Source organism: Oryctolagus cuniculus, unplaced genomic scaffold (genome assembly GCF_964237555.1).
Source record: "Oryctolagus cuniculus unplaced genomic scaffold, mOryCun1.1 SCAFFOLD_35, whole genome shotgun sequence".
In the NCBI taxonomy this organism is placed as follows: domain Eukaryota; kingdom Metazoa; phylum Chordata; class Mammalia; order Lagomorpha; family Leporidae; genus Oryctolagus; species Oryctolagus cuniculus.
In genome coordinates this window covers 1,907,526-1,979,614 of record NW_027208301.1, presented here as the reverse complement: position 1 = coordinate 1,979,614, position 72,089 = coordinate 1,907,526, and the positions used below count along the sequence as shown (strand labels likewise).

Sequence of the window (72,089 nt, the reverse complement as noted above, 5' to 3'; positions counted from 1 at the left end):
GTGGGAAAGAGAAGGTGGGGGGGCAGAGACAGTAAAAAGGGAAAAGAGTTCAGAAAGGAGAAGAAAGTCTGGAGAAAAGTTAACATGCACAGCTCTTACCAAAAGATATGGGAGTGGCTGATTGGGGCCAGTTGCCATTCCCTCACTCCCCCCTCACATGGCACACCACATGGAAGGAGATGATACGAACTCACAGCCAGACTGAATTTATTCAAAGAAAACGAACTTGCAGAAGTTGACCAGCTGCCAATGTGCACAAAGACCAAACATGTGGCTGAAGTCCCAGACACCAGCAACCAGGGCCTTATTATATCTTAGGTGGGTTAGGGTAGAGGTGGGGAATAGTAGGTGGAGATGAGCTTCTCCATATAGGTTTTCCAAGTTTTTCAAGGCTTCCAAACCTGGAGAAGAATGTATGGGGTGAGGTGGGAACGATATAGGATGTGAGACTGAACTGGTCTCTTGAAAGAAGGCAGGGGTAACAAGAACCTAAAATGACTGACGCTTATGTTCTTGTCCCATCATAAGCCAAAGCCAAGAGCTTGGAACTCCATCTGAGTTCCCACACGGATGGCAGAGACACAAGCACTTGGGCTGCTTTCCCAGGTGCATTAGTGTTGTGGGCTAGCTTAGGCTCAAACTTCAATTTCATGCTCTTGCCTTTTACTTAAAGAAGAATTCTAAGTTCAGGCACAAATACAACATGCAGCATGATGAGGCTTATTGATAGTGAGAATACATAGGAATAAATAGTCTTTATTAAAGCAGAGTGTGGCAGGAAGGGGAAAGACAGACTTCCATACCAGGCTCTTCTGTATGCACGAGGGGAGAGAGAGCAAGCATGCATTCCCCTTCACCAAGCTTCTTATGAGCTTCCAAAAGGGCAGTGGTTACAGAGTCTGCTTGACATGTGGGTGATAGGATTACCTGGGGGTGGAGGAGGTATGGCTTTCAGCTCATGAACTATCTATCTACCTTAGTTTTTCCACTTCATGAGCAGGGAGCTGGATTGGAAGTGGAGCAGCTGAGACTGCAGCCAACATGCAGGTGGGATTGCTTGCATGTAGAGGTGGTTAACCCATAGTGCCACAACACTGGCCCTGATATGGACATATCATTAACTAAAGTCTTTCTCATTTTCAATTCCTCAGTTATTACATAATATACTTTTTCTGTCTTAGTAACCACAAATTATCATTTTAAAATCAAAGTCTAGACATTTTAATTATAAAAATAATACATGGGGTGGCATTGTGATTCTGCAGATTGAGCTGTTGCTTAGAATACCAGTATCCCATAACAGAAAGCCTGATATGAGTCCTGCCTGCTCTTCTGTTCCAGCTCCCTGATAATCCAGTTTCCTGGTAATGCACCTGGAAGGACAGACAGTGACCCAAGTGCCTAGATCCCTGTTGCTGTGGATTCATTTCTGAGAGGAAGAGGGTGGTGGGGGAAAGAGGTGCAGAGTCACCACACAGACCCCGGGAGTCGGTGAAAGCAGGCCTGAGGCAAGCAGTTGCTACAGCTGCTTATATAGTAAGGCAGCCAATCCAGTCAAGGGGCGGTCTATGCCCTAACCAATCACAGCCTGTTGCCAGGCAGTTTCCAAAGCCATCCTATCACAGCCTGTTGCCAGCCAGGCTCTGTTGCCAGGCAGTTTCTGAAACCATCCAATCACAGCCTGTTGTCAGTCAGGCTCTGCTGTCATGTGGTTTCCGAAGCCATCCAATCATGGCCTGTTGCCAGGCAGTTTCTGTTGCCAGTGGCCATCTTGGCATGACCTTCTCGTTCCACCACATTGATCCCTATCACCTATGTGGGAGACCCAGATGGGGTTCCTGGTCTCTGGCTTTATCCTAGCCCACCCTAGATATTGAAGCCCTTTCTGGAAGAAAACAGTAGATGGAAGCTCTCTCTCTCCCTCACTCCCTCAACTTCTCCCTCTCTCTCTCTCTCTACCTTTAAAAGTACATCTTCATAACAACACACATATTAGCTATTAAAGACTGCAGAAGAGTATAAAATGAAAGCATGACTCCCTGCATTCTATACTAGTCATATTTCCCAGAACAAACTACTCTTAACTATTTCCTACATTATCTTCTGAGATTTCTATATGCATATATACAAGAGTACTTTAAAGTATCATGAAAATGTAATCAAATGATTAAGTCTAATTTGCTGTAATTAATTTCTTTTTAAATTTTTATTTTTATTTATTTGAAAAGCAGAGTTACAGAGAGGCAGAGACAGAGAGAGTGAGAGTGAAAGCGAGGTCTTCCATCTGTTGGTTCACTCCCCAGATGGCCACAATGGCTAGAGCTGAGCAGATCCAAAGCCAGGAGCTTCTTCAGGTCTCCCATATGGGCACAGGGGTCCAAGGACTTGGGCCATCTTCCACTGCTTTCCTGGGTCATAGCAGAGAGCTGGATCAGAAGTGGAGCAGCTGGGACTTAAACAAGTGCCCAATGGACACAGCAGGTGACAGCTTTACCTGCTGCACCACAATGTCGGCCCTTGTAACTAATTCCAAAGTCCATGCATACAAGAAGGTTTCAAAACCATTTGTGTAGTGTGTATTATGAAAAGAGGTGAATGAATTACAAGTTTTGCACCAAAATAATGTCATCTTTAATTCTATTTCTCATGAACTTTTTGAAGTGCCTTCATAAAGATATTTGTGCAGAGGGCTGGCATTGTGGCATAAATGGGTTAAACCACCACCTTTAATGCTGACATCACTTATGGGCACTAGTTTGTGTCCCAGCTGCTCCACTTCTGATCCAAATCCCTGTTTATGTGCCTGGGAAAACAGTGAAAGATGACCTGGTGGAAGCTCTTGGCTCCTGGCCCCTGGCCCCTGGCTCCTGGCTCTTGGATTTGGCCTGGCTCAGCCCCAGCCATTGCAGCCACTTGGGGAGCAAATCAGCAGATTCACAGGGAGAGATGGAACAGCTCTCCTTGCCTGTCTCTCTGCCTTCTGAATGAAATGACAATGAGTAAACAGCACTTTATAAAGAGATACATATGCATGTGTCCTTTTTTTTACAAAGGGGCATTTTTTCTGTACCTTGTTTTACATAAGTACTCTGTCCCTACATCATTTTTCAGACCTATTACATATTTAGTATTTGACTGTACAGATATAGCATAATGCATTTTACCACTTCTCTGTCAATATACATTTAGGTTGCTTCTGATTTATTCCCATCTTCAACAATACTACAAAGACCTGACTTGGTCTTTATGTATTTGACCAAATATATGTTAGATAAATTTGCAGTTGAATCCTAGCAAAGGACATTTACATTTAAAGAACTTTGATCTGCTAAATTATCCTCCAAAGAGAGTACTGTGTTATTCTCCTGCCAAAATGAGTGCAAGGGCCTGTTTCCCCACACCTTCCAAAAGTGTGTGTGATCAGAGTCAAAATCCCTTCCGATGCTTCCAATTTCCCATTTCTTCTGCTCTCTGTCTTCAACTTTTCTTTCCCTCTTTTTAGGTCTCTGATCACACTTGGCTTTTGCCAAACTAATCTGTGAATATGTTCTGCAATTATTTCCTCTCTACTTACCTTCTACACTGCCTTCTCTCACCCTCCAACCTCACTTTTCCTGCTCACAAACTTCCCTGATAGTTTCCCTGCTGCTCGGCACAACTGAACAGAAAGCAGGTGCTCACTCTTTCCCTGGTCTCCCAACCTGCCATCCTCTTCAACCAACAGAGAATGTTAATCAGGAAACATGGGAATAATTTCATAGGAAATAACACTGCCTGTGGTGCTGGCATCTAATACAAATTTCTTATACAGGAGTATGGTTTTGCATTTCATTACACCCATTCTCTACTGCTTATAAACATTATCATATGAAAAAACAGAAATGAGAGTTAACTATATCAGAAATTATGTCAGAAATTAACTCTGAATTTTAAAAAGCTATAATATACATGGTTAATTTTGGCAATCTGCACAAATGACCTGCGTCCTATTACTTTTTTTTTTTTTATCTTTTATTTAATGAATATAAATTTCCAAAGTACGTCTCATGGGTTACTTTTTGCTTTTGAGTACTTCCCAACCTCTCTACTGACCTCCACCTCCTCCCTCCTCCTTCACTCCTACTCCCTTTCTACACCACTGCCCCCTTTGCCCCTGAAGCTCTCTCCCTTTGGAAGCAGTCTTGTAGACTGACATTCAATCATGTGAGAAATGTTACTTATTTCAAAATGGTTCTGTAGGACAGGCCTGAATGGCATCTGATGGCAATCAACTGGCCTTCTAATAACCCTTAAATATGTTTCCAGCATACATGGGGCCAGTATTGAGGCATAATATGTAAAGCCACTGCATGTGACACTGACACATGGGCTGTGGTTCATGTCGCAGCTACCCTACTTCTCATCCAGCTCCCTGGTAAGGTGCCTGAGAAAGTATCAGAGGATAGCCCAAGTGCTTGCGTCACTGCTTCTTCATGGGAGACGTGGATGAATCTCCTGGCTCCTGCTTTGATCCAGTCCAGCGCTGGCTGTTGTAGCCACTGAGGATGTGAACCAGTAGATGGAAGATTGATATCTGCGTGTGTGTGTGTGTGTGTGTGTTTATCTTTTCCTCTAACTCTGCCTATCAAATAAATAAATTTCTTTTTTTTTTTTAACAGAGTGGACCGTGAGAGAGAGAGACAGAGAGAAGGGTCTTCCTTTTGCCGTTGGTTCACCCTCCAATGGCTGCTGTGGCCAGCGTGCTGCAGTCAGTGCACCACACTGATCCGAAGGCAGAAGCCAGGTGCTTCTCCTGGTCTCCCATGGGGTGCATGGCCCAAGCACCTGGACCATCCTGCACTGCACTCCCTGGCCACAGCAGAGAGCTGGCCTGGAAGAGGGGCAACAGGGACAGAATCCGGCACCCCGACCAGGACTAGAACCCAGTGTGCTGGCTCCGCTAGGTGGAGGATTAGCCTGTTGAGCCACGGCACCGGCCACAAATAAATAAATTTCTTTTAAAAAGTTTTAGAAAGGGGTCCACACTATGGTGCAGCTAGTTGAAAACATCCCTTGTAACACTGGCATCCCATATAGGTACCAGTCCTGGTGGCTCCATTTCACATCCAGCTCCCTGCCAATGGTCTGGGATCAAGTACTTGGGCCCCTACACCCAAGTAGGAGATCTGACTCCTGGCTCCTGGCCTCAGTCTACCACAGCAGAGGCTGTTGTGGCTATTTGGGGAGTGAACCAGAAGATGAAGATCTCTCTCTTAGAATAAAAAAAAGAGGGGTCAGCACTGTGGCGCAGTAGGTTAATCCTCCACCTTCTGCGCTGGCATCACATATGGGTGCTGGTTCTAGTCCCGGTTGCTCCTCTTCCAATCCAGCTCTCTGCTGTGGCCTGGGAAAGTAGTAGAAGATAGCCCAAGTCCTTGGGCCCATGCACCCATGTGGGAGATCCAGGAGAAGCTCCTGGCCCCTGGCTTCAGATCAGCAAAGCTCCGAACATTGCAGCCAACTGGGGAGTGACCCAGCAGATGAAAGACCTTTCTCTCTATCTCTCTCTCTGCTGATAACTCTACCTCTCAAATAAATAAAAAAATCTTTTAAAAAAATAGAAAAAAGATTAAAATTAAGGAGAACAAATAAAAAAAGTCCCTCTCTCATTCTGCCTTTCTGTTTAAAGAAACTGACCACAAATATTCTGACTCAATTTGACATGCGATGGAGCCAAGAAAGCTACTGCTGACTTTGTCTAGTGCCTCCTCAATCCCTTTCTGCAGAAAAAACAATTCCTCTTGCTTTCCAAGCACCCAAAGCCAAAATGACCAGTGCTACCCAGTTTAACTCTGTTAAGGCTGCTCCAGCATTGAAGGAAAGAAGGAGGAAGGGACACAAATGCATGGTGCTTTAGATCATAGTTTCAGACCAGAATCTCATGGTTGGGGGGTGGGTGCTTTCTCAAGATGGGAGTCTCAGGTGCTCCAAAATGGAGTCCCTACTGTCCAGGTGTTACCTCATTACCAGCTTATGTATCTCATACAAAATATTTCTCTCTTACACATTTTATAAAACTTGCCAGAAACCTATAGCCATGAGGGGAAGGATGTGCCAAGGACAGCCAGTTAGCCTGATGAGTCTAAGCATCCTGTTCTCAGCTTTTTCCAAGTCGTATTAACAGGTAAACAACACAGTTGCTCAGAAAGTGGTCTTACACTTGTTAAAAGAGCTGCTTCCCACCGGAAGCACGAAAATGCTGGTCCGTTCACAAGCACTGTGATAGGGAGGGCACTGGAGAAAAGGTCAAAAACAACACACTGGGGCTGAGAGGAGAAATGCTGTCACCCTAACACCCTCTATCCAGAAATCACTTTCTGTGTTCACTTCCTAGATGGCCTCATTATGCTAATGAGTTTCATAAACTGGTAATCTGGTGACAATGACATTCTATCAGGACACTGGAATCACTCAGTTCTTCATGTGAAAACTGCATTACACTGAAACTCACTCAGCAATAGTTTTCAAGGTCACATCTACTCTACATCTCTGTGGGGGGAGAGGTGAACTTTTTTCTTTCCCCTCTTCTTTTTGACCCCTCCTCCCATTAACAACTTGTATAGATGCTTCCACAGACCACAGTCTTTATGAAAATGTAGAACTAATATCGTCCTATGTCAAAAATGTCATGGGTTAAACACAGAACCCAAAATAAGACAAGTATCTGGACTTCTTAGTTAATTCAGTGTGGGGTCCAGGGCTGTGGCAGAGTGAGTAAAGCTGCCCCCTTCAGTGCCCGCATCCCATATGGGCCATGCCAGGTGGATTGTTTTCAAAGGGAGGGGGGAATTTTTTCTAAGTCCCAGCTACCCCACTTCAATCTAGCTCTCTGCTATGGCCTGGGAAAGCAGTAGATGATGGCCCAGGTCCTTGGGCCCTGGACCCAGTGGGAGACCCAGAAGAAGCTCCTGGCTCCTGGCTCCTGGCTCCTGGTTTCAGGTCAGCCCAGCTCTGACCATTGCAGGCATTTGGGGAATGAACCAGCAGATGGAAGACCTCTCCCTCTCTCTCTGCCTCTGCCCCTCTGTATCTCTGACTTTCAGATAAATAAATAAATCTTTTTTAAAAAAAGTATGGACTGTAACATAATCAGCCTGGTGGAGCACTGGGTGACTGCAGAACTGGGCAGAGAAAGTGCTACTTTTCTGTATTTGTGTTTATAGTTCTCCACTTCATGCAAATCCAGACTAAAATAGCTCCAGTTGTTGACCGCACAGTTCGCTCTCACTTTGTAAAGGGGTCAGCGGCAGGCAATAGCAGTTGACATCCTTCCTAACAGGAGAAGGAAGAAGGGCTGATGACAGAAATTGAAAAGCAGCAATTAAGTCATCAGCTAAGATTCTGTGGCCTCAAACTCCAGATTGAAAAGTCTGTTAACTAAACACGGAAGAAAGATCAACCCACAAAGTTACTGCTCACCCTTCACGCTGCTCCCTCTGGCGAAAAGCTCAGCAGCAGGGCCACCGCTGCCAGGTGTGTCCGTGGGGAATCCAACGCCCGATGAGGTGCAGAATGGGGGCCATGGAGCAGCTCCTATTCTGACCCTCCTTCCCACCCCTGCTGCCTCCCGCACTCCTCTGAAGGCCACTGAGCCCCACCCCGCAGAAGCAGCAGCCAGAAGGCATTCTGTGACCCACCCGAAGTGGGAGCCCAGCTTATTTAAATAGAGCGAACTGGCAGCCTCACGGCCTTCCTTCCCCACCCTCTCACCTGCCCTGCTTGTGCAGTTGTCCTGACCGGTGCTCTCTGTTTCGTAACCACCACATAAAGCACATTGAGGAAAATTTGAGCAAGGTAACACGGGGGCCGGCCGGGCACTGGGAGGCTGGGCAGTGGCGGTGGGAGACAGGAGAGCCAAGGTCCCAGCCCTGACCCTGCCCCGGGAACCCACCAGAATCACTGAGAAGTGAGCCACGTGGCGGAGCCGCCACCCGCCCTCTCACCCATCCCTCTCCCACACTCACATCTGTGCCCCTTCTGTTCTCCATACTTGCCTGAAAGTCCCAGGAGCCCATCCCCCTGCTTCAGGACACTCAGGGAGCAAAGCAGAGAGTGTGGGACAGAAAAAGTCCCTGGCATGTGGGACCCACAGGCGGCAGCTGAAGAGGCACAGAAGCAGCAGGTGGCGGCTCAGGGTGTCTCCGCAGACTTCCTGGGATTGTACGTGCAGGGCAAGAGCCACAGTGAATGTGGGAGAAGGAGCAGCGTGGCCTCTCAGGCTGACTCCCCATGAATGAACTTGCTCTGTTCTCAACTCTGCGCCAGAGAGCAGGCACCGACATGCACGTACGCAGGCGCAGGTACTCCCACGTCCACACGCACAGGCAATTGGAACACAGAATACGTCAGGGCACCTGGCAACTCTGGGAAATGGAGTCCAGGCCAAGCATTTCTAGAGACCAGCGGGCGATCCCCAAGGGCTTCAGTGTGGAGTGGATGGAGAAATACTGCCAAAAGGGGGCATCCGCTCTGTTCACATCCCCTTTTCCTTCCCACCCCAAAATCTCAAGGATCAGTTGGAGTTGGTGTTCTTTCCTGAATCAAATCTTAAAGCATGGCACTCTCTTTTGTAACTGATCCCAAATCCTGGCTCCTTCATAACCTCTGTCTTCTTCCAGAAACATCTTATGGGTTGCATTGTTCCTGGAAACTTCTCTCACATAATAAATGATTATGAAAGCAATTATACCTTTTAGCAGAGGTGTAGAGGGTAGAGTTTAACATGCAGATTTGATAATACAATTTTATTTGTGTCTTATTGATGTTTATAGTTCTCAAATCATTTTACACCATCTTTTAATTCCTCAAGCATAGAAACAAAGAAGGGAACTGGATAATGAACTAACATTGCTAAGTATCTTCTAGGAGCAAGATTAAGGGACTGAATGCCTTACCTCATAGCATTTATACCTTGGATTAATTCTGGAGACAGTATAATCAGGAGTTCACAAAGGGGAAACTGAGGTGCAAAGAGGTTAGAACATGCCCATGGCAATATCATTAAAATGTCTAGGTTAAAGGCTAACTAAATTCTTTTGTCTTGGGGCTCAGTTTCTAAAACCCCAGATCTGTCATCTGGGGGAAAAAAGTGAGAGAGAGGGAGGCTGGTACCGTGGTGAAGCAAGTAAAGCTGCCTCCTGCAGTGCTGGCATCCCATGTGGGTGCTGGTTTGAGTCCCAGCTGCTCCACTTTGGACCCAGCTCTCTGCTATGATCTGAGAAAGCAGTAGAAGATGGCCCAAGTCCTTGGCTCCCTGCACCCATGTGGGAGACCTGGAAGAAACTCCTGGCTCCTGACTTCAGATGGGCACAGCTCCAGTCATTACAGCCAGTTGGGGAGTGAACCAGCAGATAAAAGATCTCTCTCTCTCTCCTTCTCTCTGTGTAGCTCTGACTTTCAAATAAATAAATAAATCTTTAAAAAAAAAAGTGAGAGAGAGCAAGAGTACCTACAACAATAATCTACACTGTAGAGAACATAGGATTCTAACTTGTCTAAAAAGGAAGACAATTCAAAATTGCTATTATTCCATTGTCATTTTCATTTTTTCTTATGTTTAATATCAAGATAGCATATATATTATGCAATCTTAGGTATACATATGATTTTTAAAATGTTTAAGTAGAAATGCAAATGGATAACTAGATGACATGGAGGTCTATGTTTATGATTGCTTCTGTCAATTCTAGTTCATGGGATTAGAATTGTTGCTGGATTAGGAATGCTTAAATACTTATCCATTGCTTTCGCACTATTTACTGTCAGGCAATATTCTTTGGGTAGACTGCTCTTTCTTGCCAAATTGAAAATGTCATGGGGACAAGAAACATGTTTGCCTTGAAATTAACTCAGCATCTGGACAGAGTAAGTCTCTTAGTTCAATGAATAAATGAGGATATAGAAACAAGCAAATAAGAGTTGTGACCCCCAAGAACTGCCTAGTAGAGGAGACAAGGAAATAGGAATCTATTTGGAGACTGTCACAATTAGGGTTGAAGTGTATAAACAGGAACCATCCAGGCCAACAGGTCAAATGTTCGCCCTTGCTATGGAAGGCATTCCATTCATTTATTTAATAAGTGTTTGTTGAGCAATCTTCTGTGTTGTGTGTGGAAAGAACTACCAGCCACTTGATTTCCCTAGGAATTGAAATAAGAGACACTGAACAACCAGATAGAAGCAGAGAGACTGGGCTGAATCACAAAAGGCTTTGCACACAAAGGTAAGGAAAATAAAAGACAGGGGGTAAATTAGTCTATTAAAGATAATTTAGTAGGATCCACGCAGAGGTACTGTGGCAGTGAGAATGAAGAAAAGGCAAATATTACATTGAGATCTACATGTAGAATCAACGGGAGTTCAATGCTTTAATATGGTGGATGAAGGCAGATGAAACTCATGTGTAAATCTTAATTTGGATTTTATTTTTAAAGGACAAGATGTTCTTACTACATTAATGTTCATCAGTAACAAAAGGCTACCTCCAATCAACTTACAAAGTTGGCATAAATCTAGAACACAATCTCATGGGTAAATGTTATGTATAAGCCCTATGTAAATCATCAAGCCTATTATGTAAACTGCTACCATATACAATGGTCCTCACTATGATGCAGTTACTTAGAAATTAGAAGACATGGGGTCAGCGCTGTGCTGTAGTGGGTAAAGCTTCTGCCTGCAGTGCCAGCATCCCATATGGGAACCAGTTTAAGTCCCAGCTTCTCCACTTCTGATCCAGCTCTCTGCTGTGACCTGGGAAAGCAGAAGAAGATGGCCCAAGTCCTTGAGCCCCTGCACCCACATTGGAGATCCAGAAGAAGCTCCTGACTCCTGGCTTCAGATCAGCTTAGCTCTAGCCATTGCAGCCATCTGGGGAGTGAACCAACACATCAAAGATTTTCTCTCTCTTTCTCTCTCTCTCTCTCTCCCTCTGCCTCTCTGAAGTTCTGCTTTTCAAATAAATAAATAAAATCTAAAAAAATGCTGATGAGAAACTATTTTTAAAGAAAAGAAACTAGAAGACATAATCAGTGGCTATACAAACAACCTAAATAAAAATGAAATTCAAAATTACATAATTCATAGCTGAATTTGGAACACCTCACTAAGTCACAGTTCATGTGCCCAGCAATCTCAGGTACTCAAAGTACAATGAGCAGGACATAAGTAAAAACGTTCCCAGAATAGTCAAAATATGCATTATAAAGTCCAAGTGAGGTGTCCTGCCACTGGCTCTGCATCATGGCTCTTAAACTGGTTCATGAACTGGCTCCTCTGGCAGGCATGAGTGGGCACAAAGAGAAGAAGAAAGCAGTCGGTGTGAACTGTGACTAAGTGGAAAGGGCTCCAAGAACAGTGATGCAGAGCTCTGTGGCCCCTAGCTGGATGTAATGTGCAGGCAGGCATTTTGATTTCTGGGAGACTACCATGCTCTGAGTTGTCATGGGGCCATCAGAACTGAGCAGAATCAACACATTCCAGGCCAACATCCACAATTCATCTAGTGATAATGGAGCACAGGAGCTTGGCTTTATGGGTACAACTAAGCCTCACTCCCTTGCTATATCTTTGTTTGGAGCCACTGGAACTGGAGAGCACATGGGGTCAGAGGGGGTAGAGGAGCATGGTGTGTGGGGGTCTAAATGTGGCAGCAGTGTGCAGAGGAAGGTGTGGAGGAGGAGGAGAGAACCAAGAGCATCTAACACTAGGGGCATAAGGATCAGAGGAGGAAGGGAGACAGGATGACTTGTTTGCATTATGCCCGGTACCCTCCTGGGTATAGTTGATACAACATGAATGATGTGAATATAGTGCTTACCCTAAAGACACTTCAGTCCTGGGGGACAGGTGACAAGGACATAGACAATTACAAAACAGTGTGATAAAAGGTGTAGGTGCACAACAGAATCACCTACATCATTTGTGGATTTCATGTCCACGTCAGGTAAGAACAACTGGGCTAAGGTCAAATCTCAGAGGGATGAGAGACCAGAAATGACAGTTGTCTGAAAAGAAAATAGGCAGGTGATAAGCAGATGCTTGGTAACTGAAGCTGGGGCCAGAGCCTGGATCCTGACTGACTGGAGGCTGTCAAACTGTCATTAACCTGTACCAGGCTGAGATGTCCTAGCTTCTATCCTGGTGCTCATGTCTGTAGAGAGGCATAACAAGAAAGAGAAACTCACCTCTGGCTGTGGTTGACCAGAGGGACTGTGGGAGGTCCTCCATTTGAGGCCAGAATTGTTTTACCCTGAGGTTTCCTCATTCATGGGAAGGCTCTTCTTTTCTTTTCTTTTCTTTTCTTTTCTTTTCTTTTCTTTTCTTTTCTTTTCCTTTCCTTTCCTTTCCTTTCCTTTTCTTTTCTTTTCGCTTCTCTTTTCTTTTCTTTTCTTTTCTTTTCTTTTTCCTTTTCTTATTTGACAGGCAGAGTTAGAGAGTGAGAGAGAGAGAGAGACAGAGACAGAGACAGGTCTTCCTTCTGTTGGTTCACCCCCTAAATGGCCGCTACGGCTGGTGAGCTGTGCCGATCCGAAGCCAGGAGCCAGGTGCTTCCTCCTGGTCTCCCATGTGGGTGTAGGGCCCAAGCACTTGGACCATCCTCCACTGCACTCCTGGGCCACAACAGAGAGCTGGACTGGACGAGGAGCAACCAAGGCAGAATCCGGTGCCCCAACTGGGGCTAGAACTTGGAGTACCGGAGCTGCAGGTGGATATTTTCTTTTTTGCATTAAACTCTCCTGCCACCAGATCTCCCACATACCCACAGAGGGCAGATGATAATGACTTATTGAATGAACAGAATCTTGAGGTGTCAACTAAATAGAAGACTCATGAGTCAATACTCACCTATGGGTGTACTGCAATATGAGAAAATTGAGGCAGGGGATTTTGGTCACACTCAACCTAAGAGTCCTTCTTAAAAATCAAAATAAATAGGAGCTGGTGCTGTGGTACAGCGGGTTAAAGTTCTGGGCTGAAGCACCGGCATCCCATATGGGCACTGGTTTGAGTCCCAGCTGCTCCTCTTCTGATCCAGCTCTCTGCTATGGCCTGGGAAAGCAGTAGAAGATAGCCCAAGTCCTTGGGCTCCTGCACCCATCGGGGAGACCTGGAAGAAGCTCTTGGCTCCTGGCTTCAGATCAGTGCAGCACCAGCTGGTACAACTCCAGCCATTGAGGCCATCTGGGGAGTGAACCATTGGATGGAAGACCTCTCTCTCTGTTTCTACCTCTCTCTGTAACTCTGTCTTTCAAATAAATTAAATATTTTTTAAAAAAGCAAAATAAATAAATAATCCCTTTCACAACTCAGAAGTACCCAGCTGCCAACCTCTTGAGTATATGCTCCAGAAAATGAGAAATCCCCTAAGACTAGAGGTGGGCAAGCACCATCTTGACACTTTCAAAACCATGTGAGGAGAAAAAGCCCCACCCCACTAGAACCCATTCATCCAAGGATACAGCAGAAGCCTCAGAGGCTGGCCTCACTGCACATTTGCCAACAGGGTAGGCAGGGCCCAGAAGGCGTGAAGATATTTGTGGTCTCATGGTGCTGGCTCCAGCTGTTGACACACAAAGAATGGGTGATAGGCAGGCGTTCGAGCTAGCCCTGCCTCTGCCTGGCCACCACTTCAGTACGCATGGATCAAATCTGCATCTGGAGTGCCTGCTGAGGCCAGGGGATACATGGTAACCTGCAGTCAGAGGAAGTTTGAAGCACTAGCTTCAAGGTTGGAGAGTTGCCATAGCAACAACACTTTTAGGGGTTGATGTGACAGGGACAGCCCTGGGAAGATGAACCAGTCTCCTGACCCCATGTCTTTCCCTTTATGCTCCTCTGACTTACAACGTGAATGAGGCTCTGACAGAGGGACAGCAGATTGTGATTGGATAGATTTTTATTGTAGAATTTCTACCAGAAATCACCTTCATCAAAGCATGCTTTGTTCTGACTTTATCATACACAGTGATGGAGCAAGGACAAAAGCCTTGGATCCATGATGACCTCTTACATAGCAACAAGCAGGCCCCTGTTTTTTGGCCTTGCCAATACAGCGCCACCCTACTTTAACAAGGCCTGTCCTGCCTTGACTTTTGGACACATTACTATCAGAAGACTCCTGCTGTCAGCCCGAGATCTCTCTCACTCCTCCTCTCAAGCTACCTCCCCATATCTCAGCTGCTCAGCCTCAGAGTCCAGTCTCAGCCTGAACCTCTCCCAGCTCACACTGTTATCTCAAAGGACCCTGAAATCTAGCCCAAACTCTCCCTCTTTCTCATCAGCCCAGCATTAGCTCACATCTCCAAGCCCATTGCCTACAGTGCTAGCATCCCATTCAGGCACTGGTTCAAGTCTCAGCAGCTCTACTTTTGATCCAGCTGTGCTATGGCCTGGGAAAGCAGTGGAAGATGGCCCCTGTGCTTGGGTCCCTGCACCCACAGGGGAGAACTGGAAGAAGCTCCAAGGCTCCTGGCTTTGGATTGGCCCATCTCTGGCTGTTACGATTATTTGGGGAATGAACTAGTGGATGGAAGACTTTCTCTCTGCCTTTGCCTCTATGTCACTCTGCTTTTCAAATAAATAAATAAATCCTTTTTTAAAAAATGTTTTATGGGGCTTATTAATGTATGATTAATCAACATTTCTAATTTCCTTATATAATGTCAATTATAGTATAATATTCTGCTATTAACTTTTAACTCTGTTCATTGTTTAGGATGACAACACAATTTGTTATCTTCTTTGGTTTTGTTACATGTTTTTCTTTTTTAAAATATTTATTTCTTGGTATGTCTGAGTTACATAGAGAGAGAAGGAGAGGCAGAGAGAGCGAGCAAGGTCTTCCATCCACTGGTTCACTCCCCAGTTGGCTGTAATGGCTGGAACTGTGCCAATCCAAAGCCAGGAACCAGGAGATTCTTCCAGGTCTCCCATGTGGGTGCAGGGTCCCAAGGACGTGGGCCATCTTCTGCATCTTCCCAGGCCATAGCAAAGAACTGGATCAGAAGTGAAGCAGCCAGGACATGAACCAGTGTCTATATGAGATACCAGCATTGCAGGCAGCACCTTTACCCACTACTCCACAGGGCCAGCATTGTTATATATTTTTCTTTTGAGCTTTATACCTCTTGTCTGGCAGAATTTTTCAGAAGTATAATTCCCAGCATAATACTCCTGGCCTGGCACTTTGAGATAGTGAATTCTGGCTACATTACAAATATAGCTAAGTTTATTAATGGACTGCAAGTAAAACTAGCCTGAAGACCACTCCTTCTAAACCCTCATTGTTGCTCAAAGTTGGCTAAAAATGTGCTCACACTGACCCCTTCTCATCAAATGTTTCTCTCTTACATGGGCCTGGGTCAAAAACCAGGTCAAATAAAACCTGGAAAAATTGGAACATGATCAGCTGCATTTTCAGAAATGGATTTTGGTCACAAAGAGGAAACAAAAATCAAGATGCAATGAGTCATTAGTGTCAATCCTAAATCAGGTTCGATGAAGCAGGATGGTTATAAAGGAAGGGATTTTTAATGAATTATTGTTTGATAGTAACTATAACAGAACATTCTGTCAGAACTATATCCTCTGGAGAGGGCTTCCATTTTGAAGGGAGATGCTACCTTGATGTGATACTTAGTGTTCTCATACCTAATGCTAGAAATTTTGTACAGCACCCGCAGTGAACTTCTGAGGAAGTTCTTTGACATTGTTGTTCCTGAGAAGCTGGGATTAGGATGCAGAGCACTAATTCAAACTTTGGAAAAATAAAATTACCGATGCTGTAAGATTGATCTGGGCATTGCCACGTGAGGTTGGCTGATATGTCTCAGAATAACAGTCACTTGTGTACTGCAGGACGCAGAGTAGCTCACTTTTGGCCAACCCAGCACAATACATACAACTCACTGTGTGTGCGTCCACTCCTGGAGCAAAGGTTACTGCCTCATTTGGGGCTCTCTGGGAGATATTAAGCCATAGTATTTGATAACCAAAATGTTACTTTGAAGCTATAATATTTAATCCAGTCACCTTGCCATGAGACCGCTCTGGGACACATATATGTGAATAATTTTATGATATTGAACAGCTAGATCTGACCAATGTCCCTTTAGTAGAGGGGGGAACACCCATTCCATGTCATAGAAAGCCCATGGGTCTGACCTTGCTAAGGCAACTGCAAATGGGACTTGAAATTCAATAAACCTGTAGCAGGCTAAATCTTTTTTAAAAAGATTTATTTATTTACTTATTTATTTGAAAAGGAGAGAGAGAGGGAGAGAGAGAGAGAGAGAGATCTTCCATCCATTGTTTCACTCCCCTAATGGCCACAATGGCTGGAGCTGGGCCAATCCAAATCAGGAGCCAAGAACTTCTTCTGGGTATCCTGAGCAGGTACAGGGCCCCAGGACTTGGGCCATCTTCTTCTGCTTTCCCAGGCCATAGTAGAGAGCTGAATTGGAAGTGGAGCAGTTGGAGCTTGAACCAGTGCCCATATGAGATGCTGGCACTGTAGACAAGGGCTTTACCTGCTATGCCACAGTGCCAGCATCCCATATGGGCACTGGTTCAAGTCCTAGCTGCTCCACTTCTAATCCACTCTCTGCTATGGCCTGGGAGAAGAGTGGAAGATGGCCCAAGTACATGGGCTCCTACACCTGTGTGAGAGACCTGGAAGAAGCTCCAAGGCTCCTGGCTTTGAATTGGCTCAGCTTCTGCCATTGAAGCCATCTGGGCAGAGAACCAGCAGATGGAAGACTTCTCTCTGCCTCTGCCTCTCTGTAACTCTGCCTTTCAAATAAATAAATAAATCTAAAAAAAAAAAAGCTGCACAGAAACTGGCTGTGCAATCCTTCTCATAATGCAGAGGATCTCTACAGCTAAACCCAAGACTAGAAACTTTATCTGAAGCAACGCCTACAGGGGCTGGTGTTGTAGTGTACCAGGTAAAACTGCCAACTTCTACTCAGTATCCCATATGGATGCTGGTTAGAGTCACAGCTGCTCCACTTCTGATCCAGCTCCCTGCTAATGGCCTTGCAAAAGCAGCATAGGTGACTCAAGTACTTGTTCCCCTACCACTCATGTGGAACACCCTGAAGAAGCTCCTAGCTTCATCATGATCAATCCCTGGATTATGCAACCATCTGAGAAGTGAACCAGCAATGAAAAAACTCTGTCTCTCTTTCTTTCTCTGTTAACTTCACTATTATGTAAATAAATAACTAATAAAAGAAATACCTAAAACTTTGTCTCCTTTCATTCTTTCAATACCCCAGTCAGACAGTCATTGTTCCTTTTCTCTGAGGTTTGAGGAATAACAAGAAATTGGGGCAATTAAACCAAAACTTCCATAATACAAAATCAAGGCTCAGCCTCTTGTCTGTGTCTCTTAGCCCAAAGCTTTCTTGCCTGTATGGTATCGAAAAAATTTGGGACCAATGCTGTGGCATGGTAGGCTAAGCCTCTACCAGCAGTGCCAGCATCGCATATGGATGGTTCTAGTCCCAGCTGCTCCACTTTTGATCCAGCTCCCTGCTAATGGCTTTGGAAAGCAGCAGAAGATGGCCCATGTCTTTAGGCCTCTACATTCATGTGGAAAGAATTTCCTGGCACCTGGCTTCAGATCAGCTCAGCTCTGTCCATTGTGGCCATTTGGGGAATGAACCAACTGATGGAAGACTCTCTCTCTCTCTCTCTCTATCTCTCTCTCTATCTCTCTCCCTCCCTGTCTGTAAACTCTGCCTCTGAAGTAAATAAATAAATCTTTTTTTAAAAAAAAAGGGAGTGATACAGCTGGCCTGACAAGCTAGTAATCACTGGACAAAAGAAGTCATTTGTTTCTGCAATAGATAAAACCCTGCTAGCCAAAATTGTCTGGAAAGGATTATTTAGGGGAGTTTCAGATCAGGTAAGAAAAATCCAAGTCTGGGAAGTAAATAACTACCATTTACACATAAACCCCAGACAAATTAAGCTCACCTGTACATCATAAAAATTCCCTAAAGAACATGTCATCACCACCAATAAAAGGAAGATCACAAGCACCACTGAACAATCAGGAACTTGGACAAAGCTCAACATGCACCTGTCAGCCTCAATTTTAATCTATAAAAACATTTACCTCTAACTTCTTGGGGAGCCCTGAAATTAAGTGAAAAGTTCTCATCTCCTTACTTTGGACTTTGCCATAAACACCTCAAACTACCATCACTCAGTGTCAGTGATTGGCTTACTGTGTGTTGTGCAAGCACATATAGGTTAGGGAGTTCTTTTTGTTTTATTTTTTGTTTCTGTTTTAAAGATTTATTTATTTCTTTGAGACTCAGAATTACACAGAGAGAGAAGGAGAGGCAGAGAGGGAGAGGGAGAGAGTAAGAGAGAGAGAGAGAGAGCTCTTCCATCTGCTGGTTCACTCTCTAATTGGCTGCAATGGCTGAAGCTGCACTGATCTGAAACCAGGAGCTTCTTCTGGGTCTCCCATGTGGGTGCAGGGGCCCAAAGACCTAGGGCATTTTCCACTGCTTTCCCAGGCCAAAGCAGAGAGCTGGATCAGAAGTGGAATAGCTGGGACTCAAAGTGGTGCCCATATAGTATGGCAGCACTGCAGGCAGTGATTTTTATCTGCTATGCCATGGGGCAGGTCCTGGTTAGGGGGTTCTATATCAACAATGCCAATGAGTTTGGGGGGATTATTCTGCATAGGAGCAGAGATGGTGCTTGAAACCCAGGCATGCTGACATAGAATGTAGGCATCTCAAGCAGTGCTCCAATCACTATGCTAAATCCCATTCCCCTAGTTTGTTAAATTAACTTTCTACTAGAATGCCAGAGAGACTGAGAAGACAGAGGAGATGATCCATCTGATGTTTCACTCCCCAAATGCCCAGAATGTCTGGGGGTGAGTGAGGCCAAAGCCAGGATCCAAGAACTCATTCCAGGTCTCCCTCATGGCTGGCATGGACCTGAGTGGCTTAGCCTCCAAGGGCAAACATTAGCAAGATGATGGGATTAGAAGAGCCAGGACTCTGTCCTAGGCATTCTTGTAGCTAAATGTGGGTGTCCCAAGTGACAGCTTAATTGTTGTGCCAAATACCAGCCCAGCTAACTTTGTTGAGGTATTTTCCCTCACAAGTCTCTTTTTCTACTTAGAAGAGGGAAAACTGATTTTTCTTTGAAAAAATTGTCAATTAAACAGGGAGATTCTCACAAACGTAAATGAGATACACTCAGTATTATATTAAATATATTATTTGAAAGTTTGCTTTTAATAAATTCAGGAAAGTAAGAAAATAATAGATTGTGGTTTGGGTACAAATAATATATCTAAACCGAGCATAACATGAGTTTTAACATCTCTGCTTTAGAAGACATTTACAACTACATTGAAGTTGTGTAGAAGAGAATGATATAGAATTAATGAAAGCATGAATGCAGGAGGTCAGATTCTTCTTTTCCCCTCAGGCTTCAATGCAGGACCACCAAGTCCGTATTGCAATGTTCAGATACACTATGTATATTTTCACACTGTTTTTGTCTGACACTCTCTGAATCTATGTTGGGATTTCTTCCCCAAGCCTTCTTGAATCTGTAGAAATATCACAGCATGATATAGCTCCATCCCATTAAAACACTCAATAATGGATACATGACTCTTCCTTAAACTTTATATGAAGAAACACAGAATAACTCACCTGGAAGCATTTCAGAAAATGAGATAAACATTCAGGGAAAAAGCATTTGGCATGGTAGTGAAAAGACCCACATTCCATGTTATGGTACCTGGGTTCAAGTCCCAGTACTGATTCTGATCCAGCTTCCTGTTCATACACAAGCAGGTGAGCAGCAAGCTCAATAGTTATCTCTCTGTTGCCAGCGTGGTGGATTCAGAATAAGATTCTGGCTTCTGACTGCCCTGGCCGGTCCCAGCAGATGCAAAGACAATCTCTCTCCCTCTGTCTCTCTCTCTCTATCTGTGAGTGTGTGTGTCCCTCTGTCTCTTAATCAGTATCTGTTTTCAAATGAAATTTTTTTTTTAAATTTGTTTATTTGAAAGGGAGAGTCACAGAGAGGAGGCAGAGAGAGTTTGAGAGAGAGGTCTTCCATCCACTGGTTCGCTTCCCAGATGACTGCAACAGCTGGAGCCACACCAATCTGAAGCCAGAAGCCAGAACCTATTCCAGGTCTCCCACACGGTTGCAGGGACCTAAGGACTTGGGCCATGTTCTACTGGCTTCCCAGGCCATAGCAGAAAGTTGAATCGAAACTTGAGCAGCCAGAAAACAAACCGATGCCTATACTGGATGCCGGCACTGCAAGTGGTGGCTTTACCGGTAACACTATGTCACAGTGCTGCCCCATGAAATGTTTTCTAAAAATGAGAAACATCATGGACAAGAAAAGTATTTTTTCTTAAGCCATCAGGGTCATGTTCAGCATCTTTACCTACATGTGGAAACTGCCCAAGTCTTCCAGAAGCTGCAATCATATCTTAGCTCAGTCTTGAGGGAAAAATGCTCTTGTTTTCCTGCAGGTGCTGTGCATACATCACTGGGAGTAGCAAGCCTGTGCTTGACTCCTCCAGGGTGAGTTTTGGTGCAAAGCTTACTGTTTAGCGGTGGCTTGCTGCCCCCTGCTGGCCCTCTGGTGGAACTAATAAAGTGTTTGGCAGATACTGACAAATTGTTTACAAACTTTCAAGACCCTACATAATGATGAATAGCAAAGTTAAAGTGGTCACAACTTCCCATTTTATAAAGCTATAGGAATGGAGAGACTGAGCCTCCTCTAATCTCAGCTTCAACTGTATCCCATTACCTTTTTTATATGCATTTCATTTCCAATCATTTCACAATGTTTGCTATTGTCCTTTGTGATTTGTTTCTGTAGCTGCTAGGAGTGTGTTCTTATTTTCCACATATTGTGCACTTCTCAAATGTTCTTCTGTTACTGATATTCCAGGTGAATCTATTGTGGTCATAGGATGTCCTTTTTTATTTTTATTCTTTTAATTTTGTTGAGGTTCTTTTGTGATCTAGCAAAAGGTCTTCTGCAGACCATGTTCTGTGAGTACTTGAACAGAATGTGTATTCTTTTGTTCAAGTACATGGTCAAGTTGCTTTATCCTTTCCAATATATTGCAAACCTGTTCTGTCCATTATTAAGTGACATATTTCTGTCTCCTAATATTAATTTTTTAAGAATTATTATATCTAATGCTGGACTAGAGAGAGAGAGAGAGAGAGAGAGAGGCATTCCTCTGCTGATTTTCTTTCAAAATCGCTACAAAGCTGGCCAGTGTTGTGGCGCAGTAGGCAAAAACACTGCCTGCAGTGCCAGCATCCCATATGGGTCCTTATTTGAGTCCTGGCTGTTTCAATTCTGATCCAGCTCTCTGCTATGGCTTGGGAAAACAGTGGAAGATGGCCCAAGTCCTTGGGCCCCTGCACCCAACTCCAGCCATTTTGGCAATCTGGGGAGTGAGCCAGTGGATGGATGACCTCTCTCTCTCTCTCTCTGTAACTCTTTCACATAAATAAATAAATCTTTTGAAAGGGTGGGCTAGCCAGGAGCTGGATCACTAGAACTGCCAGAACTCGAATGAGTGCCACAATTGGTGGCTTTACTCCCTATGCCACAGTGCCCCTTCCTAATACTAGTCTTGACCAGTCTTTTCTCTATGATTTTTGTCATTTTATTTCACTTAATGTTGGGCTTATTTGTTAGATGCATGCATATCTAGAATTAATCTTATCCAGGTTAATTGACCCTTTTATTACTCTAAAATGTCATTTATCTGTAGTACCTTTATTTTAGAGTTTCTTCTCTTATTGGAATGGTCAGCAAGTATATACATCTCTTTTATAATTACCTTACATGGCATATCCATATTTCATGCTTTAACCTCTAATACTTTTGTATTAGAAGCACCACTGTTCTGGTGCTTAAGGTTCATTTACTCCATGATTCTGGCTTTTTCAATTTATCTTAAATATTTATTTTATTTTATTTCATTTTGAAAGACAGATACAGCAATCATGAAGGGAGTACAGTCCAGAGTAGGCAAAGCAGCCCCTGGTACAAATCACCCCTGTGAGCTGTCTTGCTGCTTCCTGAATATTTCTTTGAATCAGAAATAACCTGAGCAACTAGTTGTTGACCTGGTGTCATTGGCCTAAGGAGTTTCAGACTGGCAGAAACCAGATTAAAATTCCAACTGAAATCTAGGGAAATGTATTTGGTAAGTATCAAACTTGTACATGGTGGTACCAGGTAATATCTCTTTTAATGTTTTGTTCAGCTGTTAGTGGACATTGGTTTTTTTGTTTTGTTTTGCTTTCAAAAGATTTAATTGATTTGAATGACAGAGGTACAGAGAGAGAGGGAGACAGAAAGAATTTCCATCCATGGGTCACTCCCCAATTGGCCATAATGACCAGGATTGGGTTGGTTCAAAACCAGGTATCAGGAGCTTCTTTTTCCACATCTCCCACATGAGTTCAGGGGCCCAAATTCCTGGATCATTTTCTGCTGCTTTCCCAAGCACAATAGCATGGAGCTGGATTGGAAGTGGAGTAGCTGACAACATAGGAGGTGACTTTACCCATTATGCTACAATGCTGACCCCTGAACATTGCATTTAAGAGAGCTCTCCCTGGGGCCAGTGCTGTGGTGTGGTGCCAGTTTGAGTCCTGGCTGCTCTACTTCCAATCCATGTCTCTGCTCTGGCCTGGGAAAGCCAGTAGAAGATCAGCCAAGTCCTTGGGCCCCTGCACCTGTGTGGAAGACCTGGAAGAGGCTCCTGGATCCTGGCTTCAGATCACCACAGCTCTGGCTGTTATAGCCAATTGGGGAGTGCACCAGTGGATGGAACACCTGTCACTCTCCCTCTGCCTCTCCTTCTCTCTGTGTGTACTTCTGATTTGCAAAAAATTAAATAAAATAGAAAGAAAGAGAGCTCTCCCTTTTGTAGTCAGATATCTCTTCCCTGAGAAATTGCTTTCTTATTTTTTTAAAAGATTTATTTATTGGAAAGATAGAGTTACACAGAGAGCTAGAGACAGAGAGAGAAGTCTTCCATCTGCTGGTTCACTCTCCAGATGGCCGCAACAGCCAGAGCTGCTCCAATCCAAAGTCAGGAGCCACAAGATTCTTCTGGGTCTCCCACATGGGTTCAGGGGCCCATGGACTTGGGCAATTTTCTATTGTTATCCCAGGCCATAGCAGAGAGCTGGATTGGAAGAGGAGCAGCCAGGACTAGAACCAGCACCCATATGGGATGCCGGCACTTCAGGAGAGGGTGTTAACCTACTGTGCCACAGTGCCAGCCCAAGAAATTGTTTTCTAACTTGGTTCTTTTACAGGTCTGGACTAAACAGCAATTGTGATCAGACCTCTATTCTTATTGCCCCTTAGCACTTATTTTCTAAAATAAATAAATTGTATTTGGAAACTACAAAAGAAAAAGCTGTTTTACTATAATGCTGCTTGACCTCCTTAAGACTGAATAAGAAATGGCCACTTAAAAGATCTCTGAATGGGGCTGGGGCTGTGATGTAGTGGGCTAAGCTACCACCCCAGGTGCCTGCATCCCATGTGGGCATGATTTCTAGTCCTGGCTGCTCCTCTTCTCATCCAGCTCTATGCTGTGACCTGGAAAAGCAGTAGAGATTTGCCAAGTGCTTGGGCCTCTGCACCCATGTAGGATACCCAGAAGGAACTCTTGTTCCTGATTAGGATTGGCCCAGCAATGGCCATTGTGGCCATTTGAGGAGTGAACCAGATGGAAGACCTTTCTCTCTGTCTCTCCTTTCCTCTATAACTCTACAGATGGACTGGGTGGAGGCTTCTTGGAAATAGAATTCAGTTGTTCACAGTCGATGGTTACATGTTTCCTCATGAGCTGTCAGTGAGGTCTGCCTTCTGTCATTGACTTTCAGTGGGCTCCTGAAACTCCCATGCAAACACCATTATTCATAGGTCATTCAAAACACCAGCAACCAGTGAGTGTCAGCCAAAATATGAAAATTTTAACTAAGGTCAAAATTATATTCTGTGTATTAAGTACAATGAATCAGAATCATTCTTTTGAGTTTTCTTTCATAGGAAAAATTTTCAAAATTGTAGCTTTAAGGAGCTGGCACTGAGTCATAGCTGGTAAAACCACTGCCTGCTGTGCCATTATCTCATATGGGCACTGGTTTGAGTGACTGCTGCACTTCTAACCAAGCTCTCTGCTGTGGCCTGGGAAGTCAGTAGAAGAGGGTCCAAGTCCTTGGGCCCTTGCACCCATGTGGAGACCCCAAAGAAGCTCCTATCTCCTGGCTTTGGATTGGCCCAGTTCCAGCAGTTGTGACCATTTCGGGGAGGTGAACCAACCAATTGAAGACCTCTCTCTCTCTTTGCCTCTGCCTCTTTGTAACTCTTCCTTTCTAATAAATAAATAAATCTTTAAAAAAAAAATGTTGCTGCTGAACACTCCCCAAACTGCCTGGAGGAACTGCTACAGCAACTTCAAATGGGTTCATTTGCCTGAGACATAGCAAGTCATCCACTGACTCTGGGGTAGTGAAAAGAAATTATAACTTTAGTTATATACTATCTCAGTTTCTTAAGACATCTAGGTATTGTTATATACTATCTCAGTTTCTTAAGACATCTAGGTATTGCTGTTAAGTATAAACGGGGTAAAGCAAATGACATAAATGTTTCTAAATATAAACTTAAGTACTCTTTTTTTGTTTGCTGATAGATCAGGATTTCTCTCATTTGTCAGTTGAAAATGGCTAATCAGAATAAAAAATGAAAGGGACTCTGTGAAGAGGCTGGAGTCTCCCCTATTTAGAGATTAGAACCCAGGTATCTCCTCTACCCAGCACCATTCTAAGGTGGGCTGAGGGGTAACCCCCAGGGGACATCTGGAGGGGCCTAGGCCTGCCACTCCTTTCCTCTGTCCTGTTTTTGGCATGTGATGAAAAATATTGCATTTTGGATTTTTCTTTTCTGTCCTTGCACTTTAAAATCACCTTAACTGTAGCCTAGGGGAAGCTCTGAGGGGCTCACTTAAGAAAGCCACCCAACCCCTCTCTCCCAAGAAAGGGGGGATTTTCTAATAGTGTTTTGAATTAGGCCAGATGCTTTTCCTGATCCCCCTCCTACCACCACCACCAATGTCATGGAGCTCTGACCCCTTTCCTGGGAAGCTAAATGCCAATAAGCCTAGAAAACTAACTTTCCACAAGTCCTTTCCTCTTCTAACCAAGAGCTCAGACTCCTCTCTCCCCAGGTTTCTTTCATGATCACTTAGCACCAACAGGGGGTTCTACTACCTCCTTAGTTGGTAACAGACAAGAGAGGGACTGTGGGGGGAAAGGAAGACTCTGGTGTCTCCCCTCTTTTCCTGCTGGTCTGAGGACCAGGAAAAGTAAGACCCTCCTTCTTTTACATATCCCTCCCTCATTTTCCCATCCCAAGATAGATATATAATTTCTTTGATATTTATACCCACACCTGGTAACACAGAAGATTAAAAAATAGGATCTGTAACAATAATAAAAAATTATTTCTGGTTTAAAAATGATCTGGTTCCCTCCAGGGCAAGCAATTGCACAAATGTCCACTGAGTCTGGACCAGGGACTAGGGAAGGAAGGTCTTAAAAGGTAAAAGGGGGGAGCTACTAACCCAGCCTCAGGGCCCCAACTCTCCAACTCCCCAACTCGGTTGCATTTTATAAAACACTCATCCTCTGGGAATCGGGGTTTTAAAAAATGTCCATGCAGGGGAAGGGAGCCCCTTGAGGGAAGGAAGGTGGTCAACTGGGGCCCTTTGGTCTAGACACAGTGGTGTGGGGAAGGTGAGGTGCTGACGGCTCACACCATATCTCAGGTGGTACCACGCTCTCATGACAGTTTCTTGACTCCTCCCCTTGTGGCACCAGGGGAGGCTGAGCTGATGCTCTTGGGTTGCTGTTGGATTTGCTGTGGGCAGTATTGAGCTGTACTTCATCTTCAGGCATCAGCAGTGGCTGCAAGGCCACTTCCTCTATCTCAGAGACACCAGGTGGGGATTCTTGGCTGCTGTAAGATGTTTAACAGCCCAGATATGGGGTGGTTGGACCTGGTTCAGGGGGCCCTAGTCCCTGGCCCCTTAGGCTTTCTGCCTTCCCCAAATGGGGGACAGCTGGGTGTCCAAGTGGAGTCTTGCTCAGTGGTGATCTCTTCAGATCAGCTAAGGAGGAAGCCCTATGAGGGCATGCCTGAGCCAGGTGATGACTGAATGCCTGAGTCTCCCAAGCCTGGCTCTTCCTCATGGACTGGGAGCTGGGTGACTGGTGCAGCAGCTTCTCTCATCCCTGGAGGGAGGCCACAGATTGTCATAACAGACTGGTGAGGGCTCTCATGTTGGACCTGTTGGTACCAAATGTGGATGCCTCTCGGCTTCCTGTTGCTGGGCCAGGAATACTGACAGGAAGGGAGAGGTGTAGCTGAAAGCTGGGTCTGGCTCAGGCTTCCATTGCATGTCTGATTGGCCAGACTCTTACAGGAGGTGGAAGTGGTGCCTTCTGAATGCATGGACTGCAACTCATCCAGTACAAAACCTGTTCTCTGTGCCGACTTGAGGCTGGAGGAATGAGAGCCACTGGAAAGTGGATCGAAGTGAAAGCTTTTGCCAAAGGTGGGAGAACAGAAGCTCTCGGGTTCCAAGCTGGGCTCTGAGTGGTAACTGGGATGACGGCTGCTCTCTGCAGTTGAGGTTGGCTTCCTCAAACTGTCCCCATGACTAACCTGGTGCTGGAGGAATGAGGCAGGGCAGCTGATGCACTGCTGCTACTATAAGCTGGCCGACACTTGTACATGGTTGGTGTGGGGGGCTGTCCTTGCCCCAAAAGCTGCTATCTCCATTAGTAGCCAGGCAAAGGTGTGTTCGCAGTCCCATGCAGCTGCTCAGGTCTGGCATAGGAGGAGGCCGGGGTTTGGCATTTGCGGACTGGCTCTCTGTTGTTTCCAAGCTTCCCTTAGACTTAGTTCCCCTAAGCTCTCCCTGGATGCCATTATCCATGATCTTCACAGTAATCTGACACTTCTGGCTGAAGGAAGGGAGGTCTGATTACAATTGTCTTCTCTTTCTTTGGTCTTCCCAAATAACTGGGTGCTGGGGAATTGCAAAGTGCATTGTTACAGCAGCCATTGGTGAAGGGGCTCATGCCTCCCCGGAATTTACCCATAACCTGTTCATTGGCTGTGCGTCCCCAGGCCACCAGCACCACATGAAACCCTGTGAGGCCAGCTACAGGGATGAAGAATAAGCCAGCAACACACTTCACTGCCATTGTGACAGTGTGCAGACCCCTGAGAGCTCCTCTATGTGGCAGAGGACATAAAGGAGGCCAAAGCCAAATATACCCATAGAGTGGGCTGTCAAGGAAAGGAGGAAGAGGAAGAAACAATGCTCGTTCTGGCGGCCAATACAGTTGTTCACCCAGGGGCAGGGATGATCAAATTCCTCCACACAATTATCACAGACACTGTGTGGGAACGCCGAGGAGGACAGTAGCAGCGGCGGGTGGCACATCCTTTCATGCACACCTGGATGCCCTTGATCTCCACTGTTTTGTAAAGGGAGCTCGAAAATCTTTCTTGTCCTCATCTTCCTCAGCTTGAGGGAAAATGCCTGGGTCCATGAAGGTGGCCCTTCTGAAATTGGCCAGAACAAAGAGAAACATAAATGCATTGTAGATGGGCACTGCAGGTGACATATTCAGGCTTAGTTCTGGACACATACAAGCAAAGAAGAGTGTTGTAGCTCCCACTAAGAAGATAGCGGCTGCTGAGGTCAGGATGTGTTTCTCGGTCTGAATCTCTATCCAGACTCTGCGGGCATGTTGGAGCTCTGAAGGGACATCTAACCTACTACATAGCCCAGGCCCACACAGAGGCAGAATGGATAAGACAATGGGATAAGGGAACCAACAGAGAAGAGTACAGAAAACCAAACAAACAAACAAAAAAACAAACAAAAAAATTTCAGGGAAACCAAAAATTTAGAATTATCATCCTTCCACATCCACACACAAAACTGAAGGTCAAAATATCTCAAATGAAAGAAAGCATATCAGAGGGGGAAAGGTGATTGCAAGTGATAAATAACCACTTCCCCAGAACAAAGTAGAAGAGGAGGTTAAGAAACACAACTTGGGGGCTGGCGCCGTGGTGTAGCAAGTAAAGCCGCTGCTTGTAGTGCCGGCCTCCTATATGGACACCAGCTCGAGGCCTGGATGCTCCACTTCTGATCCAGCTCTCTGCTATGGCCTGGGAAATCAGTAGAAGATGGCTCAAGTCCTTGGGACCCTGCACCCACATGGGAGACCTGGAAGAAGCTCCTGGCTCCTGGCTTCAGATTGGCACAGCTCCAGCCATTGCAGCCAATTGGGGAGTGAACCAGCAGATGGAAGACTTCTCTCTCTCTCTCTGCCTCTCCTCTGTGTAACTTTCAAATAAATATACAATGACTCATTTAGGACTGAGGTCTTGCATGCGGAGTAAGTGTACAACAACTCCTGCTCTAATTTAACAATTGAATCTCTTATGTATGATGTCAGTGATCACCCAAGACTCTTGCCATGAGTTGCCCAGGCTAAGGAAGCCTTTTGAGACCACAGTCTTTGTCAGTATTTAGGCAAAGCCAAAGGCAAAATGGAAGTTCTGTCCTCCCTTCAAAGAAAACTACATTCTTCTTGGATGGCTCCTTCTTTCCACTGGGGTATCATTCATGGCAATCCTTCATGTAGGACTTTTTTTATTTTTGCCACAGTGTCTTAGAATTCAATGCCTGAAATGTTTTCATGGGCTTTTCAACCATACAAGAATGCTGTAAGGGCTCATTCTGAGGTCACTATGCTATATAAAATGATTGTCATTCCATGAGTCTGCTGTATGAACTGCTTTCCAACTCAACATGTCTTAAATTGCAATGTCTGGTCTTACTCTAAGTCTCTTTTTTATTGTTTTTTAAATATTCATTTATTTGAAAGACAGAGTTACAAAGAGAGAAAGAGACAGAGAGATCTTCCAGTGGCTGGTTCAGTCCTCAAATGGCTGCAACAGCCAGAGCTGGACCCATCCAATGTCAAAAGCCAGGAGCTTCTTCCAGGTCCCCCAAGTGGTTCCAGAGTCCCAGTACTTGGGCCATCCTCTGCTCATTTCCTGGGTGCATTAGCAGCAAGATGGATCAGAAGTGGAGCAGCTGGGACTCAAACCCATGCCCATATAGGATACTGGCAAGGCAAGCAGTGGCTTTACCCTCTACACCAAAGTGCCAGCCACATGCACACAAATCTTAATCAGTGACTATCCCTGGTTTTAAACTGGAAGTTTTCTGGCAGAAAAATCACTAATTTCTCTGGTTTCATTTGAGGTACAGAAATACTAGCATGTTGCTTTTATTAACGCTGTAGAATGGTTATATACCTGCAAGGTAAAGCTATGCAGAAACTGGCTGTGTAACCCTTCTATTTATATATAAGATTGCTACAGCAAAACCCAGAACTAGCAAGTGTTTTTCTTAAAGAAATGCCTATGGTGGCTGATGTTGTGGTGTAGCAAGTAAAATTGCCACCTATGACCCCAGCATCCCATATGAGTACTGCTTTCAGTCTTGGCTGCTCCACTTCCAATCCAACACCTTGCTAATGGCCTTGGAAGATGACTCATTGTTTGTGGCCCTGGCTGATGCAGCCACCTGGGGAAGTGAACCAGCAGATGGAAGATATCTCTCTCTGTGTTAACTAGTAAGTAAGCAAATGAGTAAGTAAAAGAAATGCCTCCAACCTCCTCTCCTTTCATCCTAAAAATACCCCCACATTACCCCACAAATTTCACGAAGCAGTCTAACCAATCACTGTCCCTTTTCCCTAAGGATGGAGAAGTAACAAAAAATAAAAACATCTAAAATGAAACCCCTATAAAACAAAAGCAGGACCAAGCATCTCCTCTGTCTCCCTTAGACCAAGGCGTCCTTATCCATATTGTACCAAAAATAATTCACTGAATTGAGGGAATGATACAGCTGGCCTGCACACAAGAAGTCACTTTTCTACAACAGATAGAAGCCTGCTGGCCAATATTGTCTGGATGGGTTTATTTAGGGGAGTTCCACATCTAGGTAAGGAAACATCCCAGTCTGGGGCAGCAAATAACTACCAATTGTATGTAAACTCCCAGATTCACTGACGCCCACTTGAACACCATTACACTTCCCTAAAGAATATAGCATCTTCAACTAGGAAGATGAAGGTCAAAAGCATCACGAACCGATCAGGAACCTGGACACAAGCTGAACATGCATCTGTCACCTCTAATTTCAATCTATAAGAATCTTTGCCTCTAACTTCCTGGGGAGCCCTGGAGTTAAGTTCCTTCATCTGGTCTTTAAAATAAATACTTCTTTACTCCACCACACCAAAGCCAGTGATTGGCTTACTGTGTGTTGGGCAAGTATATACAGGTTTTAGGGGTTCTACAGCAACACCACCAACCAGATTGGAGGTATGTCCTGCAATAAGGGCAGAGATGGGACTTGAACCCAGGCATGCTGACATAAAAGATAGGCTTCTCAAGGAGTGCTCCAATCATTATGCCAAATCCCATTCCCTTACATTTTTAAACTAATTTTTTCTTTGAATTCCAGATAGACTGGACACAGCAGAGATCACCCATCTGCTGGTTCAGTCCCTAAATGTCCACAATAGTTGGGGCTTAGAGGCCAAAGTGAGGTGCCAAGAACTCATTCTAGGTGTCTCTCATGGATGGCAGTTGGGCCATCTTCTGTTGCTTTTCCAGGTGCATTAACAGGGAGCAGAATTGAAAGTGGAACAGCTGGGATAGGAACCAGCTCCTATATGGGATGCCAGTGCTGCAGGTGGTGGCTTACCCACTATACCACAGCATCAGCCATGATTATATTGCACACCTCTGCTTTTGAAAATATTTAGAAATAATTTGAAGCTGCAAATTACTGATTTGGGCTTGTGCTGTGGTGCACCAGCCTGTAGCATCTGCATCCCATATGGGAGCCTGGCTGCTCCACTTCTAATCCAGCTCCCTGGCAATGCACCTTGGAAAGTAGCAGAGGATGGCCAAGTCCTTGTGCCTCCACACTGATGTAGGAGATCCAGGACAAACTCCTGACTTTGGATTAGCTCAACTCTGGCAATTGGCATTTTGTGAGTGAGCCAGTGCATAAAAGACACAGCTATCTTTCTAGCTATCACTCTCCCTACCTCTTTCTGTACCTATTTCCAATAAAATAAATAGAAAAAAATACAGTGTGGCTTTGGGGGGCCACTACTCAACACTCCCTCCCCAGATTTAAAAAGTCAGTGATAGAGAATTAATGAAGGCATTAGTATAGGAGCTCACATCTTTTCCTCTTGCCTCAGACTAAACCAGCAGTGAGTGCTCCCCAAGTCTGTACTGCAAAATCCTGATAAATTTGTTATCACACTTTCATTATCTGCCAATCTCTGAATCTGTGTTGGGATTTCTTCTCCCAAACACTCTGGGATACATATAAAAACAACATAGCCCAGTGTAGCTTCATCTGATTAAAACACTCAGTGATGGATAATTGACTTTATATGAAAAAAATAAATAAGCCACCCAGGAACATCTTAGTAAATGATTGCTTCTCTGTTGCTAGTTAAGAGAAACTCCCAGGGAATAAGCACTTGGCCTGGTAGTTGAAGACCCACATTCCATACTGTGCTGTCTGTCTCAAGTCCCAGTACTGATTCTGTTCCAGCTCCCTGCACATGCACAACCACGGAAGCAGCAAGCTCAATAGTTGTCTCTCTGCCACCAATATGGGAGATCAGATGAGTGACCAGCTTCTGACTTTGGCCTGGCAAGTTCCAGCCCATGCAAAATCACTATCTCTCCCTCTTTCTCTCTTTGTTTATGTGTATGTGTCTGTCTCTCTTTGCCTTTCAAATAAAAATTTTTTAAAAATGAGAAACATCCTGGACTGCAACAAGGCTCATGTGCAGGATCATTTCCTCCATGTGGAAATGGCCCCAAGTCTTCCAGAAGCTGCAGTGGTGCTTCTTTAGCACAGTCTTGAAGGAAAAATGTTCTTGTATTTGCTGTAGGCACAGCACCTACACCACCTGGTGGATTAAGAATGTGCACCTCTTGGGTGAGTTCAGGATCAAACTCATTGTTCAGTGGCTTCTTGCTGCCCTCTGCTGGACTTCTGATGCAACTAATACATTTTTTGTTAGACACTGACAAACTGCTTACAGACCACCCTACACAATGAAGAATAGCAGAGTTGAAGTGATCCCAGTTTTCCATTTTAGCACTTAAAAAGCTATAGGAATTGAGAGGGATCATATTCGTAACCTGTTTAACTGCATCCTATTTTTATGTTTTATTTTCATTTCCTATCATCTTGTATTTTTTACTTTCACTTGTTATCTATTTTCTATAGCTCTCTATTTAGGAATATGTTGCTATTTTCCATATATATGTGCACTTCTCAAAGGTCCTTCTGTTATTGACACTCAAGATAAATCCCTGTGGTCATAGAACATTCATTGTTTTATTTGTATCTTTTCAGTTTATTTAGGCTCTTTTGTGACCTAGCAAAAGTTCTTCTGCAGAGTATTACATGTGCACTTGAACAGCAAGTGTATTCTCTTGTCCAACTATACTGTCAAGTTCTTTCATGATGTTCATGTTTCCTATATCCTTTCCAATATATTGCAAGCTACTTTGCAAACTTCTTTCCATTACTGAAAATGGCAAATACATGTGCCCTAATACTAGTTGACAACTCTACTTCTCCCTTTTTGTCTCTCTGTGACTCTGCTTTCAAATAAATCTTAAAAACATCCCTAAAGAATAACATTGAAATTTTCATTGCAAGTGCATTGGTTTGATTTTATCTTCTGTAATGTTTCTGAGTTCTAACATTTGTAATGGACTCATTAGGGTTTTTTGACATTTGAAATTCCAAAAGAGGGAAGGGATGGATGGACAGAGAGCAGCCACGTGTTGGTTCATGCCCCAAATGATCACAGTAGCTGGGGATGAGTTAAGTCAAAGCTAGGATCTGAGAGTTCAATCTAAGTTTCTCATGTGAGGGAAAGGGACGACTTGAAGCATCAACCCCCTGCTGTCTCTGTTAATGGTACACATGCCATGTAACAGACAACTAATTCTACTACGTTCTTATTTTTATCAGTTTGCTCTCTTTCTTGCCTAATAGCTCTAGTTTGAAGTTCCACTGCTACAAGCAAAAGAAATGATGAGGGCAGGCATCCTTATCTCCTTGATATTAGAGGAGACGTGGTGTGCTGGCTGCTGCGCACTGCCTGTGGTGACCATTGGAGGGTGAACCAATGGCAAAAGAAGACCTTTCTCTCTATTTCTCTCTCTCACTGTCCACTCTGCCTGTAAAAAAAAAAAAAAAAGAGAGAGAGAATGTGAATAATTCTCATTTGAATATTCCAGAATTAACATACATCAAATGATCACATCATACCCTAAAGTATCTACAACTATTTTTCAGTTGAATATTTATAAAGGCAAATATTATCAGGTTACACTAAAAAAAAAAAAAAAAAGAAAGAAAGAACAATATAATCTATACAGGACTAAAACTTTTTTTTAAACTTTTTTGTATTAATACAGAGAAATGTTTCATGCATTCCATAGCAGGATAAAACTTGAGGGGCCAGCACTGTGGCATAGCTATAATTCTAACATTTGAAGCTAAAAAAATTTTTTCAGAGAAAACTCAAGCCGAAACAAGAAAGCAGAAGAAATAAACAGTAAAATGGAGAAGGTGGAGACAGGAAGGGGTAATTCTCCCCATCTTCATGTAGGAAAGAAGCAGTGCTGTGATGCTAGCATGTGGCAAGGATGCCTCCCCACCAAGACCCTACAATCTCTGAACCTTGCCATCAACCACCATACTCACATATGGATCCTCTTTGGACTCTGCTGATGCCTCTGGGACAGTCATACAACCCCTGCTGTGCATGTAAGCCAAGCCCAGGAAGAGCCAGTTCAGATTTACCACTCACATGCTCTTGTCTGTTGGCTGGCAGGGTGAAAAACCCTGCAGGGTTTACTACATACCAATTGTAAGAAGGCAGCATGTTTGAATATCCTGGGGATTTTGTATTTTCACCTGGGTCAGAGACAAAGGATTGTGCTGCTTAATGCTGAACACAGTTGCTCCATCAGCAAAATGATTTCCTTCTTTTGCCTGGAAATGCAGGGGCTACACAAGGGGTACAGATAATATTAAACCTTTTAAAGTGTCCAGGTCCTGCTGCTCCTCCAGGGTGAAGTCCACAGTCCACACCTGTAACAGTGCATTTCTCCGAACGGTATCAGCTCTGGGTCACAAAGAAGGATGTCAGGGAGTTCATTCTTCTCTTTATGTCTATCTTGCCTCTTATATAAGATGAAGCTAATTTTTGTATGCTATAGGCCAACAGAAAGGAAAATGACAAAACATATCAATTTCATATTAACCTTGCAATTATGAAATTGACTATAATAGAGTTTCCCTTATTCAGTAAAAGATCACAGTGTAATCTGTAGACATAAGTGTAATGTGTAACTGAAGGGTGTTAGATCAAGTGAGACGTCCATTCAAAGTAGATCAGGCTAACAATGTTTAAAAAACTTTGGAAGGATGGCCTTGTGGCATAGTGTGTAAAACCACAGGGAACCTGTTTAAGACCCAGTTGCTAACTTCCTTTCCAGCACTCTGCTAATGCACCTGGGAAAGCATAAGATGGCCCATGTCCTTGGGCCCCTGCAGCCACCTGGGAGACCTGAGAGAAGTTCCTGGCTCCCATCTGTTCCAGTTCCAGCTGTTGCCACCATCTGGGGAGTGAACTAATGATGGAAGGTCTCTCTCTCTTTCTAAATAAATCTATTAAACAATAAATTTTAGGGGATGGTATAGTGCCACAGCAGATTAAGCTACCATCTGAACCCACAGCATCCCACATGAGCACCAATATGAGCCACCCTACTCCATTTCTTATCCACTCCCTGTGAATAAATTTGGAAAACCAGTGGAAGATGGCTGAAGTACTTAGACTTCTGCCATCCACCTGGGAAACTTGGAAGAAGTTCTGGGCAGGTATTGGCCCAACCCCAGTCATTATAGCAATTTGGGGACAACCAGCAGATGGGACGTCTATCTCTTTCTCTCTCTCTGTAACTCTCTTTCAAATAAATAAAGAAGTAGTAAATAAAACTTTTTTGGATCATCAGGTTACACTTCACAGAAAAGACATATCTCTTCATCAATGTGTCCTCATGAATATAAAATTGCAAAACACACTGGCAAAAAGGCAAAGAAAAAACTAGACCAAGTGATGGGAACTACAAATGCACCATATCTAGGTGAGTGGTCCTGGACTGTGAGGAGAAAAAAACAGTAAACATGTTCAAAGAAGTGTTAACTGAATGAATCACTGTTTTTGAAAATTATTTATAAACAAATGTATACTTATAAGCTTTTTCATATTTCTTCCAAAAATCAATGTAATTGCTATTGTTTACATGAAAGATATTGTGTATGTCCTCAAACAGGGCACATAAACTTGGAAAGTTATCTTAGAAGATGTGCATTTTTTTAAAGATTTTATTGGAGCTGGCACTGTGGTACAGTGGGTTAAAGCCCCAGCCTGCAGTGCCAGCATCCCATACAGGCAACAGTTTGAGTCCCGGCTGCTCTACTGCCAACCCAGCTTCTGCTGTGGCCTAGGAAAGCAAAAATGGAAGATGGCGCAAGTGCTTGGGCCCCTGTACCCATGTGGGAGACCCAAAAGAAGCTCTTGGCTCCTGGCTTTGGTTCAGCTCAACTCTGGCTGTTGCAGACATTAAGGGAGTGAACCAGTGGAAGGAAGACCTCTCTCTCTCTCTGGCTCTACCTCTATCTGTAACTCTATCTTTCAAATAAATAAAAATAAATATTTAAAAATAACAGATCAAAGGGACAAGATTTTATTGATTTATTTGAGAGGTACAACTACAGACACAGAGAGGGAGGGATAGAAAATATTTCTTCCATCTGCTGGTTAACTCCCCAAATGGCCTCAATGGCCAGAGCTGAGTCACTCAGAAGCCAGGAGCCAGGAGCTCCTTCAAAGTCTCCCATGTGGGTGCCAGAGCCCAAGCACTTGGGCCATCTTACACTATGTTCCCAGGCCACAAGCAGAGAGCTGGATCAGAAGGTGAGCAGTCAGGACACAAACGGGTACCCATATTGGATGCTGGTGCAACATCACCGGCCCCCAGAAGATTTGAATTTGAGAGTCAACGTCTGGAAGGAGAATGAAGAAATAGAGAGGAAGAATTGGAGAAGACATGATGACCAACCATTAGGCATAGAGTAGTCAGAATAGTGAAGAAAAAGACAGGAAGCATGAACACAATTTGGTACGAATTGGTTACGCAGAGGGTTGAAAGTGGAGTTCAATTCCATGATGTGTACATGAAAGACTGTGTGGACACTTGCACAGGAAGTTGAAATTGGAAAAAAAAATCAACAAGAATATGATGCAAAGAAGTGAGACTGGTACCCATATGGGATGCTGGCACTACAGGCTATAGCTTAATTTTTAAGTCTTGAAAAAAAGATTATTTGCACACAATTTATACCTGCAAGACTCAAAGAATCTCCTGAGAACACCTATTTGGTTGGTTCAATAAAAAAAGAATATTGGAGCCAACATTGTGGTGTAGCAGGTTAATCCACTGCTGGCAACACTGGAATCCCATATAGGTGCCAGTACAAAACCTCTCTGTACCACTTCCCATCCAGCTCCCTGCTAAGGTATCAGAAAGCAGAAGATAACCTAAGGGTGTGGTCTCTTCCACCCACGTAGGAGATATGGAAGAAGCTCCAGGATCCTGGTTTCAGACTGTCATAGCAGCAGTCAATGCAGCCATTTGTGTAACGAATCAGCAGACAGAACCTCTCTTTCTCTCCTCTTTCTGTAACTCTTTCTTTCAATTTAATAAATAAACCATTAAAAAAAGATGAAACATGACCACTGCTGGACAATAGTGGGAGTCAGAGAGTATTCTTATTTTATATATTATTGTTTAACGTTGCCTCCTCCAGTTCTTCTAAAAAGTACAAGCAATCCTTTGGGAAATGATAGCAATCTGTCATCTCCAAAGTAACTGATACCTGAAGGTTATGGCCATGACAACACTGTTTAATATGTGAACAGTTAAATAGACCTCAAATGCTTTCAAATGCTCAAAATTGGCCAAAGGAAAGGAGAATGAAGCATATATAAAACATGTTTAAAAAAATCATAAAATGAAAGATTAAAACATCATCTCAAAAAGTTGACTCCAGGCTGGCACCATGGCTCACTAGGCTAATCCTCCACCTGTGGCGCTGGCACACCGGGTTCTACTCCCGGTCGGAGCACTGGATTCTGTCCCGGTTGCTCCTCTTCCAGTCCAGCTCTCTGCTGTGGTCTGGGAGTGCAGTGGAGGATGGCCCAAGTCCTTGGGCCCTGCACCCGCATGGGAGACCAGGAGAAGCACCTGGCTCCTGGCTCCTGGCTCCTGGCTCCAGATCAGCGTGGTGCACCGGCCGCAGCACACTGGCCGCAGTGGCTATTGGATGGTGAACCAATGGAAAAAGGGAGACCTTTCTCCCTGTCTTTCCCTCTCACTGTCCACTCTGCCTGTCAAAAAAAAAAAAAAAAAAAAGGTTGACTCCATCTAAAACTATGAAAACATATATCTAAGTCCACTTTTTATTGTCAGAAGCAATCCAACTGACAAAAAGTACTGAGGGTTTAAGCCATAGAGGCCAAGGGTGATAGATAGGAAATACAACACCTAAGCAATCTAACCCCGAGAGTCTTTGCCAAAGGCTGCAATGTGGATTGCAGAGGAAGGATACTGCAGAGGGCAGGGACATGTGCAGTGAGGATGCATAATCAAGGCCTCAGTAGAGTGTGTGCCATGTGAACTTAGGTCACTCCCTATTTCTGCCTCCATGATAGACAAATTGCTATGATGACCCCCCCCTTCGTGACTTCCTGCTTTTTTCAGATCATAAAGGAATCTGAAAACCTGAAGAGTTACTCTGGTTATCTTACTCATGCTTTCACCCTCTACATGGGGTACACAGAAGGCACATAACTTGTTTCCTCTGTTAACAGGTCTATGTATCAAGGGAGGCTACATCTGGAGATAACACGGTTGCCTGGCATTATTCTAGATTCTGGATTTGAGTGTAAAATGATGGAAACATGGAAAATTGTGGTCTCTGGTGGGATGGCCTGCGCTGCGGCTCACTTGGTTAATCCTCTGCCTGCAGTGCTGGCATCCCATATGGGCACCGGGTTTTACTCCTGGTTGTTCCTCTTCCTGTCCAGCTCTCTGCTGTGGCCTGGGATGGCAGTGAAGGATGGCGCAAGTGCTTGGGTCCCTGCACCTGCATGGGAGACCAGGAAGAAGCACCTGGCCCCTGGCTTCAGATAGAAATAGATTCACACTAAATTTTGTAGCATATAAGTAGCTGATACTAAGTGTGAAAAACTTGTATAATGCCCACATTTGGTTACACAATCCATAGAGATTATTAGGGAAAAAGTGTAACCATGAACAAGGAAAAGTCTTCCAAAACAGTGTTTGTTCCAAATCAACTGTGGTTTCTGAAATGGGTCTCAAAATACAACTTTTAAAATAAATGTGGTGAATTAAATAACCCTACTCAAACATAAATAAATAAACCAGAGTTTGTGACGTCTACAAATCATTTGATATTTGTCAATGCACTTCACCATAGCTCTAGATATCAAATATGACAAACTACATTTCACATTAATTGGAAAACAATAATTTTTAAAAAAAATCATAGTAGACAAGACACACACCCTGGTATTTGATGTGAGCCTCCCAATCAGCAGCTTAAACTGATGCAGCACAATCCCTGCCCCACCGCTCCTGGTTTTGATTTAGCCCAGACTCAGTTGTGAGCCTTGGAGGATGAAAGCACTGTATCTGTTTGTGTCTCTGCCTAAAATATATAAAAGAATAAATGAAAGAAATGTACTACTCCACTCATAAGCAGGATGCAGCTACAGAAGAGATGTTGACTCTAAGCCCCTCAACGTCCCTTAGGATTAAGAGAATGGGGTCTCTGAGGGGAGAATGTTGTAGGCAGGCATATAGAATAAAATTCATTAGGTGTGTGAGCTAAAAGACCACACTTTCACCATGCCCCTGTGTGACCTCATACCCCTACCTGGCCACACCTGTGTCTCCACTGGCCAATCAGGTTAATTAACCTCTCCCCTTTGGAAGTGGAATAAAAGTCTGGGACATGGTGTCCTTCTCTCTCCTTTCCTTGGCCTTTTGCCAGTATGGGGCTTGCTGCGGCGCTGCACGTCCAGGGCTCATGGCCTTTGGGCCACCCACCCCATGCTTCCTGGCCTAGATATTCCTCCATGTGGCTGGTTCCTAGTACTCAGCATGAATTCAGATTTGCTTCTCTCCTGTAGATAGGGTTCTCATTCTCCTATGCATTTCTTTCACTAAATAAAAGCTTAAAAATGTAAAAAAAAATTTGGCTGTCTTCTGCTCTTTTCCCTATTTCTAAACTTTGCAACACAAGCAACCACAAATGCGCTACATTAAAATAGATTTGCTTACTGTGGACATTGCAGGGAGGTTTGAGGGTAAGAAATGCCACTTGTGATAACGTCATTGCATACTGGAGTGCCTTGCTGGAGCCTGCTTGTCCTACCTGATCCATCTTCCTGCTAATGTTCATCCTGAGATGATGATTCAAGTACTTGAGTCCCCCCCATAAACATTGTAGCTGCAAATGCAGTTTTCGGATGCTGGATTTAGCCTGTCCTAGCCACAGCTGCTGCAGGCCCCTGGGCAGTGAGCCAGCAGATGAGAAGGTCTTTCTGTCTCTGCCTTTCAAATAAATGAAAATAAATAAGACATTAAAGAAAAATGACAGCAAAAGAGAACAATTAAAATATCCTATTTTAATGAATTCTACTATATAAATTATCGTGTTCAATGTGGATTATCTAAATATACCAATTAAAAGAGATTGAAACAGCCAAAATAAAGCCAAGACCAAACTATGTGTGATCTGTAAGAAAACCATTTTAAATATAAAGACACGAACAGATGATCTGATTCTGAGTTAATTAAAGAAAAAATTGGATGCCAGCATTATAGCGCTATATCAAGATTAACTTCCTACTTATGATGCTGGCATCCAGCAGAGTATCAAATATCAGCTGCTCTGTTTTCAATTGAGCTCCCTTCTAATGTCTAGGAAAGCAGTGATGATTGTCCTAGTACCTGGCTCCTGCCACCCATGTGGGAAACCCAAATGGAGCTCAGGTATTCTCCAGATGAAGAGTTAGGGTCCTGGCTTAGGCCCAGCCCAGCCCAATCCAGCCCATTGCAGCCATTTGCAGAGTGAACCAGAGGATGGTAGATCTCTTTCTCTGTCACTCTCCCATTCAAATAAATAAATATTTAAGAATGAATAAATTTCACTTGCATATGAAATGTGAAAGATCTGCATTACAACATGGTGACTCCACCATCATCAAAAACAACTACATGATAGAATGCATATGGTGGTGAGGTTTATTTCACTTCTACACACATATTTATCACCACTAATGTGTTAAATTATTCCATTTTTTTCAAGTGAAAATATATAAGTACATTAAGAGTAGGATAAACACAAAGATAGCTTCAGTTCTGATTAGGATTTAGGTCAGAAAAATTTTAAGTGTTACACAATGAAACTGAAGGCAGTTTTCCAAAAGGATAGTACACTGTTTCCTTAGCATCAATCCGTGCAGAGTAAAATCCATACAACTGAATGGGCATTACAGATACATCAGTGGTAATCAGTACAAATAAATATAAAAGTGGAAATACCAAGTCACTGGAAACTGGTATTTAGTAATGAATAATCAGAGATGCCAGTTACTACTAGATGGAATAAGAAAATAAGGTCATCCCAGTGTGGACAAGTCACAAAATAGACATCAATGAAAATTTAGTTAATCCCTCCACTCTATGAATACTTCATATTAAATATGAATTTATCCACAACCTGCAGCCTAACAATATTTTTCTCACATATTTAAAATATTTGCCATGCATTAGCACTGGTGGGGAATTAAAAAAAGTAACAGTCACAGACATCGAATAATAATCTAGAAGAAAGCAACGTTCCATAACTCCTGGAACCACTGACGTGAACTGCCTGAACGACAACCTAGAATAGAAACATCTGGGGAGGCCGGCACCGTGGCTCAATAGGCTAATCCTCCACCTTGTGGAACCGGCACACCAGGTTCTAGTCCCGGTCGGGGCGCCGGATTCTGTCCCGGTTGCCCCTCTTCCTGTCCAGCTCTATGCTGTGGCCCAGGAAGGCAGTGGAGGATGGCCCAAGTGCTTGTGCCCTTCACCCCATGGGAGACCAGGAGAAGCACCTGGCTCCTGCCTTCGGATCAGCGCGGTGCGCCGGCTGCAGCACGCTGGCCACAGCGGCCATTGGAGGGTGAACCAAGGGCAAAGGAAGACTTTTCTCTCTGTCTCTCTCTCTCACTATCCACTCTGCCTGTCAAAAAGAAAAAAAAAGAAAAAAATCTGGGGAAAAAACACTCAAGGCAAAAAAGGAAGACATCTTTTTAGTGTAAAATATCAATAGTTAGTATCAGCATCCTGAAAAGTTGAAAAGCCAAGAGACAAACACAAGCAAAATTCTTCTTTGGAAGAAGCAGATCGCAAACTACAAAAAGAACCACAAAGAATTAGACCTGGTCACTTCTGAGGGCAGTGGGGGAAGAAATCAGGAAGACACCTGAACTGACAAATGCCCATTCATTCACTTGGGTAAGCATTCTGTGGGTGTTTATATTTTTATGTAAAGTCAGCAGAAAATAAGGCTACTGAACAGTAATCAGGCCCTTGCTTCTCGACAACTGGATTCGCCAGAGAGGAAAGCATTTATTTCAAGAGGCCGGCATCTTGGGGAGAAAGAGATCTCTTCATCTAAAATGTGCTCTTTCCACCCAACAAGCCATCAAGAGCTGTTTCTAAGAACATGGGTCGAGGGACAGACACTGGTATATGGGGTAAAGGCACAACCAGCAGTACCACTGTCACATATGGGCACCAGCTGCTCTGCTTCTGATCCAACTCACTGTGAATGCAGCTGGGAAATCAGTGGAAGGTCACCCATGTGCTTGGGCCCCTGGCACCCCCTTGGGAGACCTGGGAGATGCTTCTGACTCCTGGATTTGGTCTGGCCCAGCTCAGGTGATTGCAGCCATGTGGGGAATGAACTAGCTGATGGAAAATCTCTCTCCATCTCTTCCTCTCTATCTCTTCCTTTTGAATAAAATAAATAAATCTTTTTTTAAAAAAATGGGTAGCTTCAGATGGAGGTTAGAAATCAAAGGGATTCTATCTAGTTGACAATTTGGCAGCTGTTCAGGCTTTGCACTAATAAGTGCTCATCTGGGGATATCCAAGGCATCAACCAGGTGAAGATGTTTTGATGGGGCTGAAGCTCCTTTGTTAGCTGGGTCAAAGCCTGCTATTCTGGGCTGGTGCTGTGGCACAGCAGGGTAAAGACCAGGCCTGTGGCACCAGCATCCCATATGAGATGCTCCTTTTCTGATCCAGCTCTCTTCTGTGGCCTGGGAAAGCAGTAGAAGATGGCCCAAGTCCTTGGGCCCCTGAACCCACATGGGAGACCCAGAAGAGGCCCCTGGCTCCTGATCAGCTCAGCTCTGGCCATTGCAGTCATTTGGGGAGTGAACAGTGGATGGAAAACCACATAGGATCCCTGATCATTATAATAATCACTTACATAATATTAAGTCAAATTATGTATAAATATATTAAGTATATTGAATATGTAATTAATAGACATAGACATTTAAAATATATTAAAAATCTCAACTCTGAAAACTCAGTTTTCTAAACCCAAAGTCAGAGAATACATGAGATAATCTTGACAAAACACAAAATTTCTTTCCCTTCTGTAATAACCAAAAGGTAAACAAAATTCTTTTGTGCTGTGTTTCTTCTAATGGGAAGCTCCTCCAGATTACTTAGAAGTTAAACCCAATGGAAAGGTACCCAAACTTAGACACTGGAGGCTGTGAGCATTCAACATTATAAAAGAATGAAAAAACTTAGAAAAGATTACACCTGTTGCCGGTACTGTGGTTTAGCAAGTAAAGCCACCGCCTGCAATGCTGCGATCCCATATGGGGGTCAGTTCACGTCCACTTCTGATCCAGCTCTCTGCTATGGCCTGGGAAAGCAGCAGAAGATGGCCCAAGTTCTTAGGCCCCTGCATCCCTGTGGGAGACCCAAAAGAAGCTCCTGGCTGCAGCTCAGTGCAGCTTTGGCCATTGTGGTCATCTGGGGAGTGAACTATCAGATGGAAGACCTCTCTCTCTCTCTCTGCCTCTCTGTAACTCTGCATTTCAAATAAATAAATACATCAAAATTAAAGAAAATAATACACCTTAGAAACAAAAGCAGAAGGGCCGGTGCCGCGGCTCACTAGGCTAATCCTCCGCCTTGCGGTGCTGGCACACCGGGTTCTAGTCCCGGTGGGGGCACTGGATTCTGTCCCGGTTGCCCCTCTTCCAGGCCAGCTCTCTGCTGTGGCCAGGGAGTGCAGTGGAGGATGGCCCAAGTCCTTGGGCCATGCACCCCATGGGAGACCAGGAGAAGCACCTGGCTCCTGCCATCGGATCAGCGCGGTGCACCGGCCTCAGAGCGCTGGCCATGGTGGCCATTGGAGGGTGAACCAATGGCAAAAAGGAAGACCTTTCTCTCTGTCTCTCTCTCTCACTGTCCACTCTGCCTGTTAAAAAAAAAAAAGCAGAAAAAAATCCATAGAACAATTTAAATACATCTAGAAAAGTCAGGTGTAGGGGCCAGTGTTGTGGCGTGAGTGTAAAAGCCACCACCTGTGACACAGGCATTCCACATGCACACTGATTCTAGCCCTGACTATTCCATTTCTGATACAGTTCCCTGCTAATGTGCCTAGAAAACCAATGAAAAATGAAAAAGTCCTTGGGCCCCTGACAGCTAGGTGGGAGAACCAAAAGAAGCTCCTGATTCCTGGCCGTTGTGGCTCAAGTTCAGCCATTGTGACAATTTGGGGTGTGAAGCAGTAGACCAAAGATCTCTGTCTCTCCCTCTCTCTGTAAACTCTGCCTTTCAAATAAAAAGAAAGCTTAAAAAATATTAGGTGTAGGGGTTGGTGCTGTGGCGTAGCGGGTCAAGCCACTGCCTGCAGTGCCAGCGTCTCATAAGGGCACTGGTTTGAGTCCTAGCTGCTCCATTTCCTATCCAGCTCTTTGCTATGGCCTGGGAAAGCATCAGAAGATGGCCCAAGTCCTTGGGTTCCTGCACTCACTTGGGAGACCTGGAAGAAGCTCCTGGCTCCTGGCTTCACATCAACACAGCTCTGGCTGTTGCGACCATCTGGGGAGTGAACCAGCAGATGGAAGACCTGTCTCTCTCTCTCTCTGCCTCTTCTCTCTCTGTGTAACTCTGACTTTCAAATAAATAAATAAAGCTTTTTAAAAAATTAGGTGTAAAGATCAAGTACTCTTATTATCCCTAGTCTCCTAAGATAAATATTTCTTTCAAGATTAATTTATTTCCAAGGTAGAGTTACAGAGAGAGAGAGAGAGAGAGAGAGATCTTCCATTGGCTAGTTCATTAGCCAAATGGCCACTACAACCAGAACTGAGCCAGGCAGAAGCCACTGCCAGGAGACTCATCCAGGTCTCCCACATGGGTGCAGGGTCCCAAGGACTTGCACCATCCTCTCCTGCTTTCCCAGGTGCATTAGCTCAGAGATGAATCAGAAGTGGGCCACGAGGAATCAAACCAGTGCCCATATGGGTTGCTGCCATCACAGGCAGCATCTTAACCCGCTGTGCCACAATATCAGCTGTAAATACAAGCATTTCTCATGACAGGCCATAACTAAACAATAAAGGAGGAGAAAATAGCTTATAAGAGATGGCTAGTTGTGGGAAAGGAGTCAACCAAATGGGAACTGTAAGAAGCTGCAGTTGAGAAGATGGTTGAAAATGTTATTAGAGGGGCCAGGCACTGGAGCGTAGTAGGCTAATCCTAGGAAAGCAGAGCAAGATGTGCTTGAGAATGGGGGACCCACAAGAAGCTCCTGGCTCCTCTTGGATTGGCTCAACTCCAGCCATTGCGGTCATTTGGGGAGTGAACCATGGATGGAAGACCTTTCACTCTGCCTCTCCCTCTCCTTCTCTCTCTATCAAAATTTTAGGCACTGTGGTATAGAAGGTTAAGCCTCCTCCTCAGTGCCAGCATCTCATGTGGACTCTGGCTCAGTTGAGTCCCAGCTGCTCTACTTCTGATCCAGCTCTCTGCTAATGCACCTGGGAAAAGCAGAGGAAGGTTGCCTAAGTACTTGAGTCCCTGCAGCTGTGTAGGAGACTCAGCAGGTGCTCCTAGCTCCTGCTTACTGGCTCCTGCCTGACCCAACCCCCACCCATTGAGGCCATTTGGGTAGTGAGTCATTGGATGGAAGAGCTCTTTCTTTTCCTCTTTCTCACTTTGTATCTCTGCCTTTCAGATAAATAAATCCTTTTTAGAAAGTTATCATACTTTAAAATCCAATATTAAAAATCTCTAGCAAATATTTATCATTAATATTTATATTTTCTAAAAAAACTACTGATTTAACACAGGGGACTAAATCCTAGTTTTATTTATTTGAAAGACAGAGTTACAGAAAAATAAAACCAATGAGAAAGAGATTGTCTATCTGGTTCACTCCCCAATCATCTACAACAGCCAGAGCTGGGACAGGGTGAAGCCAGAAGCCAGGAAAGTCCATGTGGTTCTCCCACATCTGTGGCAGGGGTCACAGCACTTGGGCCACCTTCTGCTATCCCAGGCACATTAGCAGGGTGCTGGATTAGAAGTGGAGCAGTCTGGACTCAAAGAAGCACTCTTATGGGATGCAGGTATGATAGACTGCACTTAACCTATGATGCTGCCCCCACTTTGAAAATTCTTAATGTCAGGGCCAGTGTTGTGATGTATGGGTAAGGCCACCACCTGTGATGCTGGCATCCCATATGGGCACTGGTTCATATCACAGCTGCTCTACCTCAGATCAAGCTCCCTGCTAATGGCCTGGGAAAAGCAAAGGAAAATGGCACAAGTGTTTAGGCCCCTGCTACTGATGTAGGAGACCTGAATGGAGCTCCAGGCTCCTGCCTTCAGTCTGGCCCAGTGCTTGATTATTACAGACATCTGGGGATGAACCAGTAGATGGAAGATGTCTGTCTCTGTCTCTCTAACTCAGCCTTTCAAATACATAAATAAATCTTTCAAAAATTCTAGACTTTGGGATATTGACTTAGAATTATTTCTTATTGGGGCTGGTGCTGTGGCATAGTAGGTTAAGCCTCCACCCGCAGTGCTGGAGTGCTGGCATCCCATAAGGACACTGGTTCAAGTCCTGGTTACTCCACTCCAATCCAGCTCCCTGCTAATGACCTAAGAAAGCAGAGAAGGTGGCCCAGAGTCCTTTAGCCCCTGCACCCATGTGGGAGAGTGGGAGGAGGCTCCTGGCTTCTGGCTTGAGATCTGCAAGGTCCAGCCATTGCAGCCCTCTGGGGAGTGAACCAGAGGATGGAGGACCTCTCTCTCTCTCTCTCTCTCTCCTTCTCCCTCTCTCTGTGTGGGGAGCAACTGGGAGCAACTCGGACTAGACTAAGTTACTGGAATTAAGACTTATTCTATGCATCTGCTCTCCCACAATATGGCGCTGGGAGAGGAGGAAACAGCTTCTACACAGCTGCCTCCAGTTCAACCAATAAACTGTAGGACCTGCTCCTGATTGGAGGAGAGCAGCGTACTCGGTGTGTGGGTAGCAGAGTTTGGATTGGTGGAAGAGGACTATAAAGGAGGAGAGAGACAACATGCACCAGGAACATCTATCTGAAGGAACACCTGTGCCAGGCGCCTCCTCCCACTCTCACGGAGGTGGAGGGATGGTAGCCAACCCGGGAAGAACCAGCAGCAAACCCGGGGAGGGCTGAGCAGACAAAAAAACAGCGCAGGGTCCTGTGTCGTTTCTCCACGAAGAGGGGGAGTGACATAATGGTGCCGTGACTCGGATATGAAGCCTAGGCAGGGTTTGGTGTCATTCCTCCACGAAGACGGGGAGCGACATAATGGTGCCGTGACTCGGATAGGAAACCTAGGTGGGAAGAAGCGGGAAAATACCAGAGAGAGAGACTAGCAAAGAGCCTAGGGAAAAGCCAGACGGAAAAGGTGCCGGAAGAAGCTATTGAAAGCCTAGGCATAGACTCGGATACGGACTGTGGGAAAGCTAGAACAAACAGACTCGGACACGGACTGTGGGGAGAAGCCAGGAGAAATGAGAGGAGAATATTGTTGGAAGAAAACTTAGGGAAACATACCGGGTAGAGAAAAATATGTTAGGGAGGATGTAGGCGCGGGGGCAGGCTGAGGCGGAAACGTAAGCTAGCTTGGAATTCTTCAAGTCAGCCCGGGGAGCAAAAGGCGAAAATCTGTAACCAGAGGCAGAGACGTGGGCCGCCAGGTTGGAATCCGTCAGATTAGCCTGGGGAGCGGAAGACGGGAAGCCAAACCGAAAGGCGCAGACGTGAGCTAGGTTGAATTCATCAGGTTAGCCCGGGGAACTTAGACTGAATGCCAGTGGCAGAAACGTGAGCTGGGCTGTGTGATTCACAGAAGCCGCCGCATGCAGAGAGAGCACGGGGCGTGAATAGATAGGGAACGCGGGGCTGGCGCGAAGGCCGAGGTGCGGGCACGAAGGGCGTGGAGACCGCGGAGCGCGCAAAGGGCGTGGAGACCGCGGAGTGCGCAAAGCCGAGCCGTGCAGAGCCGGGAAGCCGCCGCAGGTGAGGCACCGAGAAGCAGCCTCGGGGCAGGCACCAGGAAGCCGTGGGGATAAGAGAAATAGAAGTTTAGAAGTAAAATGAGAGAAATAGGAATGCTGGCAGATAGAAGTAAAATAGGAGAAATAGGAATGCCCGGAGATAGAGAAAGAGAAAAATAAGGCCTCCCCACAACATGGCAATGAGAGAGCTTGGATTCGGTCTGCCTGATTAGTAATACAATAAGCACCTGCTGGTGGCTAGCAGCTTACCCGCTGCAGGTCACCGAAGACAGGCACGTTATCAACACCAATAAGTCTCCCCACAATACGGCAATGAGAAGGCTTGGATTTGGTTTGCCTGATTGGTAGGGCTTGTAAGCACCTGCAGGCAGTTCTAGCAGAGTAGAGCATGTGCTGCAGGGCACCGAACACAGGCACGCATCAGCGCCTTAAAACCTCCTCACAACATGGCGAAGAGAGGACCCGGATTCGGTTTGCCTGACTGGTAGGGCTTGTAAGCACCTGTGGGCAACTCTAGCAAGCAGAGCAGAGTGTGTGCCGTGGGGCACTGAAGACAGGCATGTATCAACGCCAAAAATAAAAAGAAAGGGGGATCTGTGGGGAGCAACTGGGAGCAACTCGGACTAGACTAAGTTACTGGAATTAAGACTTATTCTATGCATCTGCTCTCCCACAATATGGCGCTGGGAGAGGAGGAAACAGCTTCTACACAGCTGCCTCCAGTTCAACCAATAAACTGTAGGACCTGCTCCTGATTGGAGGAGAGCAGCGTACTCGGCGTGTGGGTAGCAGAGCTGGGATTGGTGGAAGAGGACTATAAAGGAGGAGAGAGACAACATGCACCAGGAACATCTATCTGAAGGAACACCTGTGCAGCCCCCAAGAGAGCCGGCCGGTGGTGTGCCACTCCCCGGCAGAAGTGGGGAAAGTGGCAGAGGGCCCGCCCCTCCACGGAGGTGGAGGGATGGTAGCCAACCCGGGAAGAACCAGCAGCAAACCCGGGGAGGGCCGAGCAGACAAAAAAACAGCGCAGGGTCCTGTGTCGTTCCTCCACAAAGAGGGGGAGCGACATAATGGTGCCGTGACTCGGAAATGAAGCCTAGGCAGGGTTTGGTGTCATTCCTCCACAAAGACGGGGAGCAACATCTCTGTTATTCTGCTTTGCAAATATTTAAATAAATAAATCTGAAAAAATTATTTCTTGTCCTTGGTAACTTACTGTTTAGTGAAAACTTAGCAAGTAATTTTGAACAGCTATATGTTAACAACTTATGAAAACATTTACCAGGCTGGTGCCACAGATCACTAGGCTAATCCTCCACCGTGCAGTTCCAGCACACCAGGTTCTAGTCCCAGTCGGGGCACCGGATTCTGTCCCGGTTGCCCCTCTTCCAGGCCAGCTCTCTGCTGTGGCCAGGGAGTGCAGTGGAGGATGGCCCAAGTGTTTGGGCCATGCACCCCATGGGAGACCAGGAACAGCACCTGGCTCCTGCCGTCAGATCAGCATGGTGCACTGGCTGCAGTGCACCAGCCACATCGGCCATTGGAGGGTGAACCAATGGCAAAAGGAAGACCTTTCTCTCTCTCTCTCTCACTGTCCACTCTGCCTGTCAAAAAAAAAAATTTACCAAAAGGCCCAATGGCTTCTATATATTTTAAGCCAAGAGTACATGTATTTAGAAAAATCTTTTACATTTAGCAATTCAAAAAAAGTCATCCTACTGCAGAGTAGCCCTTGGTCTCTCTAGCTGTTACACTGCTTTATCTCTCTTCAGCCACTCTAAGTCAGAGATGCTCTTATCCCTGGGCAGGAAAACCTCAGGTCTAATTGCATAGGGTCCCCAAATCTGTAATCCATCCGTGATCACCTTGAGGAGAGGATCTGGGTTGTGCATGGCACAAGCATCATGAGCCATCGGGGTGGGATTCCCTTTGTACCCACAGTCATCCTCCTCACCTTGCACAGCTCATACTGGGCATTCTCTTCAGTGTGTGTTCAGTTTGTATACCACCTCCAGCTCATGTCTGCCACCACGTGGCTTCTGCTGTGATGTAGTGAACAGCAAGATGGCCCTGTGGTGTCAAAGATCAGGCAGAAATGCTCACCTGTTGGCTTGATGCTGATGTTTGCTCCATCTCACACATATCCATGAATCCAGCAAGGCTTGCAGCATCAGCTTGAACCTTGCTGTGGATTCTGACCCAGCACTGCTACATTATCTTCTCTACCTCCTCTCCAGTCAGTGCATACTTGAGTCTATTTCTCAGGAAGGTGAGGAGAGGGAGACATCCCTTAGGTTGCAGGGACCTGAGGATGCACAAGGTGCCACAGCAAAGACCACCAATTCATTTTTCAGCCATTATACTTACATTGCCTGAGAAACTAACATATTAGATAAGTATGGTTATTCTCTTAAGTCATGATCTTGCCACAGAACAACTTTAAATTGGACTTCATAGGAAGCAATGAACACTGCATCATCTTTTCATCTGTTGTTTGTGCTTAGGTGAAAATTACGTTGTGATTTTAAATAACACAAATAAGCACAACCAACTTTTACACATACAGCAGTACACACACATAATGCATAGCATACATTATGACACAGAAAAATATAGAAATCTCTGCAACTCTTTTTAAATCTTTTAATCAGGCCCTATGGCTCACCATGTGGGTAGCCAATTGCACAGGGATGAATGTTGGTAAGAAGAGCTTATTTCTAGAAGCTGGCATCTTGGGAGAGCCAGAGAGAAAGGTCCTCCACCAGCTGAACCACCCCCAAATGGCCACAATGGCTGAGGCTGGGCTAATCCAAAGCCAGGAGCCAGGGCCTTCCCCATATCTCCCACATGGGTACTGGGTCCCAAGCCCCCCTGGGCATCTCCCACCACATTCCCAGGCCACAAAGCAGAGAGCCAGATCAGAAGAGGACCAACAGGGACATGAAACAGTGACCACATGGGATGTCAGCACTACAGGTGGAGGTCCAGCTCTATATGCCACAGCACAGCCACGAGAGAGCTCTTGATATAAAATGTTCTATCTCTGTTAAAGGGTTAATTTTTTAAGATTTATTTATTTATTTGAAAGTCAGAGTTAGAAGAAGAGGTAGAGATAGAGAGAGAGAGAGAGAGGTCTTCCATCCAAAGGTTCACTCCCCAATTGGCTGTGATGGCCAGAGCTGTGTCAATCCGAGGCCAGGAGCCTGAGATCATTCTGTGTCTCCCACTTGGGTGCAGGAGCCCAAGGACTTGGGCCATCTTCTACTGCTGTCCCAGACCATAACTGCTTAAGGGTTTCTTAAAGGACAAGGGTAGCTTCAGGTGGAGGTAAATAAAACAATGAGTCACCTTAATTGACAATATGTAAATGCCCAAGCTTTTTTCTGATGAGGCCTCTTAACCAGGGGGCTCAGCATCAGTTGGGTGAAGGCTTCTTTGTCAGCTGGGGCAAAAGTCCACCATTATACAAATGCTACTATTCACCAGAGTAATTCAGGCAATATACAATATCAGTAATTGTTTTTTGCTATATAAAATGTGAAAAGGAAAAGAGAAGGAGGATGGCTTTAGTATGGTTAAAATTCCTTTTTAAAAGCTCCAATCAACTGAATATAATTACTTCCTGCTGTTAGTAACCTCAATTAACCCTATTGTTCCTGAAAAATTTACTTGAGCATTTAACTCAGAAAGCAACTTCAGTCCCAGTGATGGTACTGGACACTAACATACATAAAGATAATTATATCCTCATTTCAGATTCAGTAAGCACTCTGTTGGAAAAACATCTTTTATTGCTTTATTAACTCTTGTTCCTCACAGTCAATTTTATCAGAGGCCTTTGTGGAAATTTACAATAGATTTTTAAAAAAAATTTTTTTAATTTATTTGACAGAGTCGGTGAAAGAGACAGAAAGGTCTTCCTTCCATTGGTTCACCCCCCAAATGGCCACTACAGCGGGTGCTGTGCCAATCTGAATGAAGCCAGGAGCCAGGTGCTTCTTGTTTCCCATGTGGGTGCAGGGCCCAAGCACTTGGGACATCCTCCACTGCCTTCCTGGTCCACAGCAAAGTTGGACTGGAAGAGGAGCAACTGGGACTAGAACTCGCACCCATATGGGATGCCAGTGCTGCAGGTGGAGGATTAACCAAGTGAGCCACAGTGCTGGCCCCTATGATAGATTTTTTAAGAGACCAGGGAGCCCCAGGGTCTCTGCTCTACCACTGGGCTGAGGCAGAGCTGAAGCTTCTGCATTTTCTAAATTGACAAGGACTCCTAACCTGTCTCCTTGGGCATCAACAGCCACAGACACAGTTGCTGGAAGGTTTAAGGGATTTAAATGCTTACTCCATCCCATTTACCAGAACTCTCACAAAACCTCTACTGTTAGAAACCCACTGACGCTGTGGCATATTGGGTAAAGCAGCCACCTGCAGTGAGTGCCAGCATCCCATGTGGGTGCCCATTGGGGCTGGTCCTGGGTGCTCCAATTGTGATCCAGGTCTCTGATGTGGCCCTGGGGGAGCAGTGGAGGATGGCTCAGGCCCTTGGGCCCTTGCATTGGGTGTGTGTTGGGGGGGAACCCAGAGAAAGCTCCTGGCTCCTGGATTCAAATCAGCCCAGCTCTGGCCATTGCAGCCATCTGAGAAGTAAACCAGTGGATGAAGGACCTGATGGAACAAGGAAGAAGGACATAAGCCTCAGCCATTCTCCTGCATTGAGCGAAAGAGATAAACATTGGAATGTACTCTTTGACCTAGAAACACAATTGGAGGGCCTGCGCTGTGGCATAGCGGGTAAAGCCGCTGTCTGTAGTGCAGGAATCTTTTAGGGGTGCCGGTCTGAGTCCTGGCTGCTCCATTTCTAATCCAGCTCTCTGCTATGCCTGGGAAAGCAGTGGAAGACAGCCCAAGTCCTTGGGGCCCTGCACCCATGGGAGAGACCCAGAAGAAGCTCCTGGCTCCTGGCTTCAGATCGATGTACCTCTCTCTGGCCATTGTGGCCATCTGGGGAGTGAACCAGAGGGTGGAAGCCTTCTCTCTCCCTCTCTCCCTCTCCTTCTCTCTCTGCTTAACTCTGACTTTCAAGTAAATAAATAAATCTTTAAAAAAAAAACAAAACACCTCAATTGGGTCTCACACTCTGCTGTCTTCATACTCCACCCCTTACAGCCACCTGAAAGACCAGTTCCAGGAATTCCCCTCTGCTTCCTGCCCCCTACCTCACCCCCATCCCCAGCCTTCCCTGGGGGTCAGGGCCTTCTGTCAGGTGTTCCATCATGGGTACGTGGGCAGTTGCAGTTGGTTACCATCTGTACGGATTTATTTTCCCTGAATAAATTTGGTCCGGCTATAAATTCATACACTACCTCCTCTCTATTCTGTGCCTCTTTTCCTAACAGGACACCCCCCCCACCTCTGCCTCTCTAACTCTGCTTTTCAAATAAAATAAACATTTAAAAATCCCACTTAATGAGGCCGGCACAGTGGCACAGTGGGTTAACGCCCTGGCCTGAGGTGCCGGCATCCCATATGGGCGCCGGTTCTAGTCCTGGCGGCTACACTTCCAGTCTAGCTCTCTGCTAGGGCTTGGGATAGCAGTGGAAGATGACCCAAGTCCTTGGGCCCCTGCACCCATGTGGGAGACCCAGAAGAAGCTCCTGGCTCCTAGCTTCGGATCTGCTCAGCTCCGGCTGTTGCGGCCATCTGAGGAGTGAACGAGCAGATGGAAGACCTCTCTCTCTGCCTCTACCTCTCTCTGTAACTCTGTCAAATAAATAAAATAAATCTTTAAAAAAAATCCCACTTAACAACCACCTTCTCTTAAATTTAACACATATGCAGGCCATGCAATATTACAATAGAACACCATGTTTTTCTTAGTCATAAGATCTTAACTATATCCTGCCCAATCAGCCACGATGCGACTCAAGGTGATTTTGGATGAAAATTAAATTGAACCACTCATATTTCACCCAAGAGGAAGAAATCCTCATACAAACAACCAAATGAGTACTCTTCCAAAAAATATCCAAATTTCCTCACAGGGAGGCTGAAGTAAAAATCTTAGAATCCATCTCCTACACACCAGTACCACAAAAAATGACCTAAACCAGGTCCAAATGCCATGAGCCCAAAGAGCAGAGACAGAAATTGCAGGTATGACCCTGGTTCAACTTACCCAGTCTCAGAGCTGTAGACTCCGGACACAAAGGGGAGCCATTGACTCCCCGCAAGGTAGCTAATGCCACAGCGGGAACAGAAAGGAAAGTCCCGGAGAGAAAGTGCTCTCAGAAGCTGCGGGGATGTCCCCAGAGTCCCAGCCAAAATGTTAGCTCAAAAGTGGCTCTGGAGTGGAGGTACAAGTGACCATTGCTGTCCTTACTAATGTGAAAGGGTTAAGCCACTTGAAAAATACATTCCAGGGGCCAGCGCTGTGGCTCAGTGGGTTAATGCCCTGGCCTGAAGTGCCAGCATCCCATATGGCCACCAGTTCTCATCCCGGCTGCTCCTCTTCCCATCCAGCTCTGTGCTATGGCCTGGGAAAGCAGTAGAAGATGGCCCAAGTCCTTGGGCCCCTAACCTGTGTGGGAGAACCCGGAAGAAGCTCCTGGCTCCTGGCTTCAGATCGGTGCAGCTCCACCTATTATGGCCAACTGAGGAGTGAATCATCGGATGGAAGGCCTCTCCCTCTCTCTCTCTCTCTGCCTCTCCTCTCTGTGTAACTCTGACTTTCCAATAAATAAATAAAATCTTTAAATAACAACAACAACAACAACAACAACAAAAATACATCGCGGACTTCTGGGCTAGCTCACCAGTGTTGTTTCCAGACACATAATCCGGCTCTGGATGCTCACCGCTTCAATTCGCCATAGCTGAGTGCTGGCCAGAGGAAAGGGTGTATTTCCAGAAGGCAGCTGCAGTCTTGGGAAAGAAAGTCCTCCCAATCCAAAGAAGCCTTTTTCTACCCAACCGCACAGCACAGAGGATGTTTAAAGGGACAGCAGTAATTGGAGCACCAGGCTTGAAATAAAACAATGAGTCTATTCAATTGACAATTATGCAGATTTTCAGGCTTTGTTCTGAGGAAGGTCCCACCAGACAGTCAGGGGAGTCCAGGGTGTCAGGAGGGAGGTGCTTTCTACCTCAGTTGGGGGAGGGTTCTCTGTCAAAAGCCTGCCCTTCCAAATCATCTCCTTTCTTTCAGTAGGCTTGCGAAACTCTTCTGCAAATATTACTCACAAGATTAGGGGAAGGTAGGATGCCTTCATTAGGGTTACCATGCTGTTGGAGGAGGGTGATCAGGGCTTATAAAGAGGTTGTAATGCAAGGGGTGCTGGTGTAAGGACTAAATGGCCTAATGGGGAGTCCTTGGAAGAGTGGACAAGATGCTTGCTTCTCCCCAGAACCTGTCTATTAGCAAGACAGAAGTGGTGATCCCACTCCCCCAGTTTCTAATTTTATCATGAGAATAGCAAGGAAGCAATGCTCTGCCCTTCTGAGCATCTAGTTTTATCAGGAGAATAGAAAGAATTTGCCTATCCTACTATTCAGCTGGATTTTTGTTTTATCAAGAACAAGCTAGACAGGATTGTTGATGGGTTTTGTCCCCAGCCTCTGACTAATTGTTAGCTGTTATTATTCTGCTCATCCAAATTGCGGTTAAAAAACTCCACTCCATTTTTCAGGTCTCCCTCTCTTGGGGACCCCTAGTGGCTGCTGTGGCAAGAGGTTTCTCATGTAAATAAATCTTGCTTTGTTCACTGCATGTCCACATTAAATTCCTTGTGAGACAGGCACCCCAGGCACCTTCCTTCATCACCATTTTCCCCCATTACTTTGGTGTGGTGAAGTCATGGAAGAGTTGACAGCCTCTGGTTTCAGATGTCATGGCTTGTTGCTAGATCAATGACAAGGCTTAAGTTTTCTGATTCCTCCTGGTGGTCAGCACCTGAGTCCTTCAGCTCTGCCTCAGCCTAATGGTAGAACAGAGACCTGGGGCTTCCCTGCTCTCTTAAAAACCTACTGTAAATTTCCACAGATGCCCCTATGAAGTTGATTGTGAGGAGCAAAAGTTAACAATAGGATTTCTTTCTTTCTTTTCTTTTCTTTTTCTTTTCTTTCTTTTTTTTTTTTTTTTTTTTTTTTGACAGGCAGAGTTAGTGAGAGAGAGAGACTGAGAGAAAAGTCTTCCCTTTTCCATTGGTTCACCCTCCAAGTGGCTGCTCCGGCTAGCACTTGGTGGCCAGTGCACCGTGCCAATCCTAAGTCAGGAGTCAGATGCTTCCTCCTGGTCTCCCATGTGGGTGCAGGACCCAAACACTTGGGCCATTCTCCACTGCCTTCCCAGGCCACAGCAGAGAGCTGGACTGGAAGAGGAGCAACTGGGACAGAATCTGGTGCCCCGACTGGGACTAGACCTGGGGTGCTGGTGCCGCAGGTGGAGGATTAGCCTAGTGAGCTGTGGCACTGGTCAATAATGGGATTTCTAAGAGCTGGGTGTCTACTTCTCACTGTTTCTACACACACACACACACACACACACACACTCCTCTCCTAGACAAAAGATTTCCCAGGTACAAAATTAGGTAATGTTATCAGACTCAGTAGCCTTCTTTGCACCAAGCAAACAGTGTTTTCCGGGTGTGTGTTTATTGGAAGGGAAGACTAGAACCACCTATGAAGTTATTGGGATAAGGCAGGACTTTGTAGTATGAAATATCGGGCTGTTTCCCAAGGCCTGTTTCTATAGGCAGCCCATAAAGAAGTCATCGACAAGTCAAGGTCCGTCTTGGCTTGTGGAATTCCTGGGATAAAAAAGTCATGTACTCCCATGTTGAAGGAGAATGATCAAACAAGAACATTCTGCTAAAATTAACTATGTTATGACTGTGTTGCAGAAAGCCCGATAAGTTGCTTGTGTATGGTGTTATCCTCTGTGTTGCCTTGACCTATAGCTGGTTATGTATAAATACCACTGAGACACTGGAATAAAGGAGCCTTGTCTTGGCTCCATTCTCTGACCCTTGTCCTTCTTTTCATTCCCACTGCCCCCTTCAGGTTCTGTTTGGTGCTGCTGGCCTGCACATGCTTCTAAGACTACTGCATAACTTCTGTGGGGCACGTGTTTTGTTTCCCATGGCTGCTTTCACACACATAGGCTAACTTCTATCTTCCTATCTAAAAATATTATTGAAGAACATGAACGCCTTCGATAGAAAAATACCCTTAGAAACAAAAGCTGAAGGAATTGTCTGATTACATGGGAAAAATTAAACACATTAAGGAAATGCCCCTGGAGAAGAAGCTAAGGGTCCTTGTATTTGTGCAAGAAAGAACTCAGGTGTGAGACAGAGAGCAGGGGAAAGCAAAGTAGCAAAGTTTATCAGGGTTGGGACGTATGTAAGAACAGATGGGCACCTCTCCAGACAAACCAGAGAGAGTGCCTAGTTCACATTTAGGCTGGGGCTTTTAAGGGGCTGGGTCTTGCCTTTCCACCTTTTTGCTGTCTCCTTCTTCTCCAGAACAAAGGACTTCTTGGGTGTAAATACAAAAAATTCCTTTCTGAGTTTCCCACTGAAGTCAGACAGGGGAAGCCTGGCTAGCTTAGCCAAGGGGTTTCTCTCTAGGGTGCCTGCCTTAGAGGAAGGATGCTTATCAGGCCAGGTAGAAGGGGCAGGGCCCCCTGGAAGGTTATCAGGTTCTGAGGGCAGAACTTTGAAGTGCAGATACTGGACAGCACCTGCAATGTTATTGGGTGACTTTGAAATGCGAATGCTGAATGCTGGACTGCTGTAGATGTCCCTTTCCTTAGGCCCTTGTCACACACATAGGTTAATTTCTGACTTCTTACCTAACAAAAAGACAGAAGAATCAAGTTATCCTATTGAAGTAGGCATAACCTTAGGTTTCTAAATAAAACAGTTTTAATGTCAGGTCACAACAGTCAGAACCAAGGAGGAAGAAATAACTTACAGGAGATGCCTAGAAATTTGACAAAGAAAATCAGCAATTAAGTAGAAATTACTAAAAGGGAAATTGCATTAAAAATAGATTTCAAAATGAAACATTAAGACTTATATGTGTATATATATATATATACATATATATGTATATATAAAGTATATATATGACTTTGTAGGACCCCAAAAGCGGTGTCCTCTTGTGACGACCCCAGAAACACAGACTCCAGACCAGACGATGCAATAGAGCAGGAGGTAATTTTATTTCATTTGCGCAAATGGGCCCCCTACTGCTGCAAGCAGCGAGCAAGCGAGAGGAGCCCCAAGCAGCTATCTCACACAGCTTTTAAGGGGCAAAACCACAAAATTAACATACCATAGGGTGGCATAAGTTTATTGGGTAACTACAATGGGAGGAGGTCGTCGAGGAGGAGGAGAAATGGGGGCTACATGCCCTACGTGTCTAAGCTTGGACAAGGGGAGGTTGTCCTTGAAGAGCAGAAAGGGATGGCTACGTGCCCTACGTGCCTCACGGTTTCTTTGTTAAGCTTGAACAAGCACAGGGGAGGGGGCTTAGGTGCATACCAGGATGTTCTGTCGCCCTTATCTCTGGGTAGTAGCTATCTGCTTTCTCTGTGAACTTAGTTTACTCCCCATTTCCCAGGACTGTTTTATTAAGGCCATTTTTTTATGGCGGCTCTTGGCTCCTTTCATTCCCCCATTTTCTCTTGGAACTAATTTTAATCCTAAAATTGTGTGCTGTTAATGAGGGGTTTTAATACGGTCACTGGTGGCCAGGGCTTGATACTGTTGCGTGAGGACTAATGCCAATGATCAGCAAGCCAGGCCTTAGCATGTGGGCCCATGGCCAGCCATGGGTCCCCACATTTTTTCCTTTTTTTATTAAATTGAGAATGGCCTCTGTCTTAGGTTGCCCTCAGTCATCTCTGTCCTTACCCGTCATCGGTAACTCTGGCAGCTTGGCCTAGAGCCCTGTCTTAAGTTGGTACAGGATGCTGAGCGTCTTACCCGTCTTTGAGTACCATTCCAGCCCAACATTAGGTGAGAGATGAAACATACAGCCAAATATCAATTATTTTGATTACAAAGGAGGTTTGGTACGAAGTTTTAAATGATGAATCTCAGTCCATTCATACTATAGGGAAGTCAGCATAAAATGCAGAACACACGGAGGACATCCCATACAAAGTGGGAAAAGCAGTAGCAGTCCAGCCAACATTAATAACCAATGAATCCATTGAAACCCTTCAAATGAATAGTGGGTTAGTAATAAACATATGTTGCATTTTACTCTTAAGTTTATCAATAACAGACTCTATATATGGCACATTGTTAGTAATGTTAAAGCAATATCCCCCAGGTACAGGTTTACAACTTAAATGATCTTTTTAACAGCAAGTAATTGTTAGCTGCATGGCTTAAAAGCACTCCTGAGTGAACTTGATCCAATTCTTTGGCTATATTGGATAGCACAGTAGCAGTAAGATTGATTGCTTTGGTCACCAAACATGTAAGCCTTCATAGTCCACGATTATTTCCAAAAGCCAGTCCAGGAACACTTACTACTGATGCAGCCATGGCAAGGGCAGTGTCCTCTCCTAGTAGGATGACGTTGTTATTGTAGTCTTCAGGTAAAGCACGCCACTGACGTGCTCTATCCGCTGCTGTAAATATAGATGTTAGCATCAGGGCCACACGGCCCAGGGAGCAATTGCAGAAAGGCATGTTGGTTACATGGAAAAACCCATCCCTTAGGAGCCCTTGTCCCATACCAGTACTGGATCAGGTCCATTCCATTGATTGGTGATAGGATCCCTCCATTTCACCATTGCTCTTTTTACAGCTGTTTTTAAGCAGTTAGAATTTAACAGAGACATCAAGAGAACATAATAGATTACTTTAACTCATTGCTTTAACAGAGGATCAGATTTTGATTTTATGTCAAAGAAAATAACCAAAGATTTCTTCTTCCCATAACATTTTGCGACTTTCTCACACCTTCTGTAACTTGCTCAAACCTTTTTCTTCTCCCCCCCCTTTTTTTCATTCCAGTATAAACCAGCCATTAAGATAAACAATTTTTACAAATTATATTCTTTTAAAAGTATTTTTTTTAATTTTTCTTATCAAGAACACGCTTTTATGTTTGTGACCTTTTACATCAAAATGATGGTATCTGGGACTGTAGCAGTCAATGGGAGAGTAACTTTGTTTAATTCCCTGTAATCCACAGTCATTTTTTAGGTTTCATCTGATTTCTTAACATGCCAAATTAGATAATTCCTTTTAGTGATTATGGGAATCATCACTCCAGCACTAAGATAATTTTTTTACTGTTTTAGATTTTTTTTATGTCCACCTGGAATTTTGTATTGTTTACACTGAATAACCTTAGTTGGCCCTGGCAGCAGTACAGGAGCTTGATATAATTTTTTTTATCACTATCTAGCAGTTTGACTCCAAAGGGCAGCATTTTCTTTTTCCCAATTTACATTTATCCTGTACTTATTTTTGTAATTGCTTACACATGCATCAGTATGCAGATAACAAAATCCATTTTCACCTCTCTAAAGCCTATAGTTCATCCCCCTTTTCCACCGGCACTGATAGCAAAACCTCAATAACTTGTGGAGGCTGTGCACTCTGTAACTTGCCATCCCAATTCTCACTCGATTCTGAGCAGAGAGCCCATTCCTTCACCAAAGAGGCGAACTGAAGGTCTTTCCAGCCAGGAACATCACAGGTTACACATGCAACTTCAGTTTTTCTTTTAAAGAAAGGCATTGCTTTGCATACTTGCAGATCCTGCCAACTACGCCAATTTGTGACAGTAAATTACTTTTCAGCTGTCTGCTGTGCACAGACTTAGTTACTTTTAGTTTAATCCACAAGAAATACGCTGCAAGCCTTGTAGTGCACACTAAAATTATTTACAGGAAAGATGGTAAAGGAGCATAGATTAACGGAATGTTGCAATAAACATGGCTCCATTGCTTTAATGATACTATAGCAAAATGGTCCACTGATCCCTGTAGGGAGGGCCTGAGGCTGGCCCCACTTCCAGTTTCCTGAACTCTGTTTTTTAATGAATTACCTTCTTTATCAGTTTTGGAGTGACATTTATTGTCCCAATGCCTTCCCCTTTAGCACTGGAAGCAAATCCCAGGAAGAGCCTTATTTTGATTTTTGACTTCTGGACAATTTTTGTACATGTCCCTGTTGCCCACATTTATAGCACCCTCATTTATCAGGCATAGCCCTCCTTGATGATTTTTGTAATGACATACCAAGCAGAGCGTCAGGTCCTGAATGTCCTGTTATTAATCTATTTTGTTAATTTTTCATTAAAGGGACTGTCACAGAACACCTCAATCACAGTAGCCAATTGATCATGTCCACGTTGTACTTATGTTTTGTAGAATTTACAGTACTGTGGGCATCACTAGGCAATCTTCACACAGCTCTGGAGAAGGATCCATACTGAGAATTAAACATTATTAGTAATCATCACGGGCACATTTAACATTCAGCTTGACTGCGTGTTCCCCCCGAAATGAAACAGCAGCAGCAGAGGCTTGCTCCGGCTCCCCCTTAAAGCCCCCAAGGACAAGGGTGGCTCATTGCCAAGATTTTAGGCAAGCAGTGCGTCCCATCTCGGGTCTTGGCCAGAGAGCCGAGACATGAAGCATGCCCACCTGTTTATCAGAAAACATTCCTTTATCCTCCTCCCTGGGAACTGGCCAGGCTCCCAAGGAGCAGGAGAAGGTCATTCGGCAGCAAAGTTTCTTGGTTACCAGAGCCAAATCTAGGTACAAGCCTCTCCATTCCAAAAATTTGTCCTTACATTTGGCCCTAGAGTTGCATTGAGAAGTAGACATAATTAACACATCATAAGAATACAATACACATTTTTCATACAAGTATACATCTAGCAATCAAACACAACAATAAAAACAGATGGGGGAGACAGTAAGAAATAAAGGACAACAAAAACAGCGACACACAAAACACAAATCACAAGCCGCGCAGCAACAAACCAAGACAAAACAAAAACTATCAGAAGGGAGCGGCCGTCTGGCCAGGCTCTCCCCTGGAAGAAGGGAAATTCCCTCTTTCCCTCCTTCCCAGACCACCACTGGAGCCATCGACAAACTGCGGCGATCTCTCGAACCTCCTTCCAGTGTCCTAGAGTCAGACTTAAAGGAGTTGTTAATTGTTGTCCCATGGTAACAGTTGGGGGAGACAGTAAGAAACAAAGAGTGACAAAAACGGCGACACACAGAACACAAACCACAAACCGCGCGGCAACAGACCGAGACAAAACCAAAACCAAAATTTCAGAAGGGAGCGGCCGTTTGGCCAGGCTCTCCCCTGGAAGAAGGGAAACGCCCTCTTTCCCTCCTTCCCAGACCACCACTGGAGCGTCCTCCAGGGTTGGACCAGGGGTCTCAGGACACGTCTGTCTCCCCCTCCAGTCCAGTCAGTACTGAGCCTGTACAGGCGCCCCAGGACGGATTCCACGTCATCCTGGCAGACAAGGACAAACAGTACAAACCACAGTTACAATTATACACAAGTAAGCAAACTTACCTCTGTCAGGCTGATGGAGTGTGGGAGTCTGGGGTCCCCCAAATCCCGGACGAGCCCCCAAATGTAGGACCCCAAAAGCGGTGTCCTCTTGTGACGACCCCAGAAACACAGACTCCAGACCAGACGATGCAATAGAGCAGGAGGTAATTTTATTTCATTTGCGCAAATGGGCCCCCTACTGCTGCAAGCAGCGAGCAAGCGAGAGGAGCCCCAAGCAGCTATCTCACACAGCTTTTAAGGGGCAAAACCACAAAATTAACATACCATAGGGTGGCATAAGTTTATTGGGTAACTACAATGGGAGGAGGTCGTCGAGGAGGAGGAGAAATGGGGGCTACATGCCCTACGTGTCTAAGCTTGGACAAGGGGAGGTTGTCCTTGAAGAGCAGAAAGGGATGGCTACGTGCCCTACGTGCCTCACGGTTTCTTTGTTAAGCTTGAACAAGCACAGGGGAGGGGGCTTAGGTGCATACCAGGATGTTCTGTCGCCCTTATCTCTGGGTAGTAGCTATCTGCTTTCTCTGTGAACTTAGTTTACTCCCCATTTCCCAGGACTGTTTTATTAAGGCCATTTTTTTATGGCGGCTCTTGGCTCCTTTCAACTTATTACAGATATATATACATACATATACACATATATGTATCTTTTTACAGATAAATATATATACATATATATATATACCTGTAACTAAATAACTTTATTGCTTTAGCATGTTGCCCAAATCCATAGTTCTGTCTTTGTATTTATATAACATGAGAAACTCATAGAAATAATTTCCTTCTAATCTCAGCCAAAGCAACCTCACACAAAGTTATCTGCTACAAATCTGTAACATTCTTATATTCCCTTATATTCCTTAAGTTATTTGTTCTGCTTTATTCTCTCTCTCCTTGCCAAACACCAGTTTTATGTCATGTTAGGACAAAGATCACTTGCATTCTTTGTGCAAGGTGTCCAGTGTGTAAGAAATCTTCCTAGCCAAATGAATCAGTTTACAGGTATTTATTGGGATTCCCCTCCTGGGCAAGGTTCACCAGTTCCAACAGAGTGGGGGCCAGGGAAGTCATGCTTCAGAGGTTGGGAGGGCTCCTTTTATAGATACAGGGCTTGGGGATTAAAGGTTGAGGTGCTTCTGATCCTCATTGGTTGACCTTTAGGTGCACGCGGGACCTTGGCAAGGACTTTTTGTTCCTGGAAGTGTGGGACTTCTCTCTTGTGGATCCCAAAGCTACCTCTTTGTTATTTGGAACACATCTTGGGTGCCAAGACACATTATCATTCTCATTTTTCTCTTCCCTATCTATTGGTTCCTTAATTTGCATTTTGAAATAATCCTAAAAAGCCTTTAAAATAAGAGCAAAGAATTTCAAATTATTCTAAAGTAGTCTAAAATGGTTTGTCTTATATCAATGATTTATGTAAACAAAAAAGTCCATTGTCTTTTACAATTTTTAAAAAGCAAACAGTACAGGGGCCGGTGCTGTGGCACAGCAGGTTAATGCCCTGGCCTGAAGCGCCGGCATCCCATATGAGCACTGATTTGAGACCTGGTTGCTCCACTTCTAATCTAGCTCTCTGCCCCAGGGTCAGCTCATACCCAGCAACCACAATATGAGAGCCTCACTCCCTTAGGAAGAGCTGTGGCAAGAGGACTGGGTTGTGGATTTAGTGACCTGTTTCCTAACTGAGGGGAATTACATTATCCAGGAGGAAAAACAAGGGACATGGGTTCTCCCCCAAATTTCATGTATGAAATCTGGATTCTCCCTGAGAACCTGTGCATCCTAACCACACAATTTGGAAAAATACAGAGCTCTAGGGCTGAGCCAAAGTCACCACATTCAGGAATGAGAAGATATCCAGTGTCCCATGTGTCCCATGCCACATACCATCTTTTTTTTTTTTTTTTTTTTTGTTAGGCAGAGTGGACAGTGAGAGAGAGAGACAGAGAGAAAGGTCTTCCTTTGCCGTTGGTTCACCCTCCAATGGCCACCGTGGCCGGCGTGCTGCGGCCGGTGCACCGCGCTGATCCGATGGCAGGAGCCAGTAGCCAGGTGCTTTTCCTGGTCTCCCATGGGGTGCAGGGCCCAAGCACCTGGGCCATCCTCCACTGCACTCCCTGGCCACAGCAGAGAGCTGGCCTGGAAGAGGGGCAACCGGGACAGAATCCGGCGCCCCAACCGGGACTAGAACCCAGTGTGCCGGCACCGCTAGGTGGAGGATTAGCCTAGTGAGCTGTGGCGCCAGCTGCCAGATACCATCTTGCAAGCAGGAGGCAACTAATCCCACAAACTCACCATATTCCAGATTCCAGGCATCCTTCTGATGGTTTTTGTAGTGAGAGAACTTCACACATGACAAAGAATGAGCCTCGTGGAACCACTATAAGCAGCAGACTGGAGAAGCTGTATTTAGCAGCATGAAGAAAAAGAACCCATGTTGCTCTTCATTGTTGATCCAGTGTGTCTGATTGGACAGTTTGCTGAGCCAATGAGAAGGCATCATGTCAGAGAAGATGCAGCCAATCAGAGTCACACCTACTAGATTTCTGTGACAGTTGGGGAGAAGGGGTGCCATTCATCCAGGCTGTGGCTGGTGGGGGTAGTGAGGGTTGAGTACTGGGCTCAGGTCTGGAGGTGCTCACCCTCCTTGGGCCTCGCTCTCCTAAGAGCAGGGGCTGCTGTCACCTTCATGATGACTGAACCACATGAGAGTGGGGATCTCTCCCACCCTCCAATGTCTGTGATTCTGCTGGGATCTTATGACCTGGAGCTTCCAATAAACTCCTTTACAAGAGATGAAATTTACTCAAAATTTAATGAATTCTGAGCTTTTCATTTTCTTCATTTTTTTGACTTAATTTTGTTTTAGGTCATTTTGCTTTTTTAATGATTTGAAAAATATTTAAAGATACTCTATAGAAGTTTTCTAGTCTGCATTTTGTCCTTTAAAATGGCTTTCTATTTTTTCCTGCTGCTACATGGAAAGCCACTTGATATATATTGATCTTATACTCACTAATATCACTTAATTATCTTGTCAGTTTATAGTTTGTTTTGGATTACCTCTGTAGATTGTAGAGTCAACCACATATATTGAAAATTTTGTTGTTTAATTGGGTGTAGAAGGGACATTCCTCAATACAATCAAGGCAATTGATGAAAAACCCACAGGCAGTATCATAGTGAATGGGGAAAGGTTGGAAGCATTTCCACTTGTGAGAGGCCAGAGCCATGCCATGACAGGCTTCTCACAAGACAAAAAACTGACTAGGCCCAGGATGCCCCTGGTATGAGAAGATGAAACCTGACACTGGGCAGTCCTTGGTCCTGTCTGCAGGACCAGGTGGAGGCAACCAATAAGGTGGGCCGCCCTTGCTCCTGCAGGCCCAAGGGAAGGAAGGAATGCAGATGTAATACTTGTTTGCCTGGGAACTATAAAACCCTGAGAACAAAGAGAAGGGGGTCTTGGTCTCCCAGCACTGCATTGCATGGGAGGCTGGGGCCCCAGCATGCTGGACCTACAAATAAAGTCCCTTCATTCTTTGCATTACGGTGAGTCTCACTGGTTCTTTCTATCTGGGCAATTGGGAACACAACACACTGAGATCCGGTACCAGACAGCAATGCCCACTCTCACCATTGCTATTCAATATAGTACTGGAAGTTTTTGCCAGAGCCATTTGGCAAGAAAAAGAAATTACAGGGATACAAATTGGGAAGGAAGAACTCAAACTATCCGTCTTTGCAAACAATATGATTCTTTATTTAGGGGATCCAAAGAACTCTACTAAGAGACTATTGGAACTCATAGAAGAGTTTGGCAAAGTTGCAGGATATAAAATCAGTGCACAAAAATCAACAGCCTTTGTATACACAGGCAATGCCATGGCTGTGAAAGAACTTCTAAGATCAATCCCATTCACAATAGCTACAAAAACAATCAAATACCTTGGAATAAACTTAACCATGGATGTCAAAGATCTCTATGATGAGAATTAACAAAACTTTAAAGAAAGAAATAGAAGAGGATACCAAAAGATGAAAAAAATCTTCCATGTTCATGGATTAGAAGAATCAATATCTTCAAAATGTCCATTCTCCCAAAAGCAATTTATAGATTCAATGCAATCCCAATCAAGATACCAAAGACATTGTTCTCAGATCTGGAAAAAAATGATGCTGAAATTCCTATGGAGGCACAGGAGACCTCGAATAGCTAAAGCAATCTTGTACACAAAAACAGAGCTGGAGGCATCACAATACCAGATTTCATGACATACTACAGGGCAGTTGTAATCAAAACAGCATGGTACTGGTACAGGAACACATGGATAGACCAGTGGAACAGAATAGAAACACCAGAAATCAATCCAAACATGTACAGTCAACTTATATTTGATCAAGGAGCTAAAACCAATTCCTGGGGCAAGGACAGTTTGTTCAACAAATTGTGCTAGGAAAACTGGATTTCCACATGCAGAAGTATGAAGCAAAACCACACCTTACACCTTACACAAAAATCCACTCAACTTAGATTAAAGATCTAAGCTTACTACCCGACACCATCAAATTATTAGAGAACATGGGAGAAACCCTGCAAGATATAGGCACAGGCAGACTTCTTGGGAAAAACCCTAGAGGCACAGGCAGTCAATGCTAAAATTGGTCGGTAGAGGCAGGAGGTGGACGTCGGTTGGAGACACCAGGCGGTCGGCTGCTAGCTGGTCGGTGCTTGCAGGTTGTTTGATCCCTGGAAAGGGAGGGAGGCCTCTATGTTGAGAGGCAGCGGCCGCCGTAGTTCCGAGCGTGAAGTCGGACTTCTCACGCTTGTGTGCTGAGGACATTCAGATGTTGGCCTCAGCTCCTAGGCTGAACTCGGCAGACCGGCCCATGAACACCTCTGTCCTGAGACAAAGGAGAGGATCAGCCAGAAAGCTAGGCACGGCAGCAAGGAAGAGGCCAGGCGGTGGGAACCCTGCACTCTGGGCAGCAGACTGAAAGGTGACAAAGAAGCTGAAGATGGGTGGTGGAGAGAGGTATAACATTCCAGCCCCTCAGTCTAGAAATAGTAAGAACCAACAGCAGCTTAACAGACAGAAGACCAAGGATCAGAATTCCCAGATGAAGATTGTTCATAAGAAAAAAGAAAGAGGACATGGTTACAACTCATCAGCAGCCACATGGCAAGCCATGCAAAATGGAGAGAAGAACAAAAACTTCCCAAATAATCAAAACTGGAACGCGAACTTGTCAAGTCCTAGCTTGCTTTTTAAGCCACAAGCCAATCAGAACTATGCTGGAGCCAAACTCAGTGAGCCGCCATCCCCGAGTGTTCTTCCCAAACCACCTAGCCACTGGGGTCCTGTTTCCTTTAATCCTTCAGATAAAGAAATAATGACATTTCAACTTAAAACCTTACTTAAAGTACAGGTACAAAACTGTTAAGTGCTAATGTTTAAATTGGCCTGAAACAAATTTGACTAGGGAGTTTATTTGTGTAAAACTGATTAGTATAAGCATATATCTCATTTGTTTTGTGTGCACTGTGATACAATGGTAGTATCAGTGCAACTTAAGATAACTAAATAATTGTGCTTCCTACTAAGTGTCCTCAATTGAGTAACTTTGAGGTGAAACCATTCAAGTTTGGATTTTCATTCGTTTAGATTTAGGGGAGGGCAAAAGAAATAAGTTTTCTATTGTCTGTTGGGGGAAAGTAGTTATGATTATCATTCATGGATCAGTAGTGAGCTGCTTAAGGTCAGTGAATCAAATTAATCACCTAACACAAGGATCAAAAACTAGTTGAACCTTTGAAAGTTTATGTTCTAGAAACAAACTAGTAATGTCAACAACCCAATGCACTGCCAAAAGAAAATGTGAATTTTCCTTAATAAGTTACAGTTCAGTGGATTATGCAGTGGTGAATGGGAAGGGCACAAGTTTACCCATCAGCCTTCTTTAACTGCAGTTCAATAGGTGTCTGCTAATGAATGCATCCAAACCATTTTTTATAGGAACAGTATTTGATGGTCACTCAATAGCTTTCAAATACATATTTTGTATTATAGCACTGCACAAGCTATTCTGTCAGTGACCTTAACATCCCTGCAAAGCTTGCTTAAAGTGGGGAACTGTATAATGTGAACCTTAACTAGGGAAGAAAGAGCCATGTAAATACATGTAATCTTGTAGCATATGTCAAGTTTTCTTGGCTTTCATCTTACAAAGAGTATTTTGGTATGAACTTGCTGAATGTAAGACCATGGATTGTTTTTTATACTATGGTCTAATTTTAAAGGTCTGAAATGTTTTTAGTTTGCCCCTGTGCTGAAGTGCCAGTGTATGTAATGACTGATTGGGATGTAAACTATATTTCAGAGGAAATCCTAGTGTGTAATGAGTTTTATAATATAACTGAAAAAGCTTTAAGCTGCTAAAACACTTCCTATTTTTGAGAGATGTGAAATGCAGTACAGGAACACCCCTTCTCCCATCTCCAATCAAGCCCAAAGTTGAGCTGTTGTAGAGTTCCTCCAGTCTTAAAGATTCCTTTTGGTTTTCACAAATTCTTAGGTTCTATGATTCAAAAACACTTGAAATGTGTAGTACCAGTGGAGTTTTGTGTAATAAGTAATCCAGGGGACAACCTATTATATAAAAGCATTTCTTGCATATAATATCTAGGTACATTTTGAAAGGTAAATTCAAAAATAAAACTTAAAAATTAAGCCAGTTACACTGTTAAAAAATGCTAAAATTAACAATTGGGATTACAGCAAATTGAGAAGTTTCTGTACCGCAAAAGAAACAGTCAGAAAATTAAAGAGGCAACCAACAGAATGGGAAAAAATGTTTGCAAATTATGCAACTGATAAAGGATTAATAACCAGAATCTATAAAGAGATCAAAAAACTCCACAAAAACAAAACAAACAACCCACTTAGGAGATGGGCCAAGGACCTAAGCAGACATTTTTCAAAAGAGGAAATCCAAATGGCCAACAAACACATGAAAAAATGTTCAGGATCACTAGCCATCAGGGAAATGCAAATCAAAACCACAATGAGGTTTCACCTTGCCCCAGTTAGAAAGGCTTTCATACAGACATCAACGAACAACAGATGCTGGTGAGGATGTGGGAAAAAAGGCACACTAATCTATGGTTGGTGGGAAGGTGAACTGGTAAAGCCATTACGTAAGACAGTTTGGAGATTCCTCAGAAATCTGAATATAGCCCTACCACACAACCCAGCCATCCCACTCCTTGGAATTTACCTAAGGGAAATTAAATTGGTAAATAAAAGAGCTATCTGTACCTCAGTGTTTATTGCAGCTCAATTCACAATAGCTAAGACATGGAATCAACCTAAATGCTCATCAGCAGAAGACTGGATAAATAAATTATGGGATATGCACTCTATAGAATACTGCACAGCAATTTTTAAAAAATCTGATCATTTGCAACAAAATGGATGAATCTGGAAAACATCATGCTGACTAAAATAAGCCAGTCCCAAAGGGACAAATATCATATGTTCTCCCTGATCTGTGACAACTAACTGAGCACCTAAAAGGAAGCCTGTAGAAGTGAAACTGACATGATGAGAAACAATGACTTGATCAGCCCTTGTCCTGACTGTTGAGGAGTAGCTTATTATTTTATTCTTTTTAGTATTTCCTTTTTCTACTTAATACCATTGATTGAACTCTTTAATTAACATACAATTATTCTTAGGTGTTTAAATTCAACTGAAAATTGATCCTTGTCAAAAATAAGAGTGGGAATAGAGAGGGAGGAGAGGTACATTTTTGCACATGCTCACTCGGACTTACCCCTAATGGTAGAGCTAGAAACATGCCATGGGGCTCCAAATCCCATTAAGTTGGCAGGTACCGATGCCATCTTACTAGTCAAAGTGATCAGTTTAAGTTCATAATTGATCATAAAGATAGGATTAATTGTCAAAGGGATCACATAAATAAGATAAGTGCCTGCTAAAAATAATTGAAAAAATTAAAAAGGAGAGAATGATCTAACATGGGAAGCAAGATACACAGCAGACTCCTAGAATCACCAATGCCCTAAACAGCACTCTGGCCTCAGAATTAGCCCTTAAGGCATTCAGATCTTGCTAAAAAGCCCATGAGAGTTTCTCAGGCATGGAAAGCCAAGACACTCTGGCAAAAAAATGACCTAAATGAATGATCTCTGTGAGTGAGATGCCTGTGGAAAGAGGGGACCATCAAAAAAGGAGGTACCATTCTCTGAAGGGAGGAGGAAACTTCCACTTTGATTATGGCCTTGTCTAAATAAGGTCAGAGTTTGTGAACTCAAGAGATTTCCATAGCCTTGGCAGCTCATGACAAGAGGCTCGGTGATAACTGACATCATAAATAAGAGTGCCAATTGTTAAATCAACAACAGGAGTCACCCTGCACTTACTTCCCATGTAAGATCTGTGTCCTTGATGTTTTGTACTATGTGAATTAATGGTAAAACTAGTATTCAAACAATACTTTACACTTTGTGTGTCTGTGTGGGTGCAATCTGTTGAAATCTTTCCTTAGTATATACTAAGTTGACCTTCTGTATATAAAGATAATTAAAAATGAATCTTAATGAAGAATGGGATGGGAGAAGGAGTAGGAGATGGGATGTTTTGCAGGTGGGAGGGTGGTGATGGGAAGAAAAACTGCTATAATCCACAAGTTGTATTTTCAAAATTTTTTTTCACTATTTTTTTTAACTTTTATTTAATTAATATAAATTTCCAAAGTACGGCTTATGGATTACAATGGCTTCCCCCCCATATCATCTCTCCCACCTGCATCCCTCCCCTTTCCCACTCCCTCTCCCCTTCAATTCACATGAGGATTCATTTTCGATTCTCTTTATATACAGAAGATCAGTTTAGCATACATTAAGTAAAGATTTCAACAGTTTGCTCCCACACAAACATAAAGTGAAAAATAATAGATGATTTTTTAAATGATGATGAAATCAGATCAGACCTATTGTCATGTTTAATCCCAGCGAGAGTCAAGTTGGGAATTGATAATTTCTTTTTTTTTTTTTTACAGAAGATCAGTTTAGTATACATTAAGTAAAGATTTCAACAGTTTGCACCCCCATAGAAACACAAAGTGAAGTATACTGTTTGAGTACTCGTTATAGCATTAAGTCTCAATGTACAGCACATTAAGGACAGAGATCCTACATGAGGAGTAAGTGCACAGTGACTCCTGTTGTTGATTTTACAAATTGACACTCCTGTTTATGGCATCAGTAATCTCCCTATGCACCAGTCATGAGTTTCCAAGGCTATGGAAGCCCCTTGAGTTCTCCGACTCTTATCTTGTTTAGACAGGGTCATAGTCAAAGTGGAGGTTCTCTCCTCCCTTCAGAGAAAGGTACCTCCTTCTTTGAAGACCTGTTCTTTCCA

General features: G+C 44.4%; 1 protein-coding gene, 1 long non-coding RNA gene and 1 pseudogene across 2 annotated transcripts; 1 reads left to right on the top strand and 2 right to left on the bottom strand.

Annotated features, from left to right (window-relative positions):
• Window positions 1–19,309: 19,309 nt before the first annotated feature.
• On the bottom strand, window positions 19,310–27,919 carry LOC100354161 (palmitoyltransferase ZDHHC5 pseudogene; annotated as a pseudogene).
• A 625-nt stretch (window positions 27,920–28,544) lies between these two features.
• LOC138848191 (uncharacterized) lies at window positions 28,545–55,211 on the bottom strand. Its single transcript, XR_011385991.1, has 4 exons — window positions 54,883–55,211; window positions 50,171–50,372; window positions 34,354–34,530; window positions 28,545–33,489 (listed from the first exon to the last, which is right to left on the bottom strand). It is a non-coding gene; the product is annotated as an uncharacterized lncRNA (long non-coding RNA).
• Window positions 55,212–67,584: 12,373 nt separating this feature from the next.
• Window positions 67,585–68,088, top strand: LOC138848190 (proline-rich nuclear receptor coactivator 2-like). The gene has a single exon (XM_070067763.1). It carries the CDS (start codon window positions 67,663–67,665, stop codon window positions 68,086–68,088), a length of 426 nt encoding a protein of 141 aa, XP_069923864.1. The 5' UTR covers window positions 67,585–67,662.
• The last annotated feature ends 4,001 nt before the right edge of the window (window positions 68,089–72,089 follow it).

Excerpts from the sequence above, each read along its gene's own strand:
- LOC138848190 (XM_070067763.1), top strand. The coding sequence starts at position 67,663 with ATGGGTGGTGGAGAGAGGTATAACATTCCAGCCCCTCAGTCTAGAAAT.